We start from the raw sequence: 72,089 nt of genomic DNA, 5'->3' as shown, positions 1-72,089 counted from the left end.
CACGTAACACCCGCGGGCTGCCCCCAGCACACAACACCCGCGGGCTGCCCCCAGCACACAAAACCCGCGGGCTGCCCCCAGCACACAACACCCGCGGGCTGCCCCCACCACGCAACACCCGCGGGCTGCCCCCAGCACACAAAACCCGCGGGCTGCCCCCACCACGCAACACCCGCGGGCTGCCCCCAGCACACAAAACCCGCGGGCTGCCCCCAGCACACAACACCCGCGGGCTGCCCCCACCACGCAACACCCGCGGGCTGCCCCCAGCACACAAAACCCGCGGGCTGCCCCCAGCACACAACACCCGCGGGCTGCCCCCAGCACGCAACACCCGCGGGCTGCCCCCACCACGTAACACCCGCGGGCTGCCCCCAGCACGCAACACCCGCGGGCTGCCCCCACCACGCAACACCCGCGGGCTGCCCCCACCACGCAACACCCGCGGGCTGCCCCCAGCACACAACACCCGCGGGCTGCCCCCAGCACGCAACACCCGCGGGCTGCCCCCACCACGTAACACCCGCGGGCTGCCCCCAGCACGCAACACCCGCGGGCTGCCCCCAGCACACAACACCCGCGGGCTGCCCCCACCACGTAACACCCGCGGGCTGCCCCCAGCACGCAACACCCGCGGGCTGCCCCCACCACATCCGAGGATGGTATCAGCTGTTAATGTACACGGCACATTTCGCTGTTTGTTTGAATGCACATGAGCAATTTCATTCCGAGTTTGGGGAGGTTTGATTAGTCACAAACTTCTACAGACGTACCATGGAGAACATTCTACCTGGCTGCATCACCGTCTGGTATGGTGGGGTGGGGGGCGGAGGGGTGGGGGCTATTGCACAGAATCACAGTAAGCTGCAGAGAGTTGTCAACTCAGTCAGCTCCAGCATGGGCACCAGCCTCTGTAGTATCCAGGGCATCTTCAAGCAGCGCTGCCTCAGAAAGGTGGCATCCATCATTAAGGACCCCCATCACCCAGGAAATGCCCTCTTCTCATTGCTACCATCAGGGAGGAGGTACAGGAGCCTGAAACCACACACTCAGTGATTCAGGAACAGCTTCTTCCCTTCTGCTGTCCAATTTCTGAATGGACATTGAACCCATGAACACAATCTCACTACTTCCTCTCTCTCTTTTAGTGCTACTTATTTAACTATTTAATATATATACTTACTGTAATTCAGTTTTTCTCTGTTATCATGTACTGCATTGTACTGCTGTTGCAAAGACAACAAATTTCATGACACATGCCGGTAATATTAAACTTGATGCTTATTCTGATTCAGATTCTGACATGATAAATACACAGAATCCAAGTCTGAATCTAAAATATATATAACCAGATAACAATTACAGCACGGAAACAGGCCATCTCGGCCCTTCTAGTCCGTGCCGAACTCTTACTCTCTCCTAGTCCCACTGACCTGCACTCAGCCCATAACCCTCCAGTCCTCTCCTGTCCATATATCTATCCAATTTAACTTTAATCGACAACATCGAACCCGCCTCAACCACTTCTGCTGGAAGCTCGTTTCACACAGCTACCACTCTCTGAGTAAAGAAGTTCCCCCTCATGTTACCCCTAAACTTTTGCCCTTTAACTCTCGATGCATGTCCTCTTGTTTGAATCTCCCCCACTCTCAATGGAAAATGGAAAATAGTGGCTGAGCAATAGATTATGTTGAAGACACAAATGCAAGAAGCAGAACCATTCTACAATCCTTTATGGAGCAGAAGCACACCAGGAAATTTGAGCCAGTCATGGTAAATTCAGGCATTTCAAATAGGATTAGACCCAAACAGGAAGCTTCTGTAGTCGCGGGGGAAAAGTAGCAGGTCTGGGAACTGGGAGCGGTTTCAAATTCGGCAAAAAAAAGGTCAAGAGAAGAAACACAGAATACGGGATTAACCTTCCATAGACTGTGAAATCTCCTGCAAAGTGCAAAAACAGATGGAGAAAAATGCATGGCCTGAAACAGGGGTAGTTTGAACATAGAGTGGTGCAGGAACAGACCCTTCAGTGCACAATATATATAGCTAAGGTGCCTAAAACTTTTGCACAGTATTGTATTTGTCAATGTGGAGCGGAGAGCAAGTCTGTAAATCTGGGGGGAGCAAAGGATGTTCGGAATGGAGTGGCAGGGGTTTGGGACGGGTGGCAGAGAAGGTGTGCCAGGGGTAAGAGGTGGCACAGGGGTAGACACGACCAGTCCTGAGACAACGAAGTCATTTGAATCCAAGCAATTGGTTTATGGATCATTACAGGATGTCTCTCTGGCGCTTCCCACTCCCTTCCCCTTTTCCCAACCATGATTCCCCTCTCCCTGCCCGCTTCCCACTCTCAGTCCACAATAGAGACCCCTATCAGAATCAGGTTTATCATCACTCACGTATGTCATGAAACTTGTTTGTTTTGTGGCAGCAGTACAGTGCAATATATAAAGTTACTACAGTACTGTGCAAAAATCTTAGGTAGCCCAGCAATATATATGTGCCTGAGACTTTCGCACAGTATTGTACATGGAGACTTGTGATTAAATGCCTAATTTAACTAATCCTTTCTGGCTTCAGAAGGTCCATATCCCTCCATTCTCCACACATCTACGTGTCCACCTGACAGCCCCTCTTGTACGTGCCTCTACCACCAAGCAGCATTCTCCGTGTAAAATCCCTGGCCCCGTACATGTCTCTCACTTTAACTGCATACCCTGTACAACACAGAGCAGAGCACAGTACAGGCCCTTCAGCCCACAATGTTGTGCAAACCCTTTAACCTACTCCAAGATCAATCTCAGCACTCCTTCTCACATTCCTCCACTGTTCTGTAGTCTTAGGTATTTCAAACTCAGGGCAAGATACTGGCCGTCTTAGGTATTTCAGCCCCGGAGCAAGATACTGGCTGTCTACTCTATCTATGTCTCTCATGATCTTTTTAAATCTCACAATCAGAATCAGTTTTATTATTATTGACAAACACTCAGTGGCCACTTTATTAGGTACGTCCTGTCCATGGCCTTCTACCACTTTAGGGGTTGACGTGTTGTGTGCTCAGAGGTGCTCTTCTGCACACCTTTGTTGTAACACGTGGCTGTCACCATCCTGTCAGTTTGAACCAGTCTGCCTTCTCCTCTGACCTCTCTCACTAACAAGGCATTTTCACCCACAGAACTGCCACTCAGCGGATGTTGTTTGTTTATCACACCATTCTCTGTAAGCTCTGGAGACTGCTGTGTGTGAAAATCTCAGGAGATCTGCAGTTTCTGAGATGCTCAAGCCACCCCATCTGGCACCAACAATCATTCCATGGTCAAAGTAATTTCTTCTCCGTTTTGATGTTTGATCGGAACAACAACTGAACCTGTTCACCATGTCTCCATGCTTTTATACCTTGAGTTGCTGCCACATGATTGGCTGATTAGATATTTGCATTAACGAGGTGTACAGGTGTACCTCATAAAGTGGCCACTGAGTGTACGTTGTGAAATTTGTTGCTTTGTATCAGCAGTACAGTGCAATACATAAATAAAACACTATAACTTACAATAAGAATTTATAAACATAAATAAATAAATAGACAAATAGTGAAAATAAATAGTAAGAAGTGAGTTACTCTTCATGGGTTCAGAAATTTAATGGCGGAGGGGAAGAAGCTGTTCCTAAATCACTGAGTATGTCTTCAAGGTCCTGGACCTCCTCCCTGATGGTAGCTCTGGATGGTAATGGCCCTTCATGATGGATTCTGCCTTTTTGAGGCATCATCTTTAGAAGATGCCCTCGATGCTGGGGAGGCCAGTGCCCATGATGGAGCTGGCTGAGTTTACAACTCCCTGAGGCTTTTCTTGATCCTGTGCAGTGGCCTCTTGCTCACCAAATGCAGATGCAACCAGTTAGAATGCTCTCCACCAAACATCTGCAGAAATGATGAAGGGTCTCGGCCTGAAACGCTGACTGTTTATTAATTTCCATAGATACTGCCTGACCTCCTGAGTTCCTCCTACGTTTTGTGAGTGTGTTGCCTTGGATTTCCAGCATCTGCAGATTTTCTTGTATCTGTAGATATTTGCCGGAGTCTCTGGTTACATACCAAATCCCTTCAAGCTCAAACTGCACTATCAGGTCTGCTCTCAAGCTCTGCTGCTTGGGAGAAATTGACAAGGTAAGAGAATGTTGGACCATTCTTATCGACCTGACATCTGCCCCAACACTCAGACACTGGCTGAGAGGGAGACCTTTCTTTTCCTCCTTTTCCTCCACCTGTCTTATCTACCTGTGCATCGCTGGGACGGTCCCAGTTGACCCTCCCAATCCATCCTGGGAATGCAGTTTTGGAATTCTGCTCCCACCTGCTAAGGGTCTCCAGTAACTCACAAGAAGTTTAAAGGTGTTCAGCGAGAAAACAGGAACAGGTCACACCTTCTCTCCAGTGCCCTTCCACCAGCTCGCTGGGTTTATAATGGATGGTGTGGGGGTTTGCTCATCAGATCGTGGGGTCCAAGTCATTGCTCTCCGAAAGTGACAACACAGGTGGACAGGATGGTGAAGAAGGCGTATGGCATGCATGCGGTCATTGGTTGAGCAGTGAGTGTAAGAGTGGGGAAGTCATGTTGCAATTGTATAAGATTTTGGTTAGAATATAGAAAATTGAGGGGAGATTTGATAGAGGTATACAAAAATTATAAGGGGTATAGATAGGGTAAGTGCAAGCAGTCTTTTTTCACTGAGGTTGTGTGTGACTACAACTAGAGGTCATGGGTTGAGGGTGAAAGGTGACAAGTTTAAGGGGAAATGGTGGATACGAGCTTGATTTCAGTAGTTAAGGGAAGTTTGTATAGATACATAGATGGGAGGGCTATGGTCCCAGTGCAGGTTGAGAGGAGAGGCAGTTTCAATGTTTTTGGCATGGACTAGATGGGTGAAGGGCCTGTTTCTGAGCTGTACCTCTATGATTCTATCTGGAGTATTGTGTGCAGTTATCATTGTCCCATTACAGGAGGAATGTGGAGGCTTTGGAGAAGGGGCAGTGAGAATAAGAGTCATGTTGTGTTGGTGTACCAAAGAGTAAGATCCAGTAATGAAATGTAGAAGAGTACAGCACAGTATGGGCCTTACGACCCTTAATGTTGTGCTCAGCCATATAAACCTACTCCATGATCAAACTACCTTCTCCCTCCTACACACCCCATAAGCCTTCATTTTTCTTTCATCCACGTACCTGTCCAAATCACTTAAATCTCCCAATGTATCTGCTTGGCAGGGTGGAGATACATCTCTACTTAAGCGGGTGTAAGACATTCATTCCCTCCGTTAGACAGCAGGTCACCCTTGGGCAAGGTGTGGAACTTGCTTAGTCCCCTCCCCACCCCCGATCAGGGTCACATGAAGCCATGGGAGCAGGTGGTGGATGGTCATACGAGCAGCTGGTACATGTCACAAATCCTGGTTATGTGACCACTGACGCCAGGCAGACAATCTCTGAAGAGTATTGATAATGGCTGGGGTCACCCGCCTTGTAAAGACACTGCCCAGGAGAAGGCAATGGCAAACCACTTCTGTAGAAAAATTTGCCAAGAGCAATCACGGTCAATAGACCACGATCACCCACGTCATAAGACATGGCACATAATGATGACGATGATGATGAATGCAATAGCCCCCTACCACCATCTCAAGCAGTGCATTCCAGGCACTCACCACTCTGTGTAAAATAGCTACCTCTGACATCGCTCATAAACCTTCCCCCTCTCAAAGGATATCCTTTGGTAATAGCCATTGATTCCTCTTCTCCTTAGGTCCCAGCAGAGCATTGGCCATCGATGGCCTTCCGTCTCCATCGTCCTCTGAAGTTGACGGAATGGTTGGAATCTGTCAACGCTTCTGCAATCTACTGTACTGGAGATTGGCCTGTACAACTTCACCAGAGGCCTGTTGACTGTCCTTACCCGTTTCCACCTCTCATCACCGTGACGTAGGGTTGGGCTTTGAGATCCTACCCTGTGGAGAAAGGTGCCGTCTATGCCCCTTTTGTCACGACTAAGCACTTTACAGCAGCCAATAAATCTGCCTTCTGGATAAGGGAGTAGGCCTGTTGTGCATTTTTGCCCAGCCAGAGTTTCACTGAACATGTAGTTGAGGAACGTAGAACTCGGGTAAATCAAGGAATGGCTGGAGGGACAACTGAGATCAGTATCAGTCGAAACAACGCGGCCACAGAACCGAAAATCTGTGATTACAAAACAGCCATTGTTGCTAACATTAACAATATGTAATTGTGTGTAGCCTCCAGGAGGACCACAACCTTGTTGTAGGGTTTGGAGTTTGCTTGTCTCAATAACATGGAGAGCGATGTTGGCTGGAGTCAGGGCTTTATGCTTTGGCTCTTGGTTGAGTCACCCATGTCAAACAGGTCAAAGGGTAGAAGCCAGACTAAGTATGGTCCACCGGCCCTCCAGTTTGGGGCTTCAGCTCAGGGCCAACAACCCTGACAGGTCAAACAAAAATGCTACAAAACAGCAATGTATAATCCTATATCTTTTGTAACAGCACGGACAGACAGAGCACCTTCATTGCTGCCCCAAACTCCAGCTTTATAATGGGCATGGGCAGTAAGAAAGGAATTGTGTGTAGGGTTGGCACAATGACGCAGTGGGTGGGCACCAGGGACCCAGGTTCGACCCTGACCTTTGGCAGTGTCTGTGTGCGTGTGTGTGTGCGTGCGTGTGTGTGTGTGCGTGTGTGTGTGTGTGTGTGTGTGTGTGTGTGTGTGTGTGTGTGTGTGTGTGTGTGTGTGTGTGTGTGTGTGTGTGTGTGTGTGTGTGTGCATTTGTGTGTGTGTGTGTGTGTGTGTGAGAAACAGGTTTTTCGGCCCATCTAGTTAATGCTGAACTGTTATTCTGCCTAGCACCCAGACCATAGCCCTCCATCCATGTACTTAGCCATATTTCTCTTAAATGTTGAAACCAATCCCACATACTCCACTTCTGCTGGCAGCTCATTCCACACTCTCACCACCCTCTGAGTGAAGAAGCTCTCATTGAGGTTCCTGCTGTTTCCTTTAGCAGAGGAGTCTAGGCGCAGTCCCGCCTCAGAATAGGACGTCCCTTTAGAACAGAGATGAGGAGGAATTTCTTTAGCCAGAGGCTGGTGAACATTGGGTATATTTATAGTGGAGGTTGATAGGTTTGTGATTAGTCAGGGCGTCAAAGGTTTTAGGGAGAAGGCAGAAGAATGGGGTTGAGAGGGAGAATAAATTAGCCATGATGGAATGGCAGAGCAGACTTGATGGGCTGAATGGCCTATTTCTACTATATCTTATGTTCTTATACTCGTTGTGATATCATATAATTCTACCGAATCTTCACACATTCTCCGATGCTTCAGGGAATAAAATTTAACCCTCCTATATAATTCAGGTAATAGAAACAGGCCCTTTGGCCCATCTAGTCCATGCCAAACCATTTAAGCTACCTATTCCCATCGCTCTGCACCAGGACCATAGCCCTCCATACCCCTACCATCCATGTACCCATCCAAACTTCCCATAAACGTTGAAATCCCACTTGCATGCACCACTTATGCTGGCAGCTCATTCCACACTCTCGCGACCTTCTGAGTGAAGAAGTTTCCCCTCATTTTCCCCTTAAACTTTTCACCTTTCACCCTTAGCCTATGACCTCTAGTTGCAGTCCCAGCCAACCTTAGTGGAAAAAAACCTGCTTACATTTACCCTATCTATACCCTCATAATTCTACATACCTCTATCAAATCTTCCCTCAATCTTCTATGTTCTGAGGAATAAAGTCCTAACCTTTTCAATTTTTCCATATAACTCAAGTTGTCAAGACCCTTGCTGACACATACAGAGGTGTCGAACTCTGAAACAGGTGTAGGGGCATCAGTGTTTCATCATCTTTGGTAAAAGAACCGAGGGAAGAGGGGGGAGAGGAGGGGAAATACTTTTGCTTCACTTGTTTTTGTTGTAATCTGATGACAGAAACAGCACTGACGACAGAACTAGCTCAGTCCTGTGTCCCCATTCCATCCTGTTTCAGACGGTGTGAGGGTGCTGGCTCTAGCTGTGCCCCAACGGCTGGAGACAAGCAGCGAGGTCCAGCTCTGACAGGATACACACAAAGAAAGCCGACAGAAATGTCACCCAAGACAGGCATACCGGAGTGAGAATGCAGAATAAACCTCTGCTGGTGCAATTGGTTCACAGCTAACTTTGAGGGGAGTGAAAGTTTTAGAATCTGTACCCTCTCATCTGCGGACATCTAAAACTTTGACAAACTTCTATAGGTATGTAGTGGAGAGTGTATTGACTGGCTGCATCACAGCCTGGTATGGAAACACCAATGCCCTTGAATGGAAAATCTGGCAAAAAGTAGTGGTTTTGTTCCAGTACTTCACAGGTAAAGTCCTTCCAACAACTGAGCACATCTGCATGAAATGCTGTCATAGGAAAGAGATCCATCATCCATCATCAAGGATCTCCACCACCCAGGCCATGCTCTCTTCTCACTGCTGTCATCAGGAGTCTCAGGACTCGCACCAACAAGGTCCAAGAACAGTTACATAGGCTCTTGAACAAAAGGAGGTAACTACACTCATTTACCCATACATTGAGATGCTCCCACAACCAGTGATCTCACTTCAAGTACAGTACTCTTTATCTTGTCTTTATTTATTGGTATTTATTTTTGTTTGTACTTGCACAGTTTGTTGTTTACTGCACTCTGGTTGATCTTTCATTGATCCTGTTATAGAGTCATAGAGAAGTACAGCACAGAAACAGGCACTTCGATCCACATAGTTCATGCCAAACCAATTAAGCTGCCTACTCCCATCAACCTGCACCAGGACCACGGCCCTCCATACCCCTACCATCCATGTACCTATCCAAACATCTCTTAAACATTGAAATCGAGCTCACATGCACCATTTCCACTGGCAGCTCGTCCCACACTCTCACCACCCTCTGAGTGAAGAAGTTTCCCCTTATATTTCCCTTAAACTTTTCACCTTTCACCCTTAAACAATGACCTCTGTTTGTAGTCCCACCCAACCTCAGTGGAAAAAGCTGCATGCATTTACCCTATGTATACCCTTCATAATCTCTCAGTCTTCTACGTTAAAGAATACAGTCCTAATCTACTCAAAACTTTCCTTATAACTCAGGTCCTCCAGACCTGGCAACGTACTTGTAAGTTTTCTCTGCACTCTTTCAACCTTGTTTACATCTTTCCTGTAGGTCGGTGATGAAAACTGTACACGGTTTTGAGCCCAATGTGAGAGTGTTCTTCAGGAGGGTGAGCCCGCAGAAAGCATCTGACCCAGGTGGGCTACCTGAATGAATACTGAAGACCCGTGCTGACCAACTGGCTGGATTGTTCACTGACATCTTTAACTTCTTGCTTCGGCAGTATGAGGTACCTACCTGCTTCAGTTATACTGGTGCCTGAGAAGAACGTGGTGACCTGCGTCAATGACTACTGTTCTGTAGCACTTAGTTCCACAGTGACAAAGTGCTCTGAGAAGTTGGTGATGCCTGAGAAGCGACTTGGATCTACTCCAATCTGCCAACCGGAGCAACAGGTCACAGCAGATGCCATTTCATTGGCCCTTCACTCAACCCTGGAACATCTGGATGGTGAAGATCTGCATGCAATACTGTCATTCACCCAATACTAATCAATAATCCTGGTGGCCAAACATTTTAATCCTGAGTCCCATTCCCATTCCCACATGTTGGTCTATCCTCAGGCTGGAAGAACAACACCTTGTATTCCATCTGGGTAGCCTCCAACCTGATGGCATGAGTATCGATTTCTCCTTCCTGTAACAAATAATTTCCTCCACTTCCCCTTTTCTTCTATTCCCCACTTGGCCTCTTATCTCTTCTCACCTGCCTATAACCTCCTCCCTCCCTTTCTCCTATGGTCCGTTCTCCTCCCCTATCAGATTCCTTCTTCTCCAACCCTTCAACTTCCCACCTATTACTTTCTAGCAATCCTCCTTCCCCTCCCCCTGTCTTTTTGTTCCGGCGTCTTCCTCCTTCCTTCTCAGTTCTGAAGAAGGACCTTGGCCCGAAGCATTGAATTCGGTCCATAGATGCTGCCTGACCTGCTGAGCTCCTCCAGCATTTTGTGTCAGTTGCTCTGTAATCAATAATCTTCATCATCTTTGTGCAACTGAATCCTGGATTTCTTCACTTGCAGGGCACAGGTGCCACAGCAACAACCTCTCACTTAATGTCAGCAAGACCAAGGAGTTAATTACTGACTTCAGGAGGAGGAAACCAGTGGTCCATGAGCCAGTCCTCATCAGGGGATCAGAGGTGGAGAGGATCAGCAACTTTAAATTCCGTGGTCTTACCATTTCAGAGGATCTGTCCTGAGTCCAGCATGTAAGGAAGCACAGCAGTGCCTCCACTGTCTGAGAATCTTACACAGATTTGGCACAATGTAGAGAACTTCAACAAACTCTGTAGTAGAGAATGTACTGACTGTACCAGGGCTTGCTATGGAAACACCAATGCCATGAACGCAGAATCCTACAAAAAGTAGTGGATACGGCCCAGTCCATCACAGATAAAGCCCTCCCAACTTTGAGCACATCTACTTGGAGTGCTGTCGCAGGAAAGCAGCATCCGTCGTCAGGAATGCTCACCACTCAGGCCACGCTCTCTTCTCGATGCTGCCATTGCGAAGAAGGTAGAGGAGCCTCAGGACTCACACCACCAGGTCCAGGAACAGTTATTATCCCTCAGCCATCTGGCTCTTGAACCAGAGGGGATAACTTCAAATTTACTCTCTCCACCATACCCCACAAATGATGGATTCACTGTTGAGGACTCTGCAACTAGTGTTCTAGATATTTATGCTTATTTATCTATTATTCTATTAGTTTTTCTCTTTTTTTTGTTGTTGCACAGTTTGTTGCTTTTTGCAGATTGGTTGTGTGTCCATCTTTGTCATGTGCAGTCTTTCATCCCCACAGTACCGTACCCTGGTGTTATACAGTGACAGACCCATCCCCACCAGTACCGTACCCCTATGTTGTACAGTGACAGACCCGTCCCCACTGCTACTGTACCCCAGTGTTATACAGTGACAGACCCATCCCCACTGGTACTGTACCCCAGTGTTACACAGTGACAGACCCATCCCCACTGGTACTGTACCCCGGTGTTATACAGTGACAGACCCGTCCCCACTGGTACTGTACCCCAGTGTTATACAGTGACAGACCCATCCCCACTGCTACTGTACCCCAGTGTTATACAGTGACAGACCCGTCCCCACCGGTACCGTACCCCGGTGTTACACAGTGACAGACCCGTCCCCACCGGTATCGTACCCCGGTGTTACACAGTGACAGACCCGTCCCCACTGGTACTGTACCCCGGTGTTATACAGTGACAGACCTGTCCCCACCGGTACTGTACCCCAGTGTTATACAGTGACAGACCCGTTCCCACTGGTACCATACCTCAGTGTTATACAGTGACAGACCCGTCTCCACTGGTAATGTACCCCAGCGTTATACAGAGACAGACCCATCCCCACTGGTGCCGTACCCCAGTGTTATACAGTGACAGACCTGTCCCCACTGGTACCATACCCCAGTGTTATACAGTGACAGACCTGTGCCCACCCACAATCCATGGAGGAAAAGTCTCCGATTTGGGGTCAGTACTTGGAAATAAAAGAAAAAAAGAAAATTGGGGTTGACTCCCCCTTAAGGATTTGAGTAGAGGGATGGGAGCTGCACTGACAGGCAGATGCTACCCCCTACAGGAAATGTGTTGCATTACATCTGTTCCTCACCCAATGGAGACGCACTGAATTCACAGAATGTGCTCTGGTCCTCAGTGTTTCAATCTGCTGGTTTGGTCAGGGCCATGAATCCTTTTCTAATCTTGTATTGTATATTCTCTCACTCCGTACAGCTGGGAAACAGGCTCTTCAACCCATCGAGATTGTTCTGACCCATTTTTGTTAATCATTTCTGCATTCCAACATTCCCATTCTCCCCCTCACCCACAGACTAAGTTTGCAGGGGTTCTAATCCTGGGGTCTCAGACCTCTCAGTTAAAGGTAGGGGGGTAGGGGTCCATGGCAACAAAAGATTAGGAGCCCCTGGTCTAAACGGTCAACTTACAGCAGCTGATGAATCCACTGACCTCAAATGTCATTGCGTTGTGGGAGGGAACCTGAACATCTGGGGTAATGCACACAGTCACGGGAGAGCGGTGCAAACTCCACACACACACAGACAGACACACGGACAGAAAGACACACACACACAGAGACACAGACCCAGACACACACAGGCAGACAGACATGCACGCACACACACACACAGACACACATTCACAGACACAAACACACTACCACATGCACACGCACACACACACTCTACTACAAACACAGACACACACATTTACAGACACAAACACACTACCACACATACACTCACACACTACCACAAACACAGACACACACATGCACAGACACTCATGGACACCCACCACACACACAGTACCAGAGGTCAGAGTCAAACCCAGATCTCTGGATAAACTCAGTCAGCTCCATCGTGGAAACTAGCCTCCCCAGCATCCAGAACATCTTCAAGGAGCAAAGCCTCAGAAAGGAAGCATCCATCATTAAGGACCCCCGTCACCCAGGTCGTGTCCTCTTCTCGCTGTTACCATCAGGAAGGAGGTACAGAAACCTGAAGACACACACTCAATGACTCAGGAACGGCTTCTTCCCCACTTCCATCCGATTTCTGACTGGACATTGAACCCATGAACACTACCTCAGTACTTTTCCCTTTCTATTCACTCTACTTATTTATTAGATATAAATATATAACCAGTTAATAAACCTAATTTTGTGAGGAGACAGGGGTTTACATGCACAAGAGAGAGCAACACAGGGACACAGCTCTAGATTGAACCGAACTGAGCATTCCGGGACTGTTTCAATGATGTGGCTTGATTTTTATATTCTGCTTTTTTTGTTCATTTTTTGCTGTTAGCATAATATGTTCTTTTTGTGTGTGTTAGGGATTCGAAGCTGGTTTTCTTTGAATGGGTTCCATGATGTTTCTTTCTTTCATGGCTGTCTGTGGGAAGACGAGTCTCAGGGTTGGGTACTGCAAACTGTACATACTTTGATAGCAAATGTACTTTGAGATTCTACTGTTGCTGGAATTCCAGAGCAACATGCACAGAGCGCTGAGGATCTCAGCAGTTCAGGCAGCATCCATGGAGGGAAATGAACAGCTGATGCTTCAGGATGAGACCCTTCAACGGGACAGGAAAGGCAGGGGACAGAAGCCAGAGTAAGAAGGTGGAAGGAGGTGAAGGAATATGAGCTGGCAGGTGATAGGTGAGACCAGGTGAGTACAAAGGAGGATGGGTGGGGATGGACTAAGAAGTGGGGAGGTGATTGATGGAAAAGGTAAAGGGCTGGAGAAGAAGGAATCTGACAGCACAGGAGAATGGATCATGGGAGAAAGGCAAGGAGAAGGGGCGCCAGGGAAAGGTGCTAGGCAGGTGAGAAAAGGTAAGCTTTTCCTATCTATGCACCTGTCCAAGTGTATTTTAAATGTTGTAATTATACCCACCTCTACCACCTTCTCTGGCGTTCAGATGTAGGTCAGAGAAACGTTAGCAACACACACAAAATGCTGGAGGAACTCAGCAGGTCAGGCAGCACCTATGGAAATGAATGAACGGTTGACACAGAAGGTCGAGAACCTTCTGCAAGACTGGAAAGGAAGAGGGAAGAAGCCAGAATAAGAAGGTGGGGTTGGAGAAGGAGGATAGCTAGAAGGTGATAGGTGAGAACAGGTAAGTGCAAACAAGGGTAGAATGGTATTAAGGAGGAAGCTAGGAGGTGATAGGTGGAAAAGGTAAAGTGTTGAATAAGAAGGAATCTGATAGGAGAGGAGAGTGGAACACAGAAGGAAGGGGAGTACGAGGGGGGAACCAGAGAGAGGAGATGGACAGATGAAGAGGAGAGAAGGGAAGAAGAGAGAAGGAAAGAGGATGAAGAAATTACCGGAAGTTGGAGAAATTGATGTTCATGCCATCAGACAGAATATGAGGTGTTACTTCCTGTGCTCCAACAAGCTGAGAGGGGCCTCGTTGTGACAGAAGAGCCGACCGTGGACCAACATGTGAGAATGGGAGTGGAAGGTTGGATTGAAATGGAGATCCTACATTTTGCGATGGATCAAGCAATGGTGCTTGAAGAAGCGGTCCCCAAACCTGCATCAGGTCTCACTGATGTGGAGGAGCACTGGATACGGTAATGACCCCAACAGACTCAGGCTTATGTTTTCACTTTCCGGGATGTGGAGATGTGGGATTCTCGGGCAAGACCTGCATTTATTAACACATTCCTGACTGCCCCTCGAGGGGGTGAGGGGGCATGAGTGAAGGTCCTCTCCCAGTGCTGTCAGAGAGAGAGATCCAAGGTTTAGACTCAGTGACACTGAAGGAATGGGGGTAGCTTTCCAAGTCAGGATGGTGTATGGCTTGGAGGGGAACCTGAGGGTGGTGGTGCTCCCCTGCGCCCCTCTCTGTGTGTAAAGAGCATGTTCCACACAGCTCCTTTAAACCTCTCCTGTCCTCACTGTCTTAGTGTGGAGACAGGCTCTTCAGCCCACTGAGTCAATTACACCAATCATGGATCAGTCCCACCTCCTTATCTACTCCCTCCCGAATGTACCCCTCACCCACACACACCAGGAGGGCAATGTACAGCGGCTCATTAACCCAGTGATCATGCATGCTGATGGGATGTAGGAGGAAACTGGAGCACCCAGGGGAAACCTATACTGTCACAGGGAGAACAGGTGACCTTCATAGACACACACGCAGAGTGCCAGAGGTCAGTATCGAACCTGGGTCTCTGGGGTTATGAGACAGCGAATCTACCCACTGCGTCATACAAAGTTACCTTGCACATTTGTTTGACGTGCTGTTCACACAGCGAGTTGAGGGCATACATTAGAGCAAAACACCTTTTGCTGAGGAATAGGCATGGAACTGGACTGTGGAGGAACTCCTTTCAGTGTACCCCAGCATTCACTCAACTCCCCTTGGTCACCTACCCTTCTTGTTCTGCCCTACCTGCAATTCATACATGTTTTTCTATGTGATTTTAATGAGCAGTTTCAGATCTGAATCAGTAGGTAGGAAAGTACCTTGGCTGGCAGAAGGCCAGAGGTTTATGTTAGGAGCAAAAGAAACTTCTCCCTAAAGCTATTCTGTTGTTTCCCAGGCAGAAGCATTGCTTGTAAGTTGATGTTATATTATTTAGAAGTTAATCTAAAGGTATCAATAAGATTTTGCTAAAATAGAATGTTATTTTAAGTTTATTAGATGCTAACCTAGATTCTAATTGTTTACACATACTACTTACCTGTAGTATTTACTTGTCAGAATCTTATAATATTTATCTGCAGGAATCTTAACAAAGCTATTTTTAAAATCTGTGTATATTTACTTACCTGCGTATAGAACAAAGCAGTAATTGTACTGTATTTTGTTGTTTTTCAGTTTCACTCCTTATTCACTATGTCATGCCACTGAGTCTGCAATAAAACCAAGGAGCTAGGATGCTATACCCTGACTCTCAGGTCATCTTTGAATGGAGTTTGGCTCATTGTCGAGTTGATGAGGGCAGTACTCTTCTCCTTTATCCCCTCCATGGAAACAAGTTCACTCAACCCCCACACCCACTCTGGCAAAGGAATTGGTTAATTGAGCGCCTAGGGTTTTGGCCAAAAATGTCAACTGTTTATTAATTTCTATAGATGCTGCCTGACTTGCAGAGTTCCTCCAGCATTTCGTGTGTGCTACTCAGGTTTTTCAGCACCTGCAGAATCTCTAGTGTTTTGGATGGCTGTTGTCACATGTCCTCTGTGCCAACAAAGAAAGTGACTATCTCAGTGGGGTTTCTCTTGGATACTACTCCAGATAACGTCTGGAATATTGGTCCATAATTCGAAGAGATTCTAGTTGATCCAACCTTGGAAGGTTGTTGGGTCTTCCAAGATTGGAGGACAAACCAATACTTCATTTGGGCAGCATGATCTAATCCAGTGGTGGGAGAGACTTAAAGGGCTGAATGGCCTCTCACTGCTGCCTTCCTTAACCTGGGGCCAACTCTACCACTGGAACCTCCACAGATTTTTATTTTTTTTAATTGAGATACTGCGTGAAATAGGCCCCTCCAGACTTTTGAGCCGTACCACCTAGCAATCCCCTGATATAACCCTACCCTAATCACTTGACAATTTGCAGCAACCAATTAATCTACCAACTGGTACGTCTTTGGACTGTGGGAGGAAATTGGGGCACCCAGAGGGAACCCATATCGTCGTGGGGAGAAGGTACAAATTCCCTCATATCTGTGTCCAGGCAGGAAGGTGTGGGTCCATCAGGAGATAGGTGGGAAGGTGGAGAGACATGGAGCTGCACCTGATATATGCTCACTTGCCTTAACCCCTCACAGGGTGGCCAAGCAAAAGATTTGGCCACAATGCACCAGTCTACATTGTGGAGATTGCAGTGGAGGGGGTCAGCAACTTTAACATTTCAGGATGACCTTCCTGGGCCAAGCATGTAGATATGACCACAAGAAAGACACGCCCGCGTCTTTACTTACTTGGAAGGTTAAGGAGGCTGGGTTTGCCACTCAACACTCTAACAAACTTCTACAGATGTGCTGTTGAGAGTATCCTGATTGGTTGCATCATGGTTTGATATAACAGTTCAAATGCACAGAAACGCAAGAAGCTACAGAGAGTAGTAATTAGCCCAAACCAGCACATTGTTGGTATGTAGGAGGGAACCAGAGCACCCAGGGGAAATAAGTGCAGTCACAGGGAGTACTTACGAATCCACAATCACACATAAACCTGGAGGTCAGGATCAAACTTTCGGCAATGCCTCTGCTGTCTGTTCATAATGCGGCCCCTAATCTGAATTCATGCACACCCTTGAAGATATGCCACATAACACGGTCAATGGTAGTCTGTAAAGACGCCACATGGATTGGTTAGCATTCCTTGCTGGAGTTCTTTGACTGGCTCGGTTTCGAGGCTGGGCACTCACCCCATTTTCCCTTTGGCTGCAGCTGTCAACAGGGTAAACAGACCGAGGGATTTTAAAACTCCAAATTCATTAAAATATATGAACTAATATCCATAATTGAAGAGAGAAAGTCTCCATCTGATTTATTAGATGGGTTTTTGTTTTCAACGTTATGTTTTATTTACAATGGTCTGTAAGATGTACATTGTTCATTTGCAGACAAGTGTGGGTTCAGTTGGAATTGGTTGATTTGCGAATTCCCCCACTCACATTTCCCATGACAATGCTTGAAACCTGTCACAGCAGAGATGAGATTCCCTGGACCCGTGGTCTGACTGGGGGATATCCTGAATTTTATTTTTGAAGTTTGAATAATTAGGAAACACAATTCCTCCTCACTTTCCCCACCTGGTTGACATAAGCAAGACCACACAGCCCAGTCAAACCAGGCTACCGAGATACACTCCGCAAGTGTGTTGCACAAATCTCGACTTCAGAAATGGGAAAACAGAACAGATCCACTTAATTACAATGAAAAATCCTGGACCTTGCTTCATTTATGAGAGATAAATTAAAAATAAATAATTGGATAACTGTACATGTTAGTCACATACAATTTTCCTTATTGAAACCACAATCATTAAAACGGTACTCAATAAATCATCTCATTATTATCAGCTACATAAGATGCTTCTTAGAATACTACTAGATATAGCATGGTGGAATTTTCCTCTTTTAAACTATTCTGATTAAGCTAATTTTAAAAAGGGTTGCGTACCGATTGGGCCAAACCTGTTGGCCAACTCAAGTTTATCTCTGAGAAACAGTGCAAACAAATCGATTGGTTGCTGAGGGGTTGGGGGAGTAACATGCCTGGCACTGTGTCCAGGATGCTGCCGGAGACGAAGGCCATGGTCCTGATCGATTAGAGGCCTTCAAATGCTGATATCCGATGAGTCTCCTGGCTCCGGAAGTTGTCAAAAATTTGGCACATGGAGTTCTGGTTTCTTTTTATTGGCCCTCTCTCTCTCTCTCTGACACCTCCTCTCTCCCCAGCCTTTCAAAGACCTACTGAGGATGGGAATTGGGTGCCTGCACAGAGACAATAGCCTGAGGTGGAGACGAGAGTAGTCAGGAACAAGACTTCCACTGATTGACTGTAGGAGGCCGTGGCAACTCCTGAGGCCACACGTGTTGGTTCTAGACTATCGAGACAAGGGAGGGAGAACTCTGCCTCGGACCTGGAAGTTCTTAATGGGCAAGAAAGAGGTTCCGTTGCCTTGGATGAGAGAGACCCCTGGTCTCACGAAGTGTAAATACATTTTTTATATGTACAGGTTTACATATTAAAGACTGAGTATCTTTGGTTGATGTGGGCATGGTAGTGGGCTGCCTGGTGCCCACAGAGCAGAGAGCACTTGGACTTCGGTTCCATTGGTCCATCCCCTTCTGCCCCTCTGACTTGGCCTACCAGCCTCCCTGGACCTCAAGTTTGATCTCTCCTGCAAACCCTCCCTCCAATTTTGAACAAGAACAATGATGAAGCTGAAAGTTTGAGCCCAATTCCCACCCATGGGCTTGCCCGGGAGACCCAGAGAGGGTATGGAGTTGCAAGGGGCCAAAGGTATCCTGTCAGGGGGTTCAATTAGAGAAAGGTGGCTCCAGAATGTGAGGTGATCAGGTGAAAGAAAACCATGGCCACCTTCTTGTGGGGAGGGTCACAGCCCATTCTGCTTCCCACCTCCCTGGTTGAATAGCTGTTAGACACTCATATGTGAAGTTGTGGTGGCAAGTGGGATTTTTCCAAGGCAAGGTGTGGTTAGGTACCTTTTTCCTTAGCCCCTACTCTGACTAACTCCGTTTGGGGGAACATCACCTTGTAAAGTGCTGCGTCCAATTCTTACTCCGGATTACAAGATTTGGGGTCCTGGGTGTAAGAAGTAATCACTAGTTCAGTGCAACGTGTGTGGTTTCTGGGATGGAGGGTGAAGAGAGGACCTGTCAAGCGAGGAAGGGGGGAGGAGGTGCCCAAGGTGGTCAGCGCAGGGCAGACACTGTTGCTGAATATGGTACAGAGTGCAAGACCACTCAGTCCTGAAGTGGGTGATGCACTGGGGGCACCTCGGGAACACAGCACAATCAGCTAATGGCTGTTCTCGTGCTCTGTATCTGTAGGTGTGTCTGTGGGATATGAATTGAGCGTGTAGATGTGAGGACATTTGCAATCAGGTGACTGTATGAAACGTGTGTTTGTGTTAGTCTGTGAGTGGGTATGTGTGAGCGTTTGGTGTGTCTCTGACTGTGAGTGCGTGTGTTAGAGAGCATGTGTGTAAATCTGCGACAATGAGCATGAGTGTTTGTAAATATTTGTGCATGTGTATACATCTTATTTTTATTTTAGAGATACAGCACGGAGTAGGCTCTTCTGTCCTTTGAGCCATGCCACCCAGCAGTCCCTCAATTCAACCCTAACCTAATCACAGAACAACTTATAATGACCTAATAACCTGTCTAGTAGGTCTTCAGATGGTGGGAGGAAACCAGAGCACCCAGAAAAAACCCAATCATTCCAACGTGAGCTTGTACAGACTTCTTCCAGAGGACACCAAAATTTAACTAACTCCAATGCCACGAGTTGTAATAGCGTTACAACTGCCACAGCGCCTGTCCAGTGGTATGTTGGTATATGACTGTGCTCTGAGCTGCCTGCAAGTGTGTTTATGAATGAGTTAGGGTGTATGTACATGCACATATGCGTATACATACATGTGTGATTGCCAATGTCTACCTGTGCAAGTGAGCAACCTTGCTTGTCACTGAGGCACAGTGTGATGGGAGGGCTGATTCAGGCCACAAAGTTACTAATTCTTTCTGTCCTGGGACTGTGGAGGACAGGATAATGTGGGGGAGGTACTGGGGGTGCAGTCAGACACAAAGTGGAGCTCCCTCTACACTGTCCCATCACACACTCCCAGGGTCAGACACAGAGTGAAGCTCCCTCTACACTGTCCCATCACACACTCCCAGGGTCAGACACAGAGTGAAGCTCCCTCTACACTGTCCCATCACACACTCCCAGGGTCAGACACAGGGTGAATCTCCCTCTACACTGTCCCATCACACACTCCCAGGGTCAGACACAGAGTGAAGCTCCCTCTACACTGTCCCATCACACACTCCCGGGATCAGACACAGAGTGAAGCTCCCCCTACACTGTCCCATCACACACTCCCAGGGTCAGTCACAGAGTGAAACTCCCTCTACACTGTCCCATCACACACTCCCGGGATCAGACACAGAGTGAAGCTCCCTCTACACTGTCCCATCACACACTCCCAGGATCAGACAGAGTGAAGCTCCCTCTACACTGTCCCATCACACACTCCCGGGATCAGACACAGAGTGAAGCTCCCTCTACACTGTCCCATCACACACTCCCAGGGTCAGACACAGAGTGAAGCTCCCTCTACACTGTCCCATCACACACTCCCAGGGTCAGACACAGAGTGAAGCTCCCTCTACACTGTCCCATCACACACTCCCAGGGTCAGACACAGAGTGAAGCTCCCTCTACACTGTCCCATCACACACTCCCAGGGTCAGACACAGAGTGAAGCTCCCTCTACACTGTCCCATCACACACTCCCGGGATCAGACACAGAGTGAAGCTCCCTCTACACTGTCCCATCACACACTCCCAGGGTCGGATGCATAGTGAAGGTCCCTCCACACTGTCCCACCCTGTGCGGTCAATGCTGGGTCACCTGGTCTCTCGGAATGATGACCTGTACCTCACCCCAGGGTAGTAGTTTGGTTGTTAGGTCAAGGATCTTCAGTGTGTGTATAGAATTTGTTGGGGATTATGTTTGATCTCAATGTTACAGCAAATTCCTCTGCTCCGTCCGCGCTCTCATCCTCCTACCTCCCTTCTGTTTGATGATTTGCCCTTCTCTAACTAAGAACATTTCTACCTGCCCCATCAAGATCTCGGCTCACCTTTTCCCTCCATGATCTTCGTCTCCCCTCTGTACCCTGATGGGTAGTTTGAACAAACTCTGCAATGGAGCTTCCTCGGGGATCTGGAGGTGAGATTTCCCCAGCCTGAGTGAAGCTATTTCTCCTTCCCCTCAATGTTACCCTTTATTCTGAGTTGTTAGGTCCTGTTCTAGACCCCCCTCGAGCAGCAGAAACATCCTCACTGTATCCAGCCTGCTGAGCCTGGTCTCAGACAGCCTTGCTCCTACGCCCTCGGAAGTCGAAGCCCCATGTCTACTGGTCTTTCCTCAGTTCAGCCTCTCTCAATGGGCAGAGGGCTTGGCACAATGAAATAACAGTTGGCACCTGAGTACATTGTAGGATTTCCAGCTTGGTTGGCACAAGTTACCCAGACAGTGAGCTGGATTGAAACTGAAATGTTTCCCTTGGATTTTGTGGATTGGACCGGGGGGGGGGGCGTGGGGGGGGAGGGTCAGTCAGCTGTGTGTTGGGTTTGATGGAACGACAGAGGCAACCTAACCCAGGACACTCTTCAAAACACCCCAGGTTTGGCATGCTCTATCCCAAGAGAGAAGCAATGCATTAACATCAATAAATATCTCCTAAACCTTCTCCTCCATGAACTCTTGCTTCTAAGGCAACTTATTGTTCTCCGTTGATGATTGGATCACTCCGCATCTTGTGATGCAGGGTTCATGACCTTGATCTGGAATGCCATAGGCTTTGTTCCACGTCTCGCACACCCACCGCACCCCCCACCCCTACACAAACACCTTCCCCCCACTCCATCTGATCCTTGTTGCATGGAGGATGAAGGATGGTGAAGGGTTTGGGGAGGGGTGTGAGTTTTGGGGGCTGGGGTGGAGTGTCTGCCTGGGTGAATTCGACGCAACTCCAGGCCCATGGAGTTCAAATGTTGTGGGTTGCCCGGGGAAACCATGGCCCCTCGTGTTCTCCTGGTGACTCGGGGAACTGGGCAACATCAGATGGCTGTATCCCAGAGGACGGTGTGCTGCCGTTGACAGGGCGGTGTCCCGGCTTTCCGTGTATCCATGCCCTTCTTCCAGCTGGGAAGGATGGGCATACTGTCCTGCTTACAGAGGCTCCGGTCAGGACCCCGACGGGCTTTGATCTCCTTGCAGAGGCAGCGCTTCCGCTCAATAACTTCCAGAAGCTTCCCGTCTTTCTCCCTTGGCCCCTGTGGCTGCTGGAAACCCTGATGGGAGAAAAGGGTGCATTCAATTCATGGTGAAAGAGCCGTTTAGGTATACTGGCCTTCCTCAGTCACTGAGTTCAGCAGTTGGAATGCTATATACTCCAGCTGTATAAGTCACATTCAGTTTTGGGTCAACAGAACCAGATCCAATAAGACCCATTGGTGTGGTGCTGTTTCACACAGCTCCTGTTTTCTTAAATTTCAGATTTCCAGTGGATTGCCATTTAAAAAAATCTTTGATTACTGACTGTATATTTGTCTTCAGGCATGACCCAACTGAAGGAAGGATGCCATTAAGCTGGTAAGGGCAAACAGAAGATTTATGAGGAAGTTGCTATGACTCAGGTGACTAGGTGGGACAGGTTGGGACTCTTTCATTGGAACGTAGGAGAATGAGGGGTGAAGTAAGGGTCACCATATGAGGAGCATTTGATAGCTCTGGTCCTGTACTCACTGGAATTCAGAAGAATGAGAGGAGATCTCATTGAAATCTATTGAATATTGAAAGTCCTCGACAGAGTGGGTGTGGAGAGGATCTTTCCTATGGTGGGGAGTCTAAGACCAGAGGGCACAGAGTCAGAATAGAGGCACGTTCATTTAGAATGGAGATGAGGAGGAATTCCTTTCACCAGAGAGTGCTGAATCTGTGGAATTCATTGCCACAGGCGGCTGTGGAGGTAAACTCATTAGTTATGTTTAAAGGGGAAGTTGATGCATTCTTGATTGGTCAGGGCATGAAGGGATACGGGGAGAAGACAGGAGATTAGAGCTGAGAGGGGAAATGGATCAGCCATGATGGAATGGCGGAGCAGACTCAATGGGCCAAATTACCTAATTCTGCTCCTTTATCTTATGGTTATCTTAGAAAGGTTTATAAGACCACAAAGCACAGAGATAGGGTGAGTGTGCAGTCTTTCTCCACAGGTTTGGGGAATCAAGAACTGGTGGTGGTGGAGGGCATAGGTTTAATGTGAGAGTGCTGAGCTTAACCAGGAATCTAAGGGACAACCCCTTCACCTAGAAGGAACTGCCAAAGGAAGGGTTTGAGACATTTAAAAGGTATTTGGACAGGTATATGGGTAGGAAAGGTTTAACGACAGGGGTTCCCAATTTTTTTTTATGCCATGGACCAATACCATTAAGCAAAGGGTCCACAGGCTGCAGGTTGGGAACCCCTTGTTTCGAGGGATACAGGCCAAACATGGGCAGGTGGGACTAGCTTGGAGGGGAGTTGTGGTCAGCATGGAAGAGTTGGGCCAAAGGTCTTTTGCCATGCTGTACACTGCAATTAATTCATTGATTTGATATTGATGAGTTGAGAAACTTGAGAAGGCACTCCAGCATTTTTACTTTCATTGAAGTTTGAAGAGATTGCCACTGAAGATTCTGACAAAACTCTATAGTGGTAAGAACTCTTACTGGGTGCATCACAGCCTGGTACAGAAACTGCACTGCACAGGAAGCCAAGAGACTACAGTGGGTGGTGGATCAGCTCAGTCCATCCCTTGGTACAGCTCTCTCTCCCAGAGGATGTCTACAACTGGCAATGTCTCAGGAAGGCAACATATATCATCGGGGAGCCCCACCATCTGCGCCGTGCCCTCTTCTAAATGCTGCCATCAGTTACACAAGCCTGAAGACCTATACCTCAAGATTCAACTACAGCTCCTTCCCCATCTCCCCCAGGTTATTGAATCACCTGAGAAAAAAAAACCAACATGACCTCAGACTGTGTTTTTTCCTCTCTCCCTCAGTGGCACAGGAACATGGGCTTCAGCCCACAATGTTCTATCATTACTGCCTCCACCACCACTGCTGGCAGTGGTTTCCAGATGCCCACTACTCTTAAAAAGAAACTTGCTCTCCCACACCTCCTTTGGGCTTACCTCTCACCGCAAATGCATGTCCTCTAGTATTAGAATCAGAATCAAGTTTAGTATCACCAGCATATTTGTGAAATTTGTTAACTTTGTGGCAGCAGTACAATGCCGTACATGATAATATAGAGAACAAGAAAACTGATTTACAATATATAAAATCGTTAAATTAAATAAGTAGTGCAAAAAAAAAGGAAATAAAAGAAGTAGTGAGGTAGTGCTCATGGGTTCAATGTCCATTCAGAAATCGGACAGCAGAGGGAACAAGCTGTTCCTGGATTGTTGAGTGTGTGTCTTCAAGCTCCTATACCTCCTTGCTGATGATAGCAATGAGAAGAGGACATGTCCTATGTGATGGAGGTCCTTAATGATGGATGCCGCCTTTCTGAGGCACCGCTCCTTGAAGGTGACCTGGATACTACAGAGGCTAATGCTAACGACTGAGTTGGCTGATCTTACAACTCTCCGCAGCTTATTTCGATCCTGTGCGGTAGCCCCCCAGCCCATACGAGATGGTGATGCAGCCAGGTAGAATGCTCTCCATGGTACAGCTGTAGAAATTTGCAAGAGTTTTTAGTGACGTTCCAAATCTTCTCAAACTCCTAATGAAATATAGCCACTGTCGTCCCTTCTTTACAGCTGCATCGATATGTTGGTTTCAGGATAGATCCTCAGAGCTACTGACACCCAGGAACTTGAACTTGCTCACTCTTTCCGCTTTGTCCCTCTACAAGGACTGTGTGGTATTAGACATATTAACCCTGGGAAAAAGATACTGGGTGTTTATTGATTCCTCTCATAACCTTATAAATTAACATCAGGTCTCCTGAGATGCAATGGCTGGGAAGGTGGTTCTGCATAGCTTTGTAGAGAGCAAAGGGCAAGGCACAGAACACGTCAAGGTCATCCACCGTAACCCAGGGAAGACCCCAGTTTGTGATGCTTCTTCATACCACTGGACATGAAATTCTGAGGTGGAGAGAGTGGAACTGCCCCAGTGCAATGGCTTTTCCACTTTACACATTCTCCCGCACAGGCTTCCTGTCATCGTCAAACTCCATGGAAAAAAATCAAATCAGGTCTCCTCTCAGTATCTGATGTTCTAGTCAGTTTGTCCAATCTCTCCTTATAACCACCTCTGTTTTGAATCCGAGTAGCATCCTGGTGAACATCTTGTACAGCCTCTCCAAAGCTTCCACATCCTTCCTGTAATGAGGTGAGCAGAACTGCAAGTGCAGACGAGTCAAAATTTTATACAACTGCAACATGACTTCTGGACTCTTCTGCCCTGACCAATGAAGGCAAGCAAGCCATATACCTTCTTAACCACCCCATCTATTACCGTGACCACTTCTAGAGAACTATGAACTTGGATCTCAAGATCCTTCTGTACCTCAGATAGACTTGGACCTCAAAATACATTCTTGTTGCACCTGTACATTATGCTGCTCTCGCACTCCGACTCAGTCTCTCGCCGCCTGTGCCCTGACTTACAATCTTTCAGTTCTTCTCTGGCTTTGCCACGATCTCTCTGCTCCCTCCGTTACCCTCCTATCCCCACCACCCGAGCACATACCTGGGTAGGGCTTTCCCTCAGCTGGCTGCACTGTCGCTGGAGTTGAGCCAGAGAGTGTTGGACTCCTGACGTGGAAGCAGAGCGGCCAAGTCGCTGGTTGAGAGCAGAGTCTGGAGGGGAAGAGGGAGGAGAACAGATTACTGGAGATTTTGACACTGAGGACTTTGTAGATTTTTGGGTAAATGAATAACAGTTCTTCCTAGCTTTGGCTTGCAGGGAAATGGAATGTGCCATGACAATAGTATCAGGGCCAAGAGTGGACAATCTGTTCATCTGGTCTGAGGCCATGGCCCTATCACAGACATGAGGCCCTTCAGCCCATCAGGTCTCAGCCAAAGATTAATTCAATATTGTTTCCTTGATCATGGCTCATCACAGCAACAATATGCATTTAGATTAGATTAATTTATCGTGTGTACATTGAAACTTTCAGTGAAATGCGATGTTTGTGTTACCAATCAACACAACCCAAGAATATGCTGCGGGCAGCCGACAAGTGTCACCGCACATATTCCGGTGCCAACATAACATGCCCACAATACTCAACAGAACAAACTGTAGCCAACATACAACAAACAAAAACGAAACAAAGCATTTATGTAGATCCCTCAGATGATGTCAAACCACATGAAATAGGGTGGCTCTGTAAGGTTTTTATAGCTGGGGGTGGTAGTGTGGATAAGCTTCCATTACCTATTAAATGCTCTCAACGCTGTGTGTCTCAAATAGCCTCGGACAACTATGTCCAGCTCCTGGCCTTCACATGTGGCTTAGCTAAGCCCGGCGGAATCGTTTCTACTGACAGGAGAAAGGGCAAAGGTGGGTTACTGGTGCCTTAAAACCAGTCGCTTCCGGCAGATGGGGCTCGTCAGCTGTGGTTGGCAGCTCGTCCAGAAGAACAAACTCTGATCTCAAACTCCCACTGCTTTTCAGTCATATCCACTCATGGGGAAGGCTTCGGGAATAAATCTAGAGGGAAAACTCCAGAGCTGGAGTCCTTAAGGCAGTACTACATGGATTTCAACACTGACTGGTAACTACTGCAACCTTGCTGGTGCCAAACTGTATTGATCTCTGCTATTCCTTTGGATTCATCAGCTGTGTGGAGATGGTCTCCCTACCATCCATCAGGGACATTTATCAGGAGCGCTGCACATGCAGGGTTCCTTAGTATTATCAAGGATCCCACCCATCCATCTTTGACATTTCACCATCAGGCAAGAAGGAGGCTCTGATGCATAAAAACAAGAGCGGTCAAGGTGAGAAACAGTCATTAGGCTTCTGATCCCCCTGCCACATCGTACCTGAGGGTCACTGGATAATTTGTACTGTACGCTACATTATTTAATTTAAGCACTTTACTTTGTTTATCTACATGTAATTCATCTGTAGATTTAATTCTTACTTTCCTAAGTTATTATGTGTTATGTATACTACAGTGCTTTACATCCTGGTCCAGAGGAACATTGCTCATTTGGTGGTACACACATATATAGTTAAATGACAATTGACTTGACATCGGGTGTTTAATGGTCTTTTTTAAAAAATGGTTCTATTTGGTTTCTTTGTTTTGTGGCTGTCTGTAAGGAGATGAAACTCAAGGCTGGAAAAAGTATATATACTTTGATGATAAATGAACATTGAACTTATGGTAGGGCGCTGGTGCACAGAGGGATATCAGAATCAAGTCAATAGCGCCCTGACAGAAGTTTATAAAAGTGTGAGAGAAAGAGATAGGGTAGACCAGGGGTTTCACAGACCCCTCACTTACTGGTATTAGTCCATGGCATAAAAAAAGTTTGAGAACCCCTGAGGTGGACAGTCCGAATCACTTTCCCCAGGTAGATATGTCACTAGAGGATGTGCATTTAAGGTGGGGGGGGGGAGTTCAAAGGAGATAAGTGGGGTAAGTTGTTTTTCTTTTGCACAGAGAATGGTGGGTGCGTGGAATGTGCTGCTAGTGTTGGTGGTGGAAGCAGATATGATTGTGGTCCAGGGAATGGAGGGCTATGGATTAGGTATGGGTAGAGGAAATTTGGGTTAAATTGGCACTGTGTTTGGCACAGGTATTGTGGGCCGAAGGGCCTGATCATTGCCCCCTGTTCCCCCCAGGTGCTCCAGTTCCCTCTGATATCCCAGTGATGGGTGGGGATGGTGGGTAAATTGCCCCCTAGAGTGTGGGTGAGGGGTAAAATCTGGATTGTTTGATGGGAATGTGATCAGAGTGGAATGGGCTTGGCGTAAGTGGGTGGCTGATGATGGGATGGATGAAAGGATCTGTAGGTGGTTCTAAGCCTGCAATAATGCCTGGTTAAGAGGTAGTGTCAGAGAGTAGATGAGCTGAAGAGTGAACAGGGAGGGGTGAATCAGACTGCCCTCATTGCGACAGGAACCTTGAGCCAACTGGGGAACGGCCTCCCCTCCACCCACCCACCCCTCCCTAGGGGTGGACCCTGAGGTATTACCTGCACTCCACTGGCACACCAGCGGGCAGGGTTGGTGTACTCCTGATCGCGAGGGAGCTCTGACGGCTGAGTCCTCCAGTCCCTGAGATTTCACCGGGATGGCCGCGGGCTTCTCTTCCTTGGCCAGGGGTTCTTCGGCTCCACCCCGGCTTCGAGGGCCACCTGTGGGTAAAGCAGGAGGGAGCGGAGTTAGACGGGTGAGAAAAGGGTGGTCTTAACACACTAACAATACCAATTGCCAATACCTGGGGTTGTTACTACAACAATTAAGATGTTGGGGCTGAGCCAGCACAGTTGCACCACTAACAACTATAATAAGGTGTGGTCTTACACCTCTACCAAGGGCCATACCTCCACTAACATTCACCACCACCATGGGCCAATCCTAACTAACAATGAACTGAATTGACTTTATTTCTTACGTCCTTCAGATACATGAGGAGTAAAAATCTTTACGTTACATCTCCATCTAAATGTGCAATCGTATTAATTTATAACAATTTATAATAAATAGAACAGTCAATGTAATACAGAGTACACTCAGCGTGAGTTCATCGGTCTGATGGCCTGGTGGAAGAAGCTGTCCCAGAACTTGTTGGGCCTGGCTTTTATGCTGCGGTACCACTTCCAGGATGGTAGCAGCTGGAATAGATTGTGGTTGGGATGGCTTGGGTCCCCAATGATCCTACGGGCCCTTTTTACACACCTTGTAAATGTCCTGAATCATGGGAAGTTCATAACTACAGATGCGCTGGGCTGTCCACACCACTCTCTGCAGAGTCCTGCGATTAAGGGAGGTACAATCCCCATACCAGGCAGTGATACAGCCAGTCAGGATGCTCTCAATTGTGCCCCTGTAGAAAGTTCTTAGGATTTGGGGGGGGGGGGGCCCATACCAAACTTCCTCAACCGTCTGAGGTGAAAGAGGTGCTGTTGTGCCTTTTTCACCACACAGCTGATGTGCACAGACCACGTGAGGTCCCCGGTGATGTGGATGCTGAGGAACTTGAAGCTGTTTACCCTCTCAACCCCAGATTCATTGATGTCTCCATTCCTCCTGTAATCCACAACCAGCTCCTTGGTTTTTGCGACATTGAGGGAGAGGTTGTTTACTTGACACCACGGTGTCAGAGAGATGACTTCTTCCCTGTAGACCACCTCGTTGTTGTTTGAGATAAGGCCAATCAATGAAGTGTTGTTGGCAAATTTAATTAGCAGATTGGAGCTGTGGGTGGTGATGCAGTCATGGGTATACAGGCAGTAAAGGAGGGGACTCAGTACGCAGCCCTGAGGGGCTCCTGTATTGAGAGTCAGAGGGTTGGAGGTGAGGGAGCCCACTCTTACAACCTGCTGGCGATCTGACAGAAACAACATTTATATATCACACCTGTGACACAGTAAAGAAAAAATGATGGGTGGGGTGAGTGTGACTTGTTGGAAAGCTCTTCCAAGGGGACCAATGGGTTCCTTGTGTACTGCAACACTTTGTGGTAGTTGGGTGGAGGGGGACAGAGAATAAAAATCAAAACAGAATGCAGCGTTAGTGCACGAAGGCGGCATGCAGTGTAACCATGGGTGATTGTTTTGGATATTTCTCTTGTGATCGCAAGACCCTATTGGACAGTAATAATGTAAGATGCCACAGGCCTGTTTCCCTTGTTTGGTGGGGAGACAGGAGGCGTGGGGACTACATAGCCTCAGTTGTAGTGAGGACTAGGCCTCAAGCCGCTGCTGCAGCCTAGGTGAGATGCCGGAGGCTGTTTAATGTGGCATCTGTGCTCAGCTGGGGGTGGCCTCACCAGTTGGCGCTGCCCTCCAATGTTCGATCAGTGGAATGACAGGCTGGATTGCCGGGAACTGTACCATCAATTTGTGGGACATGTTGCTCAGGGTGTTGGACTATACATGTGGTTTTTTTTTTGCGTGATTATGTTTTTTATTTGCTTACTATTTTGAATGTGCCGTGTGTGTTTAGCAACTTGGTCCCTGAGGAACGCTGTTTCATTTAGCTGTATCCATATATGCTTGAATGATAGTTAAACTTGATTTGATTTGATTTGAAGTTAGGCAGAGTCTGCGGGGAGAGAAACATTCAATGTGTCAACGAAGGGACTTGTGGTCAAAACTGAGATAGGGAAAACACAAGTTGGTTTGGGTAGCAGAGAGAATGGGGGAAAGGCCAGATAATGATGGGAATATTGGTGGTAGGGTGAGACCAGATGACCTAATGGGTGCAGTCAAGGCATTGTCAAGGGCACATTAAACTGTGCAATGTGTTGCTAATGGGAAATAGCGAGATAATCTCAAAAGGAAAGATGATACTAAAGGCAAATAGATATTTGGAATAAATAACTGGTTCTGAAACAAAGAGAAAGGAAGTTAGAGATTTCAGTATTGAGTATGGAAGGCCCCAATGGAAGAGGTGCCATTCCTCAAGCTTGCTTTGGACATTGTTGTATCAATGCAAGATACCAGTCAGAGAGGTCAGGGTGGGACTGGGATTGGGAATTCAAGTGGCAGAGAACAGGAATCTCAGTGTCAATTCTGTGGACTTAACCCTGGTGTTTTGCCAAGTAACTGAGGGAGACAGAGACTGGGGTTTTGTCTGAAAGAGTGGGTGAGGCCATTTGAATACCCACATACATCCTACTGTGTTGAGGTGTCTGGGAGAAGACTCATTGCTCCCCCACCACCAGTTCTGACGTCGTCTACAACTAAATTTCTGGATGAAACCTTGATGAAGCCTGGTAATCCCCAAGGGACCAACATGCAGGGAGCAGCAGCTTTTTCAGGGAGCAGAAGCTTCATGGATTGTTAACCTATTTGGCAGACCAATTAATGGCCTGGTAGGGAAAGGTCATTGAAGGGTTAAAGTGAAACAGGGTAGAATACACCCCCTGTATTTTAGTGGTGCTGAGGTGAAGACGGTTGAGAACTTCAAGTTCCCTGGTGTAAACTTCACCCACAACTTTCCCTGGTCCAGCCTAGAAACCACACCAGTGTCTCTACTTCCTAGAGGTTAAGGAAATGAATGTTCCCAGTCACTCTCAGTTTTTTTAAAGATGCACCATAAAAAGCATTGTATCCAGATGTAACACGGCTTGGTTTGCCAACTGCTCTGTCAACACCACAAGAAACTGCAGAGAGTTGTGGGCACAGCTCAGTCCATCACGCAAACCAGCCTCCCTTCCAAGGACTCCATCTACACTTCTCCCTGCCTCAGGAAAGCAAGCAATATAATCAGGACTCCCTTCCCCAAATCCCAGATATGCTCTCTTCTTCTCCTCATCTCCCATTGGACAGAAGATATAAAAGTTTGAGAGCACAAGTGCCAAACTCAAGGACATCTTTTATCCCACTGTTGGACTTTTGATGGATTTCACATAGTGTAAAAGGTTAACTCTATCTCATCTCCCAATCGATCTCACCATGACCACTGCACTCTCTTTGAGACTGTAACACACTATTCTGCATTCTGTTTCTCTATATACCACTTCATGTTTAGAATGATCTTTATGGAAGGCAAACAAACAAAAGCCTTTCATCTTCAGTATTGTGCAAAAGTTCGAGGCACATGTAAAAAAAATTCTGTTAAGTGTAGATGCTTTCGAAATGAAATAAAAAAGTTTCTAAATTTCAAAGTATTTTACTACAAAGAGCAACAAACAGTGGAAAAAAAAGTAAATCAAATCAATATTTGTGATCACCCTTTGCCTTTAAAGCTGCATCAATTCTCTAAGGTACACTGTCATGCAATTTTATGAGAGAAAAGAGAAAAAAAATTGGCGGGTAGATTGTTCCAAACATCTTGGAGAACTTGCCACAAGTCCTCCTCATGTTCCCCTTAAACAGTTCACCTTTCCCCTTTAACATATGATCTCAATGGAAAAAGACTGCTTGTAGTTACCCTATCTATATCCCTCATAATTTTGTATACCTCTGTCAAATCTCCCCTCAATGTTCAAACTTTCCCTATAACTCAGGTCCTCAAGACCCGGCAACATCCTTGCAAATTTTCTCTGCACTATTCAAATCTTATTTACATACATGTAGGTGACAAAAACTGACACAATACTCCAAATTAGGCTTCACCAATGTCTTATACAATTTCAACATAACATCCTTTATGTTTTCAACTTACTGTAACAACTTCAAAAGGTGAATTATCTTAATAGAGAAAGGGACTGCTGATAGGTGAAGTTCAGAGTAACCTTGCTGTTCTGGTGTATGAATTCACAAGCTATCGGGAATATCTAACAAACAGTTAAGCAAAACCCATGTTGGATTGTATTGCATAAGAGTAGGAGTTTAAATAGCTTTTTTTAATTGCGTAGGAGAGTTGGTGAGGTCACACCTGGAGTGCTGTGCATTCTTTTGCTTACCAACCACCACCCCCACTTTGCAAGCAGGCCGAAGGAGATTCACCAGGCTAATTGCTGAGACCATAGGGTTGTCTTATCAAGAGAGGCTGGACAGTTTGGGGGGGGTGGTGCGGGGATTGCTGGGGTGGCCGGAAGGGCCAATTCTATACATACATGTATAGAATTGTATCTTATTAAATAAATAAATCCTGCTATTTTATTGTGTTCCTGTGCGTTGACAGCCATATCACCTGGGCACTATTTACTTGATATCTCTCCATTTCTGCAACTTGCATTAGTTTTCTCAACTTGGCAGCTCATCAACTTGAAGTCTTGACTCTTTTCTCCCTTCGCAGATGTCGCCTGACCTGCTGTATCTTTGTAATACTCTTTCGCTCTCTCCGCAGATGCTACCTGACTTGCTGTGTGTTTGTACCATCACAATTAAGAGAAAATCAGCAGATGCTGGAAACCTAAGCAAAACACTAAATGCTGGAGGAACTCAGCAGGCCAGGTAGCATCTATGGAAAAGAGCATGGTTGACATTTTGGGTGAAAACCTTTCATCAGGACTGGAGAAAATAAGGTGAGGAGTCAGAATTAGAAGGCAGGGGGAGGGGAGAAAGAAACACAAGGTGATATATGAAATTGGTGGGTGAGGGGAAGACGGGTGAAGTAAAGTGCTGGGAAGTTGATTGGTGAAAGAGACACAGGGCTGGAGAAGGGGGGATTCTGATACTAGAGGACTGAAGGCCATGGATGAAAGAAAAGGGGGAGGGGCAGCAGAGGGAGGTAAGGCGATAAGGTGAAAGAGGGTAAAGGGAATGGAGAATGATGAACAGTGGGCGGGGGGTAAGGACAATTACAAGAAGTTCAAGAAATTGATGTTCATGCCATCAGGTTGGAGGCTACCCAGATGGAATACAAGGTGTCGTTCCTCCAACCTGAGTGTGGCATCATTGTAACAGTAGAGAAGGCTGACATGAGGGAATGGGAAGTGGAATTAAATGGCTGGCCACTGGGAGATCATGCTTTTTCTAGTGGATGGTGCAAAAGCTGCTTCGCCGAGTACCTATGCTCTGTCAGTATGTACGATGCACCAGTATGTACCTTCCATCACACATTTACAGAAGTTTGCCAAGACTTTTGATGACATGCTGAATCTCCACAGACTCCTGAGGAAGTAGAGGCACTGTTGTGCTTTCTTCGCTACTATATTTATATGGGTGCAGGATAGGTCTTCTGAGATAGTGACACCCAGGAATTTAAAGTTACTGATCCTCTCCACCTCTGATCTTCCGATGATTACTGGCTCATGGACCTCTGGTTTCCCTCTCCTGAAATCTACTATCAGGTCCTTGATCTTACTGACACTGAGTGAGAGGTGGTTGTTAATACACCACTCAGCCATTTTTCAATCTCCCTCTTGTATGCTGATTCATCACCACCTGATTCAGCCCACAACAGTGGTGTCATCAGTGAACTTGTATATGGAACTGTACTTAGCCACACAGCCTTAGGTGGAAAGTGAGTACAACAGGGGGCTAAGCACACATCCCTGCGGTGCTCCTGTGCTGATGGAGATTGTGAATGAGATGTTTTTGCCAATCCAAACTGATTGGGGTCTGCAAGTAAGGAAATCCAGGATCCACTTGCACAAGGGGGTATTGAGGCCCAGGTCTTGGAGCTTATTAGTTTAGAGGATGATGGTGTTAAATGTCGAGCTGTATTTGATAAACAGCGCCTTGATGTATGCATCTTTACTATCCAGATGTTCTGGGATTGTGTGAAGAACCATTCAGATATCTACTGTAGACCTGTTGCTTTCGTAGGCAAACTGGAGCAGGTCCAAGTCGCCATTCAGACAGGAGCTGCCTTTCAAAACACTTCATCATTGTGGATGCAAGTACCACTGGGCATTGTCATTTAGACAGATTACCACACTCTCCTTGGGCACCAGTACAACTGAAGCCTGCTTTAAGCAACTGAGTACCACACACTGCCGGAGCAAGAGAGTGAAGATATCTGTGAATACACCAGCCAGCTAGTTGGCACGGGTCTTAGCAGTACTTGGCCAGGTACTCTGTCCGAACCGGATGCTTTCCTTGAATTCACTCTCTTGAAGGCAACCCGCACATTATTTTCAGATACTAAGACCAAAGGATCATCAGGAGACATGAGGGTGCACGATGGTTCCTCCCTGTTCTGGTGATCAAAGTGAGCATAGAAGGCTTTGAGCTCATCTGGAAGGAAAGCTCTGCTGTCCTCTATGTTGCAAGATTTAGCTTTGTAGGACGTTATGGCATTCAAACCCTGCCACAGTTGTCGAGCATCCCTCGTTGATTCCAATCTAGTCCGGAATCTCCATTTCACCTGAGACATGGCTTCTGGAGATCATACCTGCACCTCTTGTACAATTCTTGATCTTGAGGCTTGAATGCCTTTGACCTGGCTTTCAGCAAATTCCAGATTTCATTGTTCATCCAGGGCTTTTGATTAGGAAAAGCCCTGAATGATTTTGTGGGGACACACTCATCCACAGCTGTTTTAATATTATCCCTTTCAACTCCATTTCATAGGACAGTACAGCACATTACGGGAAGGGAAAAGATTTAAAAGTGAGATGGGGACAGCGACTAGGGTTGGGGTCAAGACAGAACGTTTTTGCGGAGGAACAGTGACGGGGTGATGAGGGGTGCACCGGTGGGGACGGAAGGCCTGGGGTGAGGGCAGAGTGATGTGGGCCTTGTTGGGGCTACTCTACCCCCAACCAACCGGTTGCATCCCACCCCGCCCTCCTCCCCTCAATTTCCCCTTACCTTCTGATTCCTTGACCTTCTTTCCGCTGGACAACCTGCGCTGCCAGCCCCTGCTGGGTCCTCCAGCTGCCTCAACCCCAGTGCCTGTTGCCGGCCGGGACTCAGCGCTGACCAGCGACTTGGAGCAGCAGATGGAGATGGAGGAGGATGGACGCTCCTGCATTTGCTGGGTCTTCACTGTGGAGTGCGTTGTGATGCTGGCGGTGACACAGGCCTTGGACCTCAGGCTGTCATAGGCGGGAGGACGCCTGCACGCCCCCGGTAGGTAGGGCCAGAAGACGGCTGCAGGCGCTGGCAGGCCGGCGTGCTCCAGCAGCCCGTGGGCCATGGGCATTCGGCAAAGGCCAGACAGGGGCCGGGAGCCAGTGATACCCCTCCCTGCTGGGTGGAAGACGCTGGGCAGCTCCTTGTCGGTGGCCATCTTTGCCTCCCCAGGGATGTGGGCCAATAGTGGGTGGGCTGTCACCCTGACCGAGGAGCAGACGACACTGAGTGAGGCCATCTTGTCCCTGTCCACCTTGGGCGGGCCCAGGGCTTGTGACACTTGGGCCAGTGCTTTGGATGGTGTGCAGACCATGGTCTGGGAGTTGGGCAACTCCTTCTCGGGCCGGTACGGTGCTGATGCTTGCGGTGGCAATGGGGTCGAGTGGCTCCTCGCACGACCTGAGGGAAGCAGCTGACCTGAGGGGGGTCTGTCCTCCTTCTGGGGTCGTGGGGTCCCTGGGCTGGGAGGGGGTTCTCCGTGGGGTGGTGGGGGAGGAGGTGCCTCCGGGTAGACCTTCTGGCCGCCTCCACCTTGGGGGAAGGCGAGGAGGGGAGGACGGTGGAGTAGAAGGTTAGGGAAGGGGGGTGGGATCTCATATGGCGGACCCCGAGAGCCGGGTTGGTGGCTCTTGGACGCCCCGTGGCCGGCGTCTCCAGGAAGCCTGGGGGTTGTCTCAGAGTGCTTGCCCCACTTGGCCTCCCGTGGACCATCTTCAGCCAGTGGGTACTTCATCTCCTCGTAGATGGCTTCACTGTGCTCGGAGTCCTCATCGGCGGCCGCCGCCTGCTCCTTGAACACATCGCCCACCATTTCGATGTAGACGGGCTCCTCCTCCTCTTCCTCATCCTCGCCCCGCCTCTCCCCCTCCTCCTCCAAGCCACGCCGGGAATGGCCTCCCCTGGGGCAGACGCTGGCTGGTGCTGCCGTCCCCCGGCTGGGACATGCTTCGTCGAAGGACACGGAGAGCTGGGCACTGGGGCAGAACTTGGCCTTCAGTGGGAGGAGCCTCTGCCCAACACTGTCGCCTCCCTTGGCACCAGATCTTTGGGGAGCTGGAAGGGAAATTAAGAAAAGGTCACATTGGTGCCTGAGAGGTAAGAGACTGATCACTGATGCACACCGACTAGGAAGGGTGCCTCCTGTTACAGCAGAACACGATGGGCTGAACGGACACAAGATGTTAGATATGATTCACCTCACCTCCATTTCCTTCTCCCCATTATCCTGATTCCCAATGCCCTTCTTGTCAGATCCTACACTCTGTGTGGTAAACAGCCTCCCTTTCCTATCCCACTGCGCTAACATGAAAAATTAGTTTTCCCAATGTAGGAACGCCAATCCTCAGCACCAATGGAACATCAGATGTCAATTTGAATTCTTTGTCATGCAAACAAGTACAGTGAGGTACAGGTATAATTAAAAACCTCCCATGTGACAACATCACAAGCCCATACCTTTGGGCAACATGCAAAACATTAATTATAACACAAGGTGAAAAAACTGTTCAAAAGCATGGCCTTATTACAACAACCAAACGGCACAAAGAAAATCACGTCCATAATAATGCAAGAGATTTAAAAGGTGAAATAAGTGATTTCTAATATCAGGAATGCCAGGAGAACACGATATTGAGAATAGGATTGGATATTTACTGAGCAACGCACGTAAAATGCTGGAGGACCTCAGGAAGTCAGGTAGCATCTAAGGAGAGGAATATGGTGCATGTTCCTGAACCTGGTGGTGTGGGGTCTTGGGTTTCTGCATCTCATTTCTGATGGTAGCAGTAAGAAGAGGGCATAACCTGGATGGTGGGGATCTTTGATGACATATGCCATCTTCTTGAGGCAATGCCTCCTGTAGATGCTGTCAGTGGTGGGGAAGGACGTGCCTGAGATGCACCTCAATATCCTATTCTTCTGGCATTCCTAATGTACGGAATCACTTGCACTCCTGGTAAATCTCCTCTGCACCCTCTCTAAAGCATCCACATCCTTCCTATAATGAGGTGACCAGAAATCTCCTAGTTTTAGATTCTCTTGTATACCTAATAAAGTGGCCACTGAGCATATGTGTGTGGTCTTCTGGTGCTGTGTGATCAGATATGCTCTTTTGTACACCACTGTTGTTACGCGTGGTTATGAGTTACTGTTGCCTTCCTGTCAGCTTGAACCAGTCTGGCCATTCTCCTCTGATGTCTCTCATTAACAAGGCATTTTCACCCACTGAACTGCCACTCACTGGATGTTTTTAAAAAATTTTTCACACCATTCTAGGTAGATTAGGCAGAGTAATAGCCTGGCATGGATTAGATGGGCCAAAGTGCCTGTTCTGTGCTGTAGTGTTGTATGAGAATCAGTAGTGGGTAGGTTATTGGAAGGTATTCTAAGGGACTGGATATTTAAGTAGTTCAATAGACAGGGACTGATTAAGGATAGTCATCATAGCTTTGTGCTTGGTAGGTCATGCCTATCTATCTAGTACCTTGAGGAAGTTACCAGGAAAGTTGCTGAAGTTCTGTCTGCATGGACTTTAGTAAGGCCTTTGACAAGGTCCTGCACGGGAGGTTGGTCACGAAAGTTCAGTTGCTTGACATTTAGGATGAAGTAGTAAATTAGATTAAACATTCACTGCGCAAAGAGTGGTAGTAGATGGTTGCCTATCTGACTGGAAGCCTGAGACTAGTGGTGTGCCAGAGGGATCGGTGCTGGGTCCATTGTTGTTTGTCATCTACATCAATGATCTGGATGATAATGCAGTTAACTGAATCAGAAAATTTGCAGATGACACCAAGATTAGGGGTGTAGTGGACAGTGAGGAAGGCTACCATGGCTTGCAGTGGGACCTGGACCAGCTGGGAAAATGTGCTATAAATGGATGGCAGATGAAAGTCAATGTAGGCAAATGCAAGATATTGCACTTCAGCAGGACCAACCAGGGTAGGTACTTGGTTGGGAGGGGTATGGAGGCCTATAGTTCAAGTGCCGTTCGATGGGGCCAGGCAGAAGAAAAATTTGGCATGGACTAGACTGGCTGAAGGGCCCACAACCATACTGTAGTATTCTATGACTCTTTTCTCTAAACTCTGGAGACCGTTGTGCGTGAAAATCCCAGATACTCAAACCACCCCACCTGGCGGCAACAATCATTCCACGGTCAAAGTCACTTAGATCACATTTCTTTCCTCTTCTGACGCTTGGTCTGAACAACAAATGAACCTCTTGACCATATCTGCATGTTTTTATGTATTGAGTTGCTGCCACATGATTGGTTGATTAGATATTTGTATTAACGAGCAGCTTAATGTAACAAAGTGGCCACTGTGTGTCTTTCATGTTTCACATTCCCCTAGGTTAATATTGTCCCACTGTTGACATGATGGGATGGTTTGGTTCCTCCACATTCTCCTGTCTGTCTCTCTCTCTCTCTCTCTCACACACACACACACACACACACACACACACACACACACACACACACACACACACACACACACAAGGACAAGCTGCTCTGAAGTCTTCCTTTGTACTCAGTACTTACTTTTAATCTTGCAACCTCTCCAACATCTGAGAGTTGCCAGCGGCCTGGGCAGGGAACCCTAGAATTCCTTCCCAAAACCTCAGGACATTCCTCTTCCTCTTTGGGCCACACATTGAATTCCACCCCTTCCTGTGTGAAATATCCAAATATCTGGGTGGGCAGCTCAGTGTCAAGGTTGCATGTAAAACATTTGGGGTATTTACTGGATGGCGGTGGTGGGGGGGGGGGGTATTTGTTTACGCAAGTTGCTCTACCAGTCCTGGGAATGTAAGCTGGAGGGGGCTCTTTAGTGTACCTCCAACCATGCTGTCCCTACTGTTGTTCCCCCCCCCCGCTTTCAAAACGTGATTATTCAGTGATTACGGCATCACATAACGACAATACTTCAATATTCCACCATTCACACAAGTTAGAGTCACATCAAATTACAGCACTACCATCTCCATCCAGTACACACTCGAGCCTCTAGCACCTACTGGTCCAGGAAATCCCCCCCATGGATACCCCGTGCTCTTTCTCCATGGACACACAGGCATGGATGTCCATAACCCTGGAAGAGGGGCAGGCAATTGGCTTGGGTAAAACCCCCACTGCGCCTGGACTCGTGAATGGTCAATTTGCCTGGGCCCCAGAGAAACCGAACAGGCGATCCTTCGAGCAACCTACTCCTTTTTACTGAATGTCAGGAGCAAGGGGCTGAAGTGCAGCCTGATCTCGAGTAGCAGCCCCCTTCAAATTCTCAAATAGAGGCTGCAATCTCTCAGACTCTGTATATACAAGATACACTGACTTTTCCCAGCTGTAGAAATGGTAGGTGGCTGTGGAGTACATAAACTGGCTTAGAAATCCATTACACTGTCCTGCTCTAGGCAAGACTACCCCACCCCAGGTTACCAGTGTAAATGTCGGGTTGGGGGAGAACAGGGCTGAGGGAGCTTTACTCTGTTGTCCCTAACCTGGGAATGTGTGCTGGAATAGCACAGAGCAGGCTTTCCCAACATGGGAACCCTTGGTTAATGGTAGTGGTCCATGGCATAAAAAAGGTTGGGAAACCTGGTGTAGACAGAGCTTTACTCTCTTCCATACCAGACAATCTCTCCCCCCACCCCTTCCGTCAGACAGAAGATACAAAAGCCTGAAAGCAAGAACCACCAGGCTCAAGGATAGCTTCTACCTTGCTACTATAAAATGACGAAATGGACTTATTGTACAATAACATTAACTTGTTATCTCACAGTCTCTCTTGGCATGGACTTGAACCTTATTTATCTATCTGTACTGTACTTCCTCTGCAACCATAACACTTCATTCTGCATTCTGTTACTGTTTAACTTGCACTAGTTCACTGTACACTTGGAATGAAATAATTCTGTATGGATGACATACAAAACAAAGTTTTTCAGTGCATCTCAGTACATGTGACAATAACAAACCAATAACAACTGTAAACTACTCTGTGTCTGACCCTAGTAGTGTGTGATGAGATGGTGTAGGAGGAGCTTCACTCTGTGTCTGACCCTGGGAGTGTGTGCTGGGACAGTGTAGAGGGAGCTTCACTCCGTGTCTGACCCTGGGAGTGTGTGATGGGACAGTGTAGAGGGAGCTTCACTCTGTGTCTGACCCTGGGAGTGTGTGATGGGACAGTGTAGAGGGAGCTTCACTCTGTGTCTGACCCTGGGAGTGTGTGATGGGACAGTGTAGAGGGAGCTTCACTCTGTGTCTGACCCTGGGAGTGTGTGATGGGACAGTGTAGAGGGAGCTTCACTCTGTGTCTGACCCTGGGAGTGTGTGATGGGACAGTGTAGAGGGAGCTTCACTCTGTGTCTCACCCTAATAGTGTGTGATGGGACAGTGTAGAGGGAGCTTCAGTCTGTGTCTGACCCTGGGAATGTGTGATGGGACAGTGCAGAGGGAGCTTCAGTCTGTGTCTGACCTTGGGAGAGTGTGATAGGACAGTGTAAAACAGGGAGCTTCACTGTGGCTGACCTTGGGAGTGTGTGATGGGACAGTGTACAGGGAGCTTCACTGTGTCCAACCCTGTCGGCCTTTCTCACCTGTCTCACCATTCGGCCCGTCTCCTTCCCTGCTGGTGCTGTTCCTGCCTTCGCTGCACAGGCTGAGCTTGGTGCTGGGGTGGCGCCGGGGTTTGTCGGACTGTTTGCGGGTGCAGGGGTGCTCGCTGTTGTCCACACTGCCCACCGAGTGAAGGGACAGTGAGCGCGTGGTCATGCCACTGGCACACGGGTGGGGGCCATGCTCCTGGGAGGCAGGCATGGTCATGAAGCCCATGCGGAAGTGCTTGCGGAAGGAGGCCAAGTCCCGGACCCTGGCCAGACCCCCATCCTTGCAGATGCTTCAGTGGGAGGGGAGAGGGTTACAGAGTTGGGGAGGGGAGGAGAAATGGGGGGGGGAGGAGGAGGGGCAGAAGGGACAGACAGAGGGAGAACAGGAAGGACAGCAAGAGTAGAGATGAGGAGGAAGGGGGAGGCAAGGTGGGGAAAAGGGAAGGGGGACAGTGGAAGGGAGATGGGAAGTGGGGTTGGCCAAGGGAGGTGGGGAGGAGGGAGACGGGGAGGGATGGAGGGACGGTGTGTGGTGGGTGGGGAAAGGAACACACAATAAAGGACAGATGGGGGGGAAAAGAAGGGTTCAAGACGAGAGAATGGTTAGTTTAGACAGAGGAATGAATATACATCGGGTTTCCTCTTTCTAGAAACAACATTGTTTCAAAATTCTTCTTCTGATACCTGCTCTCGCACTGAGACCTCTCCACCACCACATTTCTTGCTGACAAGATAGAAGCAAGAAGCAGCCTATGAATACATTCCACCATTGGTTCAGTTGACAGCGGACCTGACAGCATCCAGCACGATCGTCATGTCTCAGTTCCCTCTGTGCCTGGAAAATTACTGATCTCCGGTTTGAATGACCTCAAGTTTTAATTGACTTGGATTATGAATTGAAATAACAAAAATAGGCAATTAAAAAAATGGTGCTTAGTACGGAAATTTCATGGTGATTTTCAAGATCAGCAGCCCAAAATCTATGAGATACATCTGAAAGCATTCAGGAGGCAAAATCTTTGTTGTCCAGTGATATCAACGAGATGTCCTGGTTTTCTATATTAAACCAAGCACAACATGGATAAATTCGTCGAACGACTGTGGTATGATATCCCCACCCTTGTGCTCAATTCCTCTTGTGACACCATGGAGATACAAGAAGCTGGAATCTTGAGCAACTCGCATGATAGGGGGACTCAGTTGGTCATCATCTCCTCTATTTGCATATTACCTCCCCCACCCCTCCAACCCAGATCCACCTGTCACGTAGAAAGCATTCCAACTGCTTCCATCCTGGCTGGTATGGAAATTCCCAATGCTCAGAAATAGAGGCTGTAGAGAACGGAAAAACCCAGTAAGTTCTATCCTGGGTACAGCTCTCTCCACTATCAAGGACATCTACAACAGGCGATATCTCAGGAAGGTGACATCCACCATCAGGGAACCCCCACCATCCAGGCTGCGCCCTCTCTTCAATGCTGTCATCATGCAGGAGCCTGAAGGCCCACACCTCAAGGTTCAACAATAGCTCCTTCCCCACCACCACCAGGTTCCTGAACCAATCTGAAAACCCCTAACCCTACTGCAGACTACTCAATTTTCTTTCTCTCTCTCTCCCCCCCTAATTGTGCAGCTGTAATGTTGATTTTGTTAGGTATTGAATGTCCATTTCCTTCCAAAGATGTTCCCTTTCCTGCTGAGTTCCTACAGCCTCTTGTGTGTTGCTCCTCTTGTGACAAAGTCTACCAGACCATTTGAATTCCTGTGCCCAATAAATGCAGTCTCCCAGGGGAAAGGACTGAGACTCCCATCCTAGTCCATTAGACCACAGGATAAGGATGCAGGCTGAGGCTGCTGTGTCAATGAAATTCACTCTGCTTTTCAATCATTGCTGTTTTTTTTGGCTTACAAACACATTTTCTCACCTTAATCCATTTTCTAGTCAAGAACCTGAAGTATACCTGATGACTTGGTTTCCATAGCCCTCTGGCAACAAATTCTAGATTGACTGCCTTCTGGCTGAAGAAATTCCTCCTCATCTCAATTTCATGATGTCACAGGAATATCCCTTTAATCTGAGGCTGTGCCCTTGGCGCCTCTACTCTCCTACTGATGGAAATATCCTCTCCTCATCCACTCTATTCAGGTCTTTTATGTATCCAGTAGCTGAACTCAGGTGAGTACAGGCCCAGTGACATTAGATAGGGGTTCCCAACCTGGGGTCCACAGACCCCTTGCTTAATGACATTGGTCCATGGCATAAAAAAGGTTGGGAACCCCTTCACTAGAGCAACACACTCAAATGTTAGAGGAACTCAGCAAGTCAGGCACCTCATATGGAAATGAATAAACAGTCGACATTTCGAGCCGAGACCCTGTGCCGAAGACAACAAATACTTCTGATACATTAACCCTTTCATCACTGGGATCATTCTTCTGAACCTCCTCTGGAGTTGCATGCAAATATCTGCCCTCCCTCAGAGAAATCTACAGACAGTCTGAAGATCATTTTTGTGAACCTCCTCTAGAGTAATTATACAAATATCTGCCCTTCACCCTCAGAGAAATCTACAGACAGTCTGAAGTCTTAAATTCCTGCTTGATTCAAGGTATCGATGCACTCACTGGGATCTCTCAGTTCCTCTCTGCCAGGATGCAATATGTCTCCGTGCCTCTCTGTCAGAGAGGCATGTGTCCCCCAAAATCTCTTCAATGTAAGGAGTTGGGTGGATAAAGGATGGGTATATTTGCACTTCCAGAATGCATTTCTTAAGATCATCATTATTGCTATGTGCTGTGTGGTACTGATGTGAGCAATCATGGTCTTATCCATGACCATGATTGTTCTTGGCAAATTTTTTTTTTTTTTCTTTTTCTTTTTAAATCTTTTTATTGAGTAAGTATACAAAAAAGGTAAGCCATATAAACATTAATACAATGTTAAAGTATAATAAAATTCCAAAAGATATCAATACCAAAAAAAATACTACAAACAATGTAATTTAAACATAAGAAACCAAGATAACATAATAGTATACTAAATTTTATATATATCAATGGAAAAAAAAAGAAAAAAAAACCCCCAAAAAAAACCCACCGTGCAACTAACTAAAAGCAAGGCAAAGCAATGGGCTAACTTGAAACCAAACAGAGTTAAACTTAAAATCACGTCCTCAATCCCGACCTCCATTAAAAACAGTGAAAAAAAACAAGAAGGGTAAATATTACATTAAATGAAAATATCGAATAAAAGGTCCCCAAATCTGTTCAAATTTAAGGCAAATTTTTCTACAAAAGTGGTTTGCCATTGCCTTCTTCTGGGCAATGTTTTTACAAGATGGGTGAACCCAGCCATTATCAATACTCTTCAGAGATTATCCATCTGTCGACAGTGGTCGCATAACCAGGAGTTGTGATATGCACCAGCTGCTCATATGACCATCCACCACCTGCTCCCATGGCTTCTTGTGACCCTGATCAGGGCACTAAGCAGGGTGACCTGCAGGCTAGCGGAGAGAAGGAGCGCCTTACACCTCCTTTGGTAGAGATGCACCTCCACCCACATTGGGATGATTGATTAACTAATGGAATACAGAGGGTTAGGATCAATCATGATGGCACAGTGGGAAATGACACTGCCTTACACTTCAGAGACCTGGGTTCAATTCTGACCTCTGGGGTGTCAGTCTGTCCTCTTGAGTTTTCATTTTGGTTTTTTCCCACATGCCAATGATGTGTATCGGTGGGTTATCTGGTCAAAGGTAGAATCTGGAGAGAACCCCGTATGAACGCACACATCTCTGGAGCAGAGGGAAAGGGAAACCCTAATCAATGTAACAATCTCTGAGGTAGGGGATAAAGGGAGACCACAGTCATTGTACAGATCTCAAGGGAGAGGGATATCTCAGTTAGTGCACACTTCTGAGGGAGAGAGAAAAGGGGACCAGTCAGTACAGATCTCTGAGGTAGAGGAGAACCCAGTCAATGTACAGATCTCTCCAAGAGTGAGGGATACCACAGTCAGTGTACAGATCTCTCCGAGATAGAGAGTACACAATCAACGTACAGATCACACTGAGAGAGGGGGATACCCCAGTCAGTGTACAAATCTCTCACAGCGAGAGAGAAAGAGACCATAGTCAGTGTTCAGATCTCTGAGAGAGAGAAATCCCAGTCAATGTATAGGTCTGTGTGATAGTATGACCCCAGTCAGTGTGCAGATCTCTGTAGGGCAAGAAGGATGCCCCTGTCAGTGCACAGATCTGAGGCAGAGGGATGCCCCAGTCCATGATCAGCTCTCTCTGAAGGAGAGAGAGAGAGACAGAGACAGAGACAGTCAGTTAACAGATCTCTTTAACTAAGAGGAATACTCCAGTCAGTGTGCAGATCTCTTGGAGGGTGAGAAAGACCCCAGTCAGTGTATAGATCTTTCCAAGGCAGAGCTCAGATACCATATTTTATTTTATTGATATATGCAGCAGGGAACAGGCCCTTCACACTCAACAAGCCATAAAGTCCAGCAACCCTCCTATTTAACCCTCAGCCTAATCACAAGACAATTTACAATGACCAGGCAACCTTCTAACCTTTGCTGGACTGTAGGAGGAAACTGGAGCACCCAGAGGAAACCTACACAGTCACGGGGAGAATGTACAAACTCTTTACAGGCGGCGTCAGACTTGATCTCTGAACTTCAATTGCCTGAGCTCAGTATCGTCTTGCTAACTACTACCATGGTGCCCCAATATCTCACTGAATGATGAAGTCCTTTGTTTCTTTAGCAACTATCCATCTATTTAACATCTGAGCATCACAGGCTGTGATCGCCATCACTAGGGATGAAGTAGCTGACTTAACGCCTGGTCCCTGGTCGCTCTGGTCTGCTCCACACTGTGGGACAGAGGCCTACATAAAGCACACAGACTCTTCTAAGGCCCCTGTCTCATGGGAAAACCAAGATGGGCATTGAACAGCTCCTGGGAAAGAAAGGAATGAAGCAGGAGGCAGAGAGGAGACTTGAACCAATAACGAGCGAGGGATATTACCAGACAAAGAAGAATAGAGCGAGTCATTCCAGTTGGGATTGAAGAGATGTTGCTCATGCTTGGAACATTTCTATCAGCTTAGAGCCCCAATCTGGAGAAAGAATTAAAACTTCATGGAGAGATATACAGCATGGAAACAGGCCCTTCAGCCCAAAGGGTCCATGCAGACCCACTTACACTAATCCTGTTTTATCTGCCCCAGCTTCAAATCAATTCCCAGAATATCTCCCCAGATTGTAGTTCTCACCCACACACTGCGGAGGTGGTGGTGGGGGGGCAACTGAATAGCAGCCTACGTGTTTTTGGGGGGTCGGAGGAAACGGAAGCAGCTGGGGAAAACACGTGAAAATTACAAATAAACACTCACGCACATTGACAGTGCTGAAGGTCAGGATTGAACCCAGTCATAGTCATACTTTATTGATCCTGAGGGAAATTGGGTTTCATTACAGTTGCACCAACCAAGAATAGAGTATAAATATAGCAATATAAAACCATAAAAAATTAAATAATAATATGCAAATTATGCCAGAAAGTAAGTCCAGGACCAGCCTATTGGCTCAGGGTGTCTGACCCTCCAAGGGAGGAGTTGTAAAGTTTGATGGCCACAGGCAGCAATGACTTCCTATGACGCTCTGTGTTGCATCTCGGTGGAATGAGTCTCTGGCTGAATGTACTCCTGTGCCCACCCAGTACATTATGTAGTGGAAGGGAGACATTGTCCAAGATGGCATGCAACTTGGACAGCATCCTCTTTTCAGATACCACCGTCAGAGAGTCTGGAGCATTGAGACAGCGCTCTACCCACTGCACTGATATCCTGGGAGGGGAAGACAATATGCTGGGATTTGAGCAAGATTTCATTTTGAACCCGAGTTCGATTTTTGGCTGATATCTGGGAAGGTTAGGTCTTGGATCTCCTCCAAGAGCACTGCAACCTTGCCTTAGTGTTTGGTGACTTGCGTGCCTCAATGACCCGGAGAGCTATGATGTCTGGAGTCAGGGCCTAGAACTTTACCTCTTGGTAGGGTCACCCATGTCAAACAGGTCAAAGGGTAGAGGCCAGACTAAGAGTGGTTCAAGGGCTCAGCTCAGGGCTAACAACCCTGAGCGGTTAAAAAAAATGTTACAAAAACAGCAGTGAAGAATCCTTCTACATCAATGATGGAAGACCTTCATTGCTGCCCTAAATGCCAGAGGTATAACAGGCAGTTGGTAAGCAAGGTCTCAGATCTGAGGGGGTTGTGGACTGGCCCAGAGAGACACTTCCTGACCAGAAGAACCATTGGGAAGGACAGGCATAGAGAGTTAGAGAGTGTTAAAGGGAAGATTATAGGGCGGAACAGATAGAACAGAACATACATGAGTACATGAAAGAGACAAGCAGCGACACACACACACACACACACACACACACACACACACACACACAGAGGGAGGGGCAGGCAGAGGGGGTGATTACTCAACTTCCTAAATCAAAGTATGAGTACAGCACACGGGACGTTATGTTGAAGTTGTATAAGATATTGGTGAGGCCTAATTTGGAGTAATGTGTGAAGTTTTGGTCACCTACCTACAGGAATAATGTAAACAAGGTTGAAAGAATACAGAGAAAATTTACAAGGATGTTGCTGGATCTGGAGGACCTGAGTTACAAGGAAAGATTGAATAGATTAGGACAGTACTCCTTGGTATGTAGAAGGCTGAGAGGAGATTTGATAAAAGTATACAAAATTATGATGGATATAGATAGGGTAAATACAAGCAGGCTTTTTCCACTGAGGTTGAGAGGGACTACAACCAGAGGTCATGGATTAAGGGAGAAAGGTGAAAAGCTTAATGGGAACAGGAGGGGAAACTACTTCTCTCAGAGGGTGGTGAGAGTGCGGAATGAGCTGCCAGCACAAGAGGAGCATGCAAGCTCGGGTTCAATGTTTAAGAGATGCTTGGATAGGTACATGGATGGTAGGGGTATGGAGGACTATGGTGCCTGTGCAGGTATGATGGGACTAGGCAGTTTAAATGGTTCAGCACAGACTAGGTGGGCCAAAGGGCCTGTTTTTCTGCTGTAGTTTTCTAGACTCTATGGATTGAAGAAGCCATAGCCGATTTCTCTTCTGTCAGAGAAACAATGCACCAGATAGTTACCTGGGTTGAAAACAGGATTCACAGATAGCAACACAGTGGGTAGAGGTGCTGCCTTCCAACTCCATCACTCTGGGGTCAATGCTGACCTCCAGCATTGTCTGCGTGGAGTTTCCACGGTCTTCTTGTGACTGCCCATAACACTCTGGTTCCCTCATATCCCAACCACATGCGGGGTCAGTGGGTTAATCATCTGCTGTAAATTGCTCCTCAGAGCGACGGTGTGGGAGAGAAGAGAGATGATAGTAATAAAATAGGATCAGAGTGACCGATAGCTCACACAGACTTGGTGGGCCAAAGAGCCTGCTTCTAATCTGTGTGACTCCTGGTTTAGTGTAAAAGGGCAGTTGATGGTCACCATAGATTTGATGAGCTGAAGGGCCCATTTCTCTGTTGGTTGACTCTGTAACATTGACTGAGGCTTTGGCAACAGACCGAAGATGAGGTCTCACCAGAATCTTCAAATGTACTCAAGCCCCATTGGATCACAAGGTATCTGAGCAGAATCAGGCCATTCAGCCCATCCAGTCTTCTCCACCACTCAATATGGCTGAGTTATTTTTTCAACATCATTCTCCCAATTTTCTCTATAAATGTTAACACCTCTTAACAATCAAGAACCTGGAAATTTCTGTCTTACATACACCCAGTGACACGGCCTCCACAGTTGTCAGTGGCAATGAATTCCACAGATTCAACATCCTCTGGCTGAAGAAATTCCTCCACATCTCAGTTCTAAACAGACGTCCCTCTATTCCAGGGGTCCACACCCCCTCCCACCAATTGCTGAGAGGTTCTTGGACCCCAAGTTGGGAACCGCTGCTCTATTCTGAGGCTGTGCCCTTGGATCCTAGACTCTCCCACTAATGGAAAAATGAGATCTCCCCCCCAAGTTCATCCTTCTGAACTCCACCAAATAATGGCTCAGAGACATCAAACCTTGTAAGCCAAGCCCGGGTTGGGATGTCTGCTTCTGAGGGTAATGCCTGCAGGGATGGGGGCTAAGACAGATCACGGGGGGTGGGGGGGGAAGGGTTTTACCTTTTCTTCGGTTCCTCCTCCCTGTGCTTCCAATCCACCTTGGTTTTACGGTACAGCAGGTTCATCTCGTGGCAGAGGGAGCGGCCAGCGCTGTCAGAACTGCAGCTGAGGCTTGTTAGTGAGTTGTAAGCCTTCAGACCCTTCTCCTCGATGAACTGCAGAAAACTGCTGATGGCTGCATCCTGGAGGCCACTGGACATTTTCCAGGGGCCAGGTGGTGGGGGCAAAACTGCGGGCGCCAGCCCCTCCTGTGGGCAGAGAACACGTCACACTCAGTGCTGGGATTGACACAATATGAAGCTCTTTCTACCCTGACCCATCACTCTCAGGGTCAGGCACAGAGTGAAGCTCCCTCTACACTGTCCCATCATACTTTCCTGGGATAAGGGCAGATAAAGTGGAGCTCCTTCACACCGTCCCAGCACACACATTCCCAGGGCAGGGATTACACAGGTTGGACACAAAGTAAAGATCTCCTCACACTGCCTTGTCAGACACTCCCTGGATAAGTAATGTCAGTTCCTCTTATAAACATAGTTTATGCTCCAAGAGGTCATTTGGCCCATTGTGTCTGTATCAGTCCAAAACATCCATCCAAACTCATCCCAGCACTGAACAAATGCTTCCAAGACTTTTTTAAAAATGGGGAAGATTTCTGTGTCTTACATCCTATTGTGTTTCGGAAACCCTCCCCGCAGTGTCTCACAACATTCGGCCTATCGAGTCCATATTTCCTCTTAGAAGTGTAAGCGAAGAATCAACCAGCCATCAATCTCAGCCTCACTTATATCCCTGTAACTCAATCTCTCCACATTCTCAACTCCCCCCAGATTCTTCCCTTCACTCACAACTGCAGACAGGGGGTCTGATTTACAGTATACAATTAACCCACTGAAGCCAGACACCACTGGAACGTGAGAGGAAAACCACGCCATTACAGGGAAAATGTACATGCTACACATGCACAGATACATGCGTGCATGCACACGTACAGACACAGGCTCAGATACAGACACAGACAGCGCCAGAGGAAGGAGCTGTGTTTCTGGAGCTGTGGGCAAGGGTGCCACACGCTGATCTAACATGCTGCTCAATCATAAATCTAGAATGCTTTTCTATCGCCTCTACCCCGTTCCAACCTATTATCCTTGCCACGCATTGATTAGTTCTCTTGAAAGAAACTTTCCGTACCATCCACATTGTCTCCCAGTTATAATTTAGGGAATTCCCTTATATTCTTGACCTTGTTCTCACAACCTTGTCACAACTTTCCCCATCCCTCTTCCTATGTTAGTTTGGACATCTGTACTGCACTCGGCATAATACAACATCCCTTTTTTGGTTCTCCAATTTACCCAGTATAGCCCCATTCAGTAATTTGTTAGGCATTTCCATTAAGTCCATAAAATAAAGATTAGAATTAGGCCATTTGGCCCATTGAGTCTACTCTGCTAATCTCTCAGCCCCGATCTCCTGCCTTCTTCTCATATCTCTTCATGCCCTAATTAATCAAGAACCTATCAACTTCTGCCTTAAAATATACCCAATGACAGCTTCCACAGCCGCCTGTGTAATGAATTCCAGAGATTCACCACTCTGGCTAAAGAAATTCCTCCTCGTCACTGTTCTAAAGGGACATCCCTCTATTCTCTCTTGTATTTGACATTTCTACCCCAAGGAAAAAAAAGACTGACTGTCTACCCTTTCTGAGATCTCCATCGATCAGAGTCAACCATAGATGTTGTCATAAGACCAATGGAGCAGAATTAGGCCATTCAGCCCATCAAACTTGCTCCACCATTTCAAAGTACATATATGTCACTATATACAACCCTGAGATTCATTTTCTTGCAGACATTAACAGTAAATACATATAAGCCATAGGCCCACAAGACATAGGAGCAGAATTAGGCCATTTGACCCATTGAGTCTGCTCCACCATTTCATCATGGCTGATCCATTTTCCTCTCAGCTCCAATCTCCTGTCTTCTCCCCGTATCCCTTCATGCTGTGACTAATCAAGAATATATCAACCCCTGCCTTAAATATACCCAATGAATTGGCTTCCTCAGCCGCCTTTGGTAATGAATTCCATAGATTCACCACTCTCTGGCTAAGGAAATTTCTCACTGTTCTAAATAGACATCCCTCTATTTTGAGGTTGTGTCCTCTGATCCTAGACTCATCACTATAGGAAACATCCTCTTCACATCCACTTGTCATTCTTCGAAATTCCAGTGATTACAATTCCGAGCCTTCAACTGCTGCTTTCATTCCCAGAATTATTCTCGTGAACCTCCTCTGATGCCCCACCTCTCCAATGTCAGAACATCCTTCTTAGATAAGGGATCATGATACTCCCAATGAGGCCTCACCAGTGTGTTATAAAGCCTCAGCATTACATCCTTGCTTTTATATTTCAGTTCTCTCGAAATGAAAGCTAGCATTACATTTGCCTTCCTCAACTTGCAAGTTAACCTTTAGGAATTCCTATACAAGGACTCCCAAGTCCTTCTGCACCTTGGATTTTTGAAACACCATAGAATCAATGAAAAACTGCACACAGGAAGGCGGACAAACAACCAATGTGCAAAAGACAACAAACTGTGCAAATACATAAAGAAACAAAAAACAAAATATCAATAATAAATAAGCAATAAATATCAAGAACATGAGATGAAGAGCATTGAAAGTGAGTCCATAGGATGCGGGGACAGTTCTATGTTGGGGTGAGTGAGGTTATCTGCTCTGGATAAACTCAGTCAGCTCCATCGTGGGCACTAGCCTCCCCAGCATCCAGGACACCTTCAAGGAGCAAAGCCTCAAAGGTGGCATCCATCATTAGGGAATTCAATCACCCGGGACATGCCCTCTTCTCATTCCTACCACCGGGAAGGAGGTACAGAAGCCTGAAGGATTCACAGTCTTTCCCCTTCACTATCAGATTTCTAAATGGACAATGAACCCCTCAACACTGCCTCACTACTTTTTTTAAATTTTCACACTACTTATTTAATTTATACAGTTGCAAGAAAAAGTTTGAGAATCCTTTGCAATTACCTGGTTTTCTGCATTGATTACTCATAAAATGGGGCTGATCTTCATCTGTCATAATAATAGACAAACACAATCTGCCTAAACTAATAACACACAAACAGTTATACTTCTCCTCTTCAATACTGGGTACACCATTTAAACAATCACAGTCTAGGTTCAAAAAAGTATGTAAACCTCTGGGATACAAAATCTATTGAGTCAGGTTTTCCAAACAATGAGATGAGATTGGAGGTGTGGGTTGTAGAGGTGCCCTGCCCTTTAAAAAAGACATACAAAGTCAGGTTACTGACAAGAGTCTGACCTTCTCAAGAAACATTGCTTTATGTGCACCATGCCTCGATCAAAACAATTTTCAGAAGACCTTAGAAGAATTGTAGAGATGCATGAAGCTGGAAAAGGCTACAAAAGCATTTCTAAAGACCCGTGTTCATCAGTCCACAGTAAAAAAAATTGTCTGCAAATGGAGGAAATTCAGTACTGCTGCTACTCTCCCTAGGATTGGGCGTCCTGCAAAGATCACGCCAAGCTCAACATACAATGTTGAGAGAGGTGAAAAGGAACCTAAGGGTAACAGCAAAAGACATGCAGAACTTCTAGAACTTGCTAAAGTCCTTGTTCACATGTCTACTATAAGAAAACACGGAACAAGAATGGTGTTCATGGAAGGATACCACAGAGGAAACCACTGCTCTCCACATAAAAAACATTGCTGCATGTCTCAAGTTTGCAAAAGATCACCTGGATGATCCACTAAGCTTCTGGGACAATGTTCTGTGATGAGACAAAAGTTGAACTTTTGGCAGTAACGCACACAGCTATGTTTGGTGGAAAAAGGGCATTGCACACCAACATCAAAACCTCATCCCAACTGTGAAGCATGGTGGAAGGAGCATCACGGTTTGGGGCTGCTTTGCTGCCTCAGGGCCTAGACAGCTTGCAATCACCGAGGGAACAATTAATTCAAAATTGTATAAAGACATTTCGCAGGAGAATGTCAGGGTAGCAGTCCATCACCTAAAGTTCAAAAGAAGTTGGATGATGCAACAATGCTCCGAAACACAAGAGTAAATTAATAACAGAATGGTTTAAAAAGAAGAATATTCATGTTTTGGAATGGCCAAGTCCGAGTCCAGACCTTAACCCAATTGAGATGCTGCAGCATAACCTGAAGAGGACTGCTCATGCAAGATATCCCAGAAAAAGTGATGAACTGAAAGTTTTGTATGGAGAAATAGTCTAAAATTCCTCCTCACCGTTGTACAAATCTGATCAGCAGTTACAAAAAAACATTTGGTGGAGGTACTGCTGCTAAAGAAGATCCTACAAGTTATTAACTAGAATAGTGGTCCCCAACCACCAGGCTGCGGACTGGTACTGGGCCGCAAAGCATGTGCTACCGGGCCGCGAGGAAACAATATGATTGGCGATATGAAACGATACGAGTCAGCTGCATCTTTCCTCATTCCCTGTCACGCACTGCTGAACTTGAACACTGCCCACCCACCCACTCCGTCTGCCAGTCCGCAAGAATATTGTCAATATCAAACCAGTTCACGGTGCAAAAGGTTGAGGACCCCTGAACTAGAGGGTCACATACTTTTTCCAGCATGTACTGTGAATGATTAAATGTGTTCAATTAAGACATAAAAAGTATAATTGTTTGTGTTATTAGTTTAGGCAGATGATGTTTGTCTATTATTATTATGACTTCAATGAAGATCAGACCACATTTTATGAGTAATTAATGCAGAAAACCAGGTAATTGCAATGGGTTTACAAACTTTTTCTTGCATATATGTGATGCCCTGTTTAAGATTTATACTGCTATGCTGTAAGGTATTTTTATTTTTAGCGGTTTCTGCAAAAGCAGTGTGTCCTTGTTAGCAATAATATTTTGGCTTTGGCTAAAGATAAGGAACCATGATGTCCAACTTAGGAATGTCGTGTCAGCCAATTGTAACTTTCTGCTTAGTGGAAGGTTCAGGAGAGCTGGGCAGGATCAGATTTCTGAAGGACATTGGTCTGATTTGGGGTCTTTCAGCAGGAGCTGCTCAGCGGGGCACAGGGAAGATGCCACAGAATGCCATTTGAAGAAGAGGCCTCATTGTAAGAAGTGCTTTGTGCAGATGAATGGCTCCAAGGAGGAAAGGCAATACTCCTGAGAGAGCCAGTTTGTTTGAGATGGTTTTTGAGGGAGGATCCAACTGTGACTGCTGTCCTTCATGCAGAATGTGGGTTCAGTGCGCGAGTAATGCGATATACCCGACTACTCCAGAAATGAGCTCCAACGTTTCTGTGCACATTGGTTTAACTCTAATGGGTCCTTTTACTTTTCTATTTCTGTTACTGTTTAAGTTGAAAATTTGGTAAATGTATTTGCTTTGTAATTTTATGCTGGTGTATGATCTGTTAATTTCCTGGTGAAAGGTAACTTTGCATGGAGCAGTATTTACGCAGCATTCACTACAATCAATGTTCCTTAATTGGAACATCCCAACTTTCCTGTTCAGTTGAACCCCAAATCATGCTGACCTTTGACGTATACTGCTTATGAAAGAAAGCCCTTCTTACCGCTGAGTCACATGGCTGTTAGAGTTAACTAATGAGCCAGGTTTGTATCCGGGTTACACATGTTAAACCCGACTCTGATTCTGGTTCAAGACCCTGATGGTTGAGGGTAATAACGGTTCCTGAACTTGGTGGTGTGAGTCTTCTACCCTCCTGTATTCCATCAATGCCCACATTACTTGGGCATCGACATACAACAAAAATAACTTGTGTCACCTGTGGGTTAGGTGGGCAGTTTCTGGGCACTGCTGGTATCAAGAAGGGAGAGCCAAACTTCACCAGTCCCACACGTCCTGGTTATAAATCTCTACAACAATTTGTCCTGGTCTAGCCTTGGGTATCCTTCAAGAGGACTACAACTTTGTTGTGGTTTGGAGCCTTGTGTGTCTCAATGACCCAGAGAGCTATGTTGGCTTGAGTAAGGGCTTTATGTTTTGGCTCTTCGTAGGGTCACCCATGACAAACAGGTTAAAGGGCAAAGCCAAGCCAAGTCCACTAGTCCTCCAGGTTCGGGGGTTCAGCTCACGGTTAACAACCCTGACTGGTAAAACAAAATTCTACAGAAACAGCAATGAAGAATCCTTCTACATCTGAGTGCAATGGTATTCTTGAATCTTGCAAGACTGACAGTAGTTAAAACTGCGAGAAATCTACTGACATGATGAAGAAAGCCCTGACCACCACCAAAGACGGAGGACCTTCATTGTTGCCCGAACAGTAGCAGTGTAACAGGCTGTAAATAAGTACCCATGGTGATGAAATGACCAAGTACTGCAATGACTACTTGCTCAGAAGGCTAAGGAAAATTGGCAAGGTTCTAATAACCCTCACCATTTTGTTTAACAGATGCATCATAGACAACATTCTAGCTAGATAAATCATGGATTGGTACAGCAACTACTTAGCTCATGATTACAGAGAGCAGAGATTTGGGGAGACAGCCCAATCTATCATGGACATCAGCTCCCCTTCCACTGGCTCCGTCTACACGTCTCTCTGCGACGGGAAAGCAGCTGACATCATCCATCATCAGGGGATCCCCACCACTCAGGCCATGCTTTCTTCTCGCTGCTGCCATCAGATAGCAGGTACAAGAGCCTGTAGACTCGCGCCACCAGGTTCAACAACAGTTACTACCCGTCAACCATCAGACTTTTGAACAAAAAGGGGGATAACTACACTCACTTGCCCATCCAACGAGACGTTTCTACAACTAATGAAATCACTTTTGGAACTCTTATCTCATGTTCTCGTTATATTTATTTTGCATTTACACAGTTTGTTGTCTTCTGCACTCTGGTTGATCTTTCATTGATTCTGTTACAGTTACTATTCCACAGATTTACTGAGTATGCCCACAGGAAAATGAATCTCAGGATTGTATATGGTGACACATCTGTACTTTGATAATAAATTTCCTCTGAACTTGACATAATCAAGGACTCCTCCCACATCAGTCAGGCTCTCTTCATCCCTCTTCCATCAGACACAAGAGACAGGAGCTTGTGGGCACATAGCACCAGGTATCTTTGCCACTGTTATCAGATTCTGGTGAAAGGTATGTCTAAGGAGGACTCCTAATCTCCCAACCTAACTCATTGTGGCCGCTGCACTCTATTTGTCTGTCTGCAATGCACACTCTATTCTGCATCCTGTTTTCCTTTTTACTATCTCATTGGACTTCTGTATGGAACGAATTGTCTGGATGGCACACAAACAATGAACAGTCTTTTCCCCAGGGTACAGGAATCAAGAACTTGAGAGCACAGCTTTAAGTTGAGGGGGGAGATTTGAAAGGAACCTGAGGGGCAACTTCTTTGCACAGAGAGTGATCAGAGGACTTGTCCTGGGCCCAGCACTCATGCGATTACGACAGCACAGCAGCACCTCTATTTCCTTAGGAGCTTGCGGTGATTTGGCGTGGTATCCAAAACTTTGACACCCTCCTATAGATGTGTAGTGGAGAGTAGCGGCTAGAAACACCAATGCCTATGATCGGTGAAAAGTAGCAGATATGACCCATTCCATCATGAGTAAAACCCTCCCCACCATTAAGCACATCTACACGAAGCATTGTCGCAGGAAAGCTGCATCCATCATCAGGGACCCCCACCACCCAGGGCATGCTCTCTTCCTACTGTTGCCATCAGGAAGGTGGTACAGGAGCCTCAGAACTCACATCACCAGGTTCAGAAACAGTTATTACCCCTCAAACATCAGACTCTTGAACCAGAAGGGACAACTTCACTTGCCCCATTACTGAACTGTTCTCACAACCTATGGACTCACCTTCAAGGACTCTTCACTAATGTTCTCGATATTTATTGCTTATTTATTTATATCTTTGTTTATTCTTTTTTTTGTCTTTGCATAGTTTGATGTCTTCTGCACTCTGGTTGAATACCCTAGTTGTGCAGTCTTTCATTGATTCTGTTATAGTTACTATTTCATAGATTTGCTGAGTATGCCCACAAGAAAATGAATCTCAGGGTTGTAAATGGTGACATGTATGTACTTTGATAATAAAATTTACTTTGAACTTTTATATACATCAAGCTGCCACAAGATGTACAATAAGAGGAAACGTTTAGAGCAGGGTTTCCCAACCTCTTATGCCATGGACTCCTTCCATGCGTGGACCTCAGGTTGGGAGCCCCTGCTTTAGGGGGATATGGGTCAAATGCAGGCAAAGAGGACAAACTTAGACAAAGATCTTGGTTGAGAGATGGGCTGAAGGGCCTACTTCCACAGTGTTAGACTATGACCATGGCCCCTGTAACTCCACTATGGACAGTCCCAAGCCTGTCTGCCAAAGGAGGAGGGTTGGGCATAGGGCTAGCAATGTATCCTGTAAAAACGCAGAGCTACAGAAATGGCAACAGAACTCATCAAGAATATAGAGGAAAGGATACACTAAGAAGATGGGCTCCACCCGAGAAAAATTGAAAGACTGCCGCAAGATAGAGGACTCTAAGCTGCTGTTGTTAGTCTATGTCCCAGGAGGGGTGATGGGCTTAAGAAAATGATTCCTGCAGAAACATAACAAAATAACACAAAAAGACAGATGGGGTGATGAATTGGGATGAGTAAATGAGAGGAGACCAAGCACAACGGCTTTGCTGCTGCCATCCCCTGTGGTGGGTCCTTGGTTGGAGAAGGGCTTTCTACCTAGGCCTGCTGCTGGGGCTTACCACTGGGTAGCAACTGAACTGGAGTGTCAATGAGGTTTCAGCAGCAGGTTGGAGAGAGCAAAACGCTTAGCCCCCAATTTGCCGAGGCCTGTCCACCATCTACAAGGCTTGTCAGTAGTGTGATGGAACACTCTCCATTCACCTGGGTGAGTGTAGCTTCAACAATACCAAATAAACTCGTCGGCATCCAGAACACAGCAACCTGGTTTTATTTGTTTAGCGATACAGCCTGCAGTAGGTCTTTCTGGCTCTTCGAGTTGCACCGCACCAGCAGCCCATTACCCCAATTCATTCTAGCTAATCACTGGACAATTTATAACAACCAATTATCCTACCCAGTTCGTCTTTGGACTGTGGGAGGGAACCGGAACACCCAGAGAAAAATCACACATTCCATGGGGAGGACATACAGAGACTTCTTACAGAATGTCACAGGAGTGCTCAGTCAGGATAGCCTGCAGAACTCACCTAGTGAGGCTTTATGGGTGTAACTGAGAAATAAGAAACGTATGACCATGTTAATGGGGCTATATTACAGACTACCCAACACTCTGTGGGATTTAGAGGAACAAATTTGTAGAGATCGCAAACTGTTGCAAGAAACAGGCGGAAATTATAGTAAACACGAGGAAATCTGCAGATGCTGGAAATTCAAGCGACACACACAAAATGCTGGTGGAACGCAACAGGCCAGGCAGCATTTATAGGAAGAAGTACAGTCGACGTTTCGGGCCGAGACCAGTCGGGGTCTCAGCCCGAAACGTCAGCTGTACTTCTTCCTATAAATGCTGCCTGGCCTGCTGCGTTCCACCAGCATTTTGTGTGGTCATTACAGTGGGTGATTTTAACTTTCCACATATTGACTGAAACCCCCTTACTGTAAAAGGACTTGATGGGATTGAGCTTGTCAAATGTGTTGAGGAAAGTATCCTTACTCAATACATAGAAGTCCCAACTTGGAAGAGTGTGCAATACTTGATCTCCTATTCGGGAAGGAGACAGAAGTTTGGGTAGAGAAACACTTTACATCTAGTGATCATAATGCCATTAGTTTCAAGGTAATTATGGAAAAAGATAGGTCTGGTTCTTGGGTTGAGATTCTAAATTTGAGAAAGGCCAATTTTTGATGGTATCAGAAAGGATCTGGCAAATGTGGATTGGGACAAGCTGTTTTCTGGCAAAGATGTACTTGGTAAGTGGGAGGCCTTTAAAAATTACATTTTGAGAGTACAGAATTTTTCTGTGCCTGCCAGAATAAAAAGGTAAAGAATATAGGTGCAGGGAACCTTAGCTTTCAAGAGATATTGAGGCCCTGGTTAAGAAAAAAAAAAGGAGGCGCACAGCAGGTATAGGCAGGTAGGAACAAATGTGGAGTATAAGAAATACATGAGAGAACATTTAACAAAGAATTCAGGAGGGCTAAATGAAGGCATAAAGTTGCCCTAGCAGACAAAGTGAAGGAGAATCTTAAGGGATTCTAAAGATATCTTAACAGCAAAAAGATTGTAAGGGAGGAATTTGGTCCCCTGGAAGATCAGTATGGTCATGTATGCATGGAGCTAAAAGAGATGGTGGAAGACCTTACATGGATTTTTTGCATCTGCATTTACTCGGAAGACAGACACAGAAGTGAGGCAAAGCAGCAGTGGGGTCATGAACCCTAAACAGATTACAGAGGAGGTGTTTACTGTCTTGGGACAAATTAGGGTAGATAAATCCCTAGGGCCTGACAAGGTGTTTCCTCGGACCCACGGAAGGCAAACGCAAAAATTTCTGGGGCCCTAGCTGAGATATTTAAATCCTTAGTGACAGGTGAGGTACTACAGGATTGCAGAATAGCTAATGTTATTCCGCCATTTAAGAAAGGCTCTAAAAATAAACCAGGAAATTATAGGCTGGTGACCCTGACACCAGTAGTGGGAAAGCTACTGGACGGTATTCTAAGGGACTGGATAAATGAGTATTTGTATAGACAGGGATCGATTAGGGGTAGTCAGCAATGGTAGCTCATGTCTAACCAATCTTATAGAGTTTTTAGGGAAAGTTAGCAGGAAAGTTGATGAGGACAAGGCAGTGGATGTTGTTTACATGGACTTTAGCAAGGCATTTGACAAGGTCCCACATGGGAGGTTGGTCAAGAAGGTTCAGCCACTTGGCATTTAAGATGAGGTACTAAATTGGATTAGATATTGGCTTTGTGGGGGAAGCCAGAGAGTGATGGTAGATAGTTGCCTCTCTGACTGGAGGCCTGTGACTAGTGGAGTGCCGCAGGGATGGGTGCTGGGTCCGCTGCTGTTTGTCATCTATATCTATTGAGAACGTGGCAGATGACACCAAGATTGAGGGTGCAGCGGACAGCGAGAAAGACTACCAGAGTTTGCAGCAGTATCTGGACCAGCCTGGAAAATGGCAGATGGAATATAATGCAGACAAGTGCAAGGTCTTGTAATTCAGTAGATCAACCAGGGTCGGTAGGGCAGTGAGGAGTGCGTAGGACAAAAGGAACTGGGAATACAGATCCATAATTAATTGAAAGTGGCAGCACAGGTAGATAGGGTCATAAGGAAAGTTTTGGGCACACTGGCCATCATAAATCCAAGTATTGAGTAAGGGAGATGGGGTGTTACATTGAAGTTATATACGATGCTGGTGAGGCCTAATTTGGGGTATTGTGTGCAATTTTGGTCACCTACCTACAGGAGAGATGTAAATAAGTTTGAAAGAGTACAGAGAAAATTGACAGGAAATGTTGCTGGGACTGGAGAACCTGAATTATAAGTAAAGAATGAATCGGTTAGGACTTTAATGGTTGAAGATTGAGGGGAGATTTGATAAAAGTGAATTATAAGGATAAATCCAAGCAGACTTTTTCCATGAAGGTTGGGTGGCGCTACAGAGGTCATGGGTTAAGGGTGAAAGGTGAAATATTTAAGGGGAACATGAGGGGAAACTTCTCTCAGAGGGTGGTGAGAGTGTGGAATGAGCTGCCAGTGCAAGTGGTGCATGTGAGCTCGATTTCAATGTTTAAGAGCAGTCTGGGTAGGTACATGGGTATGGAGGGCTATGGTGCCAGTGCAGGTCGATGGGACTAGGCAGTGGAAATGGTTCGGCTCTGACTAGACGGGCAGAACAGCCTGTTTCTGTGCTGTACTTTTCTATGACTTTATGACTGTATAAACAGCATAATTGAACTTTGAACTCTGGAACACCCAGAGCTGTAATAGTGTCACCCAAAACTGCTATACTACGTGGATGGATTGATGGACAAACACATCTACGGTCACTTACTCCATCACTAACTTCAACAATGTACAAGAAGCTTAACACCATCTAAGACAGAGCACCTTACTCAACAGGCACCCCATCCACAACCATTCACTCACTCCACCACTGCACACAGTAGCAGTAGTGTGATCCATCTACAGAATGCACCAAAGCAACTCACCAAGACTCCCTAGACAACACCTTCCAAACCCACCTCTACCAGGTGGAATGAGAAGGGCAGCAATGGCAATGGGAAACACCAACATCTGGAAGTTGCCCTCCAAGCCACACATCATCTTTCCTTCATCAACGCATGGTCAAAACCCTGGAACTCCTCCCCCCACCCCAACAGCACTGTGGGTGTAACCCACACCTCAAGGAGTGTAGCAGTTCAAGAAGGCAGCTCAACACCACCTTGTCAAGGACCGGCTCAGCTGCAAGTCCATAACCCTTGTATGAATATAAATTAAAAACTGGAAAATGCTCAGAGCTTATAAGTGTTCAAGATTTTAGACGACAGGAAATTGGAGTCTGTCACCCGGGGTTTCTGTAGAGTGGGTAGATGGATGGGTAAGTGAGTTACTGGACTCCTGAGGTAGGAGGGAGGGAGGGAGGGAGGCACTGCAAGGCTGTGGGATGCAGGCCGTGAGGAGGGGGAAGTATCTGGGCTAATAAAACCACCTGGCTAGGGTCAACACCAAGTCTAACCCTGCCTGCACAAAGCCCTCCCCATGCCTGCACAAAGGCTATCCCCTAACTATGTACTTCCTCATGGGCTTTGTTCCCAAAATGACCACCCCCCCCCACCCACCCCAACCCATGGCAACCCATAAAATGACAAAGCAATGTCTGGGAGAAAGCAAAGGGCATGGGTGGAAGGTGAGCGGGCAAAGATTTTAAAGTGGACTTGAGAGGCAACTTAACACAGAAGAAGTAACGAGCTGCTAGAAAAAGTAACGCTATAGAAAAGACTGGGTGGTGGGGTGGAGGTGTAAGGCACTCATTCCATTTGCTAGCCTGCAGGTTACCCTTGGACAAGGTGTAGCACCTGCTTAGCTCCCTCCCACCCCAATGAGAGTCACGGGAAGCAGGTGGTGGATGCCCGTATGAGCAGCTGGTGCACATCACAAGTCCTGGTTCTGCGACCACTGACACCAGGCAATCTTTGAAGAGTATTGACAATGGCTGGGGTCACCTGTCTTGTAAAGACACTGCCGAAAAGGCAATGGCAAACCACTTCTGTAGAAAAAGTTGTCAAGAAAATCATGATCATCAAAAGACCATGACTGCCCACATCATACGATATGGCACATAATGAACGAACAGTAAAGACATGAAGAAGACTTGCAAGAATGCCTCCAGTATTCAAGAGCCTGAGTTATAAAGAGGTTGTGCAGACTAGGATTTTATTCCTTGAAGTTTGAGTGACCTTAAAGGTGTATAAAATCATGAGGGACTTGATTTTCCCCAAAAGTTTTTTCCTCAAGGAAGAGGACTTTAGGGCAAAGGATTAAGGTGAGAAGAGGGGGAAAGTTTTAAAAGGGACCTAAGGGGCAACTTCACACAGAGGGTTACCCACAAACTGCTGGAGGAACTCAGCAGGCCAAGCAGCATCTAGGGAAAAGAGTAAACAGTCAACATTTTGGGCCAAGACCCTTCTTCAGGACTGAGAAGTCAGAATAAAGAGGTGAGGGGAAGGAGAAAAAGGTGAGCTGGAAAGTGATAGTTGAAGCCATGTGGATAGGAAAGGTAAAGGGATGGAGAAGAAAGAATCTGTTAAGACAGGAGAGTGCACCACAGGAAAAATGGAAGGAGGAGTAACAGGCAGGTGAGAAGTGAAAGGCCAGATTGGGGAGTAGAGGAAGGGATTGGGGGAGGGGGAAATTTGTTCACCGGAGGGCCAAATGGTGAATGCAGTCTTTTCCCCAAGGAAGAGGACTTTAAAATAGAGGACAAAAAGTTTAAGGTGAGAAGAGGGGGAAGCTTAAAAAAGGAACTGAGGGGTAACTTCACAGAGAGTGGTTGGCATATGAAACAAGGAAGTGGCCAACCAAGATTTGTTACTTATTTGTTTATTGAGATATGGCACGGAAGAGACCCTTCCAGCCCTTTGAGCTGCCCAGCAACCCCTGATTTTAACCTAGCTTAATCATGGGACAATTTACAACTGTGGGCTGTGGGAGGAAACCAGAGCACCCGGAGGAAACCCACACAGTCATGGGGAGAATGTACAAACTCCTTACAGGCAGCCGTGGGAATTGAACCCAGGTCACCAAAACTGTAAAGATTTGGGCTAACACTATGCTACCATACTGTCCTTAATGTCAGTGTTGGATGACGAACTAACACTGACATTTGGCCCACATTCTTCTAAACCTTCAGTAATCATGTATCTACCCGCGTGTTTTAAGGGTTGCTATTGTACTTGCCTCAAACATTTCGTCAGGTTCGTGGATGGGAGACACGTGGGCCAAACACACAGGTAAGTGGGATTCGCTCTGGTGGTGTGGACTGGTTGAGGCGAAGGGGCTGTATGAACCCGAAAGGAAAGTGGCCCCCAACCTTGAGCAGCAGACAGACATCACCCTTCCCATGACATCCAGACAGGGGATGGAGAGGTGGGGAGGGAAGGGGGCAAAAGCAAGATCCCAACCAGCCAGAGGAATAAGCTGTCACAAATTCTGCAGCAAATGTCTACAAGTCAAAAGAAGCAAGACAACCTCCCTCCTCCACCTGATCCCATTCCTTTCGAGAAGATAGGAATTCCTTACCTCCTGGACACCCTTCTTTTCAAGCCACACTCAGGGGATCTCACTGACCTTCGGCCATTCATCCACTCCTTATTGTCCAAGATGCAGATCCTTTATCTTCACAGAGGAAAGAGGCCTCCTCCACGTCCACCCACCACCTCTGTTCAACAAATTATAATAAAATATATAAACAGGCGCCTCTCTGCCCCAAGGTGGGGATGGGGGTGGGGATGGTGGTGGTTTACCTCAAAAAGAGGTATGGATCATTCCTGTTATCTCCAGTCGTTTCAATGGCAGAACATTTTGTTTTTTTTTGCCATCAGTCTTTTCCCCTCCTCCTTTATCTTATTTCTTCGGCAGCGGCTGTTGTTGTCTGTTACCTCTCTCAGCCGCCTTTTCTCCAGAGATGCTCGCTTTTATTTCTTGTCGAAGGAATCCGCAGAGACCGGGGTGAAGATTCCTCCTCACGGGCCGGGTCGAGCCGCTTCGGCCCGTCCGCCCTGGGCCGCCCGCGTCCTGAGGTGAATCGACGCTTTCCTGCCTTCTGTGGTGAGTGTGAATCACAGAGAGCGAGAGATAAGCAGCTGGAAGTGAACACGCTGCCTTTTATTCTTCCATCCTCCTTATTTTTATAACGGGCGACGGTGGTGGGTGAGAGAGAAAGGGGGGCGGCGGTCGGGCGAGGGAGGAGGCCGTGCGGCCTGCTCCGGCGGGGAGGGGGGCAGAGGGAGAGGCCGCCGCCGCCCGCCCCCGGCGCGCTGCTTCCCCTGCCCGGCCTCTACACCTGACACTGGGCGCCTGACTTGCGTCTCCCGCCTCTGTTCCCCCCCCCTCCTCCTCCTCCTCCTCCTCCTCCTCCTCCTCCTCCCCCTGCTCACGGACGCAATGCGTGAGGATTGACGGAGGGAGACGGGAGAGCTGACGCACGGCAGGCCCACACAGGCCTTTGTTCCCCCCTCCCCAGCCGCCTTCTCCCTCATCTCTTACATTCTCCTCCTCCTCCATCATTATCGATATATTCACCTTCCGCTTTCCTCATCCTCCTCCTTCCTCACCTGTACCATCTTCCCTTCTCCTCCCTCATCTATATCATCTCCGTTTCTCATCTCTAAACATTCTCCATCATCTTCCTCTCCCTTATCTGCCTCACCTGTAACATCTGTTATCCTTATTCCTCATCTCTAACATTCTCCCTCTTAATCTATTTATATTCTCCATAACCTATAACATCATCCAGTTTCCTCATCCACATACTCCTCCTCCCTCACCTGTAACATCCTCCCTCCTCACCTCTAACATCCTCGATCATTCATATCATCATCCTCATCCTATCTCATTGGTATCCCCTCCTCGTTCCATGTCTGTATCATCTTCCCTCCTTCTGCCACTCATCCCTCACCTGTATCAATCTTCTTCTCCCCTCGATTATCTGTATGATCTTCCTCCCTCATCTGTAACATCCTTCACCCCCTCCTATTTTTGTTGGCAAGGGGAAGAAGCACTTTATTAATCAATTATCCAGCCCGCCACCTTCCTGCCCCAGTATTTGGGAAATGGGTTTGCGATTGGGAGGAAGGAGATGAGTGGCAGGGAGGAGTTTCGGATGTCAAGCCACCAATATCGGAGGATGCGGAGGTGCAACGACAGCAGACAATGGAACAGGTGGACGAGAGGCAGGGCAGAAGTGTGGAATGGGTAATGGGGCTGGGTGGGTAAGGTGGGGAGGTGTTCTGTGGCGTGGTGGAAGGGGAAGGGGAAAGAGGAGGAGGATTGAGGGACAGGGTACAGAGTGAGTGAGGAAGGGATGGATGGGAAGGGAGGTAGGCAGGGAGGCCCTGAGAGGAACGGACAGGGTAGAGGAGAAATGAGGAGGGAGGGAGGGAGGGAAAATGAGGAGGGAGGGAGGGAGGGAAGGAAAATGAGGAGGGAGGGAGGGAGAATGAGAAGAGAGGATGGAGGAATGGGAAAGAGAGAAGGGAATTGAGGGAGTAGTGACAGGGATGTGGGAGGGAGGGGAAGGGTCAAAGAAGAGGGGGTAGGGGAGGGTCAAGGGAGAGGGGAAGGAATGAGGAGGAGGCAAGGAGGATGGAGTAGAAGAAAGGTCCAGGGGAGGGGAAGAGTTGAGGAGGAGGCAGTATGGGGAGGGTCAAGGGAGAAGGAAGGGATGGGGGAAGTTTCAAGGAGGAGGGGCTAGAGCAAAGTTCGAGGGTAGGGAAAGGGTTGGGAGGGGAGGGTCGAGGAGAAGGGGATGGGGAGGGGAAGAATCGAGGAGTAGAGGAATGTTTGAGGGGAGGGAAGGGATTGAGGAGGAGGAAGGGAGTGGGTTAGGGAGAGAGCAGAGCGTCTTCACTCTGTGATCCCAGCTGCAACCGTTCAGCTGGGGGATTGGAGTGGAGAGAGGCACAGGTCTCTGACTCAACCCGTCGCCCTCTGGCTCCCTGCTGTATCCTTATCCTGCTCTGGACAAAGCAAATCTCCGCTTCTCTGCAGCCATCCCCAGGACCCGTGATTCACCACCTGCCTTCCCACTTCCCACCCTCCCTTGCCGCTTGTATAATCGAATCGACCTCCGCCTTCTCTGAGTACTGTTTAACCCCTTGATGTCTGGAATGTGCAGGCAGTTTTGCACAACGTTGGGACTGTTATAGATAGAGAGAGATTGAAAGGGACTGTCTGTTATCGATAGTTCCCTGTTTCCATAAGCCCATAGACCATAAGACAAAGGAGCAGAAGTCGGCCATTTGGCCCATCGAGTCTGCTCCGCCATTTTATCATGAGCTAATCCATTCTCCCATTTAGTCCCACTCCCCCGCCTTCTCACCATAACCTTTGATGCCCTGGCTACTCAGATACCTATCAATCTCTGCCTTAAATACACCCAATGACTTGGCCTCCACTGCCGCCCATGGCAAAAAATTCCATAGATTCACCACCCTCTGGCTAAAAAAATTTCTTCGCATCTCTTTTCTGAATGGGCACCCTTCAATTCTTAAGTCATGCCCTCTCGTACTAGACTCCCCCATCATGGGAAACAACTTTGCCACATCCACTCTGTCCATGCCTTTCAACATTCGAAATGTTTCTATGAGGTCTCCCCTCATTCTTCTAAACTCCAAGGAATACAGTCTAAGAGCGGACAAACGTTCCTCATATGTTAACCCTCTCATTCCCGGAATCATTCTAGTGAATCTTCTCTGTACCCTCTCCAACGTCAGCACATCCTTTCTTAAATAAGGAGACCAAAACTGCCCACAGTACTCCAAGTGAGGTCTCACCAGCGCCTTATAGAGCCTCAACATCACATCCCTGCTCCTATACTCTATTCCTCTAGAAATGAATGCCAACATTGCATTCGCCTTCTTCACCACCGACTCAACCTAGAGGTTAACCTTAAGGGTATCCTGCATGAGGACTCCCAAGTCCCGTTGCATCTCAGAACTTAGAATTCTCTCCCCATTTAAATAATAGTCTGCCCGTTTATTTCTTCTGCCAAAGTGCGTAACCATACACTTTCCAACATTGTATTTCATTTGCCACGTCTTTGCCCATTCTTCCAATCTATCCAAGTCTCTCTGCAGACTCTCTGTTTCCTCAGCACTACTGGCCCCTCCACCTATCTTCATATCATCAGCAGACTTAGCCACAAAACCATCTATTCCATAATCCAAGTCGTTGATGTACAATGTAAAAAGAAGCGGCCCCAACATGGACCCCTGTGGAACACCACTGGTAACCAGCAGCCAACCAGAATAGGATCCCTTTATTCCCACTCTCTGTTTCCTGCAAATCAGCCAATGCTCTATCCACGTATGTAACTTTCCCGTAATTCCATGGGGTCTTACCTTGTTAAGTAGCCTCATGTGTGGCACCTTGTCAAAGGCCTTCTGAAAATCCAAATATACAACATCCACTGCATCTCCCTTGTCTAGCCTACTTGTTATTTCCTCAAAAAATTGTAATAGGTTTGTCAGGCAGGATTTTCCTTTAAGAAATCCATGCTGAGTTCTGCCTATCTTGTCATATGCCTCCAGGTACTCCGTAACCTCATTCTTGACAGTCGACTCCAACAACTTCCCAACCACCAATGTCAAGCTAACAGGTCTATAACTTCCCTTTTGCTTCCTTGCCCCCTTCTTAAATAGCGGAGTGACATTTGCAATCTTCCAGTCCTCCGGGACCATGCTAGGATCTATTGACTTTTGAAAGATCATTGCTAATGCCTCCATAGTCTCCACAGCTACTTCCTTCAGAACATGAGGGTGCATTCCATCTGGTCCGGGAGATTTATCTACCTTTAGACTATTCAGCTTCCTGAGTACTTTCTCTGTCGTAATTGTGACTATGCACACTTCTCTTCCCTGCCACCCTTGAGTGTCCAGTATACTGCTGATGTCTTCCTCAGTGAAGACTGATGCAAAATACTCGTTCAGTTCCTCCACAATCTCCTTATCTCCCATTACAATTTTTCCAGCATCATTTTCTATTGGTCCTATATCTACTCTCACCTGTCTCTTACTCTTTATATACTTGAAAAAGCTCTTAGTATCTTCTTTGATATTATTTGCTAGCTTCCTTTCGTAGTTCATCTTTTTCCTCTTAATGACCTTCTTAGTTTCCTTTTGTAAGCTTTTAAAAACTATTCCAATCCTCTGTCTTCCCAATAATTTTTGCTTCCTTGTATGCCCTCTCCTTTGCTTTTAACTTTGGCTTTGATTTCTCTTGTCAGCCACGGTTGCACCCTTTTTCCAATCGAAAATTTTTTCTTTTTTGGAATATACCTGTCTTGCACCTTCCTCACTTCTCGCATAAACTCCAGCCACTGCTGCTGTCCTGTCTTTCCTGCCAGTGTCCCTTTCCAGTCAACTTTGTTCAACATTAACCACTGCCTCCCGATAAAGCCTCAAACACGACAAGATCTGCATTTAAAGCAATGCACACACAATGCTGTAGGAACTCGGCAGGCCAGACGGCATTGATATGAAAGAGTAAACAGTCAATGTTTCAGGCAGAGACTCTTCCACAGGACTGGGAAGAAAGATGAGAAGTTAGAGGAAGAAGGTGGGGGGAGGAGAGGAAGAAGTACAAGGTGGTAGGTGATAGGTGAAACCAGGAGAGGGGGAGAGGGTGAAGTAAAGAGCTGGAAAGTTGATCCCAACAGATGCTCTGTCTAGTCTGGGGTCTGCAAGAGTGTGAGAAAGTAATGTTAAGTCCAGAATTCAATTAGCCATCAGCCAAGATCCGTGGCATTGGATTTGAAATTTCTAAGCAGTTTTTCCCCTCTCCTCACCCCAACAACTTTCTGGGTGAGAGAGCTCCAGATCATCCACAGTCTTTCTGAAGAAATGCTTTGAAAGAGCAAGAGGAGACAACATTTACATGTAGAAATGATAATAGGGTGGGTGAGTGGTTGTACCCACTTCTCCTTGCGGTGATCGAGCAGGAGGTACAGGAGCCTGAGGTCCCATACCAACAGGTTCAGGAACAGCTACTTCCCCACAGCCATCAGGTTCCTGAACCAACCACAGAACCCTAACCCTGCCTCAGCAACAGAACACTCCAGATCACCTCTTGCACAACTACCGATTTGCCCTGTTTTGCTCTTCACCATCTTATATAATTTACACTCAGTGGTCACTTTATTAGGGTGACAGGGAGGAGATGCATCTCTACCAAAGGAGGTGTAAGGTGCTTCTTCCGTCCGCTAGCCTGCAGGTCACCCTTGGGCAAGGTGTAGTTCCCCCCCTCCCCCACCGATCTGGGTCACGTGAAGCCATGGGATCAGGTGGTGGATGGTCGTACGAGCAGCTGGTACATATCACAAGTCCTGGCTATGTGACCACTGACAACAGGCAGACAATCTCTGAAAAGTATTGATAATGCTGGGGTCATCCGTCTTTTAAAGACACTGCCCAGAAGAAGGCAATGGCAAACCATTTGTGTAGAAAAATTTGCCAAGAACAATCATGGTCATGGAAAGACCATGATCGCCCATGTCATACGACATGGCGCACAATGATGATGATGTTCTAATATGGAGACCGGGACTAGGCACAGTGCCCAGGTATGTGCCAATCAAGGGTCACAATGGCTACCAGAACTTTGGATAGTTTATGTCTGTATTAATATCGTAGTCATTGTGTTGGGCACGTGGCCAAGTGGTTAAGGTGTTCGTCTAGTTATCTCAAGGTCGCTAGTTCGAGCCTCAGCTGTGTCAGCGTGTTTGTGCCCTTGAGCAAGGCACTTAATCACACATTGCTCTAGTCTGTGTGAGGAGTGGCGCCCCACACAGACTTCCAATCTGTGCCTTGTAAGGCATGAAAATGCCCGACGCAGGCTTCTCGGCTGAGTCGACATTCCCTCCCCATACAGCACCGAAACAGGCTTTGCGTCCTTCCACCTCCGTGCTGACTTTGGAGTAGGGCCCATGTGCCTGCTCTATAGCCCAAATTTTGATGATTTAACTGCTCATCCAGATTTGCTTTAAATGCTGTGAGAGTCTCTGCCTCCCTTACCCCCAGTGTTTCAGATTCCTCATATCCTCTGTGGGAATAAAGATCTCTTCCTCAGATCCCCTCTAAACCACTTACTCCCCATCTTAAACTTCTGCCCTCTGGTCTTAGATACCACTGCCACGGAGAAAAGCTCCCTATAATCTACAACACTTTGCCTCTTCTAATTTTCTACATGTCTATTAGGTCTCTCCTCAAACACCTCCACTCCAGGGAAAACAGACCTGGCCTTACCCAGTCTCTTCCCAAAAATGAAAAATTCGATCTGCATTGGTTAAATATGAAAAGGCTGGAAGAACTCAGTGGGTAAGGCAGCATTTGTAGAAGGAAATGGGTTGAGGGGGCAAGATTGTCTGCCTGGTGTCAGAATCAGAAACAGCATCGGAATCAGGTTCATTATCACTGGCACGTGTCGTGAAATTTGTTAACTTAGCAGCCGCAGTTCAATGCAATTCATAATATAGAAGAAAAAAATATAATGATAATAAAAAAGTAAATCAATTACAGTATATGTATATTAAATAGATTAAAAATCATGCAAAAAACAAATAATATATACTTAAAAAGTGATGTAGTGCTCAAGGGTTCAATGTCTATTTAGGAATTGGATGGCAGAGGGGAAGAAGCTGTTGCTGAATCGCTGAGTGTGTGCTTTCGGGTTCTGAACCTCCTACCTGATGGTAACAGTGAGAAAAGAGCATGCCCTGGGTGCAGAAGGTCCTTAATAATGGATGCTGCCTTTCTGAGACATCGCTCCTCGAAGATGTCCCGGGTACTTTGTAGGCTAGTGCCCAAGATAGAGCCGACTAAATTTACAACCCTCTGCAGCTTCTTTCGGTCCTGGCAGAACCAACCCCCTCCACCCCCGCACCAGACAGTGATGCAGCCTGTCAGAATGCTCTCCACAGTACATCTATAGAAGTTTTTGAGTGTACTTGTTGACTCACCAAATCTCTTCAAACTCCTAATGAAGTATAGTCGCTGTCTTGCCCTCTTTCTCACTGCATCGATATGTTGGGACCAGGTTGATCCTCAGAGATCTTGACACCCAGGAACTTGAAACTGCTCACTCTCTCCACTTCTGATCCCTCTACGAGGATTGGTATGTGTTCTTTCGTCTTAACTTTCTGGAAGTCTTACTCTTCATCTTACTGATGCTGAATGCCATGTTGTTGCTGTGACACCACTCCACTACTTACATAGAAACATAGAAAACCTACAGC

The 72,089-nt window shown here is 46.9% G+C and overlaps 1 protein-coding gene and 1 long non-coding RNA gene across 2 annotated transcripts in view; both read right to left on the bottom strand.

Moving 5' to 3' along the window:
- The window catches only part of LOC134346271 (uncharacterized), a 15,225-nt gene extending 14,156 nt beyond the window's left edge, over window positions 1–1,069 (bottom strand). Inside the window, exon 1 of the long non-coding RNA XR_010017888.1 lies at window positions 774–1,069. This is a non-coding gene — a long non-coding RNA (uncharacterized LOC134346271). The remainder of the gene's footprint in view (window positions 1–773) is intronic.
- Window positions 1,070–17,282: 16,213 nt separating this feature from the next.
- Window positions 17,283–65,159, bottom strand: LOC134346962 (neuronal tyrosine-phosphorylated phosphoinositide-3-kinase adapter 1). Its single transcript, XM_063048866.1, has 7 exons — window positions 64,379–65,159; window positions 49,528–49,775; window positions 41,288–41,586; window positions 35,432–36,748; window positions 28,253–28,414; window positions 25,788–25,897; window positions 17,283–22,334 (listed from the first exon to the last, which is right to left on the bottom strand). The coding sequence occupies exons 2-7, from the start codon at window positions 49,725–49,727 to the stop codon at window positions 22,101–22,103; spliced, it is 2,322 nt and encodes a 773-aa protein (XP_062904936.1). The 5' UTR covers window positions 49,728–49,775; window positions 64,379–65,159; the 3' UTR covers window positions 17,283–22,100.
- Between the last annotated feature and the right edge of the window lie 6,930 nt (window positions 65,160–72,089).

This window comes from Mobula hypostoma, chromosome 5 (assembly GCF_963921235.1).
Source record: "Mobula hypostoma chromosome 5, sMobHyp1.1, whole genome shotgun sequence".
Lineage (NCBI taxonomy): Eukaryota > Metazoa > Chordata > Chondrichthyes > Myliobatiformes > Myliobatidae > Mobula > Mobula hypostoma.
Note: the sequence above shows the minus strand (reverse complement) of the source record. Positions and strands in the feature narration are given on the sequence as shown.

Excerpts from the sequence above, each read along its gene's own strand:
- LOC134346962 (XM_063048866.1), bottom strand. The coding sequence starts at position 49,727 with ATGTCCAGTGGCCTCCAGGATGCAGCCATCAGCAGTTTTCTGCAGTTC. Across the intron at positions 41,587-49,527 it reads GAGGAGGAACCGAAGAAAAG|CATCTGCAAGGATGGGGGTC; the intron begins GTAAAACCCTTC and ends CTCCCACTGAAG. Across the intron at positions 36,749-41,287 it reads CGGGCCGAATGGTGAGACAG|CTCCCCAAAGATCTGGTGCC; the intron begins GTGAGAAAGGCC and ends TTTCCCTTCCAG.